The following is a 72089-nucleotide window of genomic DNA, read 5'->3' on the forward strand; positions in this document are numbered from 1 at the left end:
AGAGCCCCACCCTGTTCCAACGTAGTCTGGATCAGTCCATGGCAAATGGTAGGGCTGTGTTTCCACCCCTGGGGCAGTCGATTCCAGGTGTACTGGACCCCCCTCCAAGTAAAAGCAAACTGTGGCCTGCACTCTGCTGCCAAAGGGATTGAGAAAAATGCATTAGTGATGTCAATGGTGACATACCACTTGGCTGCCTTTGACTCCAATTCATATTGAAGTTCTAACATGTCTGGCACGGCAGTGCTCAGTGGTGGCATGACTTCATTCAGGCCCCGATAGTCTACTGTTAGTCTCAACTCTCCATTAGACTTCCGCACTGGCCATATGGGACTGTTAAACGGTGAGTGAGTCTTGCTGATCACACCTTGGCTCTCCAGCTGACGAATCAACTTATGGATGGGAATCAGGGCGTCTCTGTTGGTGCGATATTGCCGCCGGTGCACTGTTGTGGTAGCAATTGGTACCTGTTGTTCTTTGACCCTCAGCAACCCCACAATAGACGGGTCCTCCGAAAGACCGGGCAGCGTAGACAGCTGTTTAATTTCCTCTGTCTCCAATGCGGCTATGCCAAAAGCCCACCAGTACCCTTTTGGGTCCTTGAAATACCCTCTCCTGAGGTAATCTATGCCAAGGATGCACGGAGCCTCTGGGCCAGTCACAATGGGGTGCTTCTGCCACTCCTTCCCGGTTAGGCTCACTTCGGCCTCCAATACAGTCAGCTGTTGGGATCCCCCTGTCACTCCAGAAATACAGATGGGTTCTGCCCCTTTACAGCTTGATGGCATTAGGGTACACTGTGCACCGGTGTCTACTAAAGCCTTATACTCCTGTGGGGCTGATGTGCCAGGCCATCGAATCCACACAGTCCAGTACACCCGATTGTCCCTCTCCTCCACCTGGCTGGAGGCAGGGCCCCTCTAGTCTTGGTCATAGCACTCGTTACTCACTTCTTGTAAATGCGAGTCAAAAATCCCTTTATTAGGATCGGAAACAGAATCAGCCCTTCTACCCTGTCTGGGGAACTGCTCGCTGGAAACTGGAGCCGCAACTCTCCTGGGAGAGCCACCTTTTGTAGTTGTTTTTCCTTGCAACTCACGTACCCGTGCCTCTAGGGTCGAGGTAGATTTTCCATCCCACTTCCTCATGTCCTCTCCGTGGTCACGCAGATAAAACCACAGGGTGCCCCGTGGTGTGTATCCACTATATCTTCTCTCTTGAACAGAGGGGCGCTTACTCCTAATGGCTGAGATACTGGTCTGTACAGGTAAGGAGTAGGATATATCCTCTTCGAGTTGCTGGACCTTCTGGGACAGTTTCTCCACAGCCGATACGCAGGCCTGTAAGGAGGAAGAGATACTTTCTTCGTATTGTCGGAGCTGGCCAGCCATTTCGTCCACTGTTGGTCCCTCTTCATCTTTCCAGGTCATTATTGCCAATGAGTTTGCGTGTGATGATGGTGCGCTCCGTACAAACTTCTGCCACATGGGTCATGTGCATTGGACTTCGTCTGGATCTTTGGATAACTGCTCATTGTCCAGGTCATTATAAATCACTTCCAGCACAGCTAATTCCCTCAGGTACTGGATACCTCTCTCCATGGTGGTCCACTTGCCTGGATGACATATAACATCTTCCTTGAAGGGATACCTTTCCTTTACACCTGACAGGAGTCGCCTCCAGAGGCTGAGGGCTTTTGCCCCTTCTCCAATCGCTTTGTCAATGCCCCCTTCCCTAGAAAGGGATCCCAGCTGCTTGGCTTCCCTACCCTCTAATTCCAGGCTACTGGCCCCATTATCCCAGCATCAGAGCAGCCAGGTGATGATGCGCTCACCTGGACAACGACCGAAATCTTTTCATATATCTCACAGCTCACTCAGGGAGAGGGATCGGGTGGTTACCATCTCATTTATGGGTTCCGCCTCTTCCTCCTCCTGTTCTCTTGATGGCCCTGGCTCATCATCAGCCCTTACTAAATGAGCTGATTTCCTTGTGTATTTTTTCTTCTGTATAGGGGCAAGCGATACTGGCACGGATTGGTTCTCTTGTCCAGCCGCAGCGCCTATCGGGGGGGCTGGCGCAGCCACGGGGGCCAGCGCAGGGGCTGGCGCAGCCACAGTGCCTGTGGCAGGGGCCGGCGCAGCCATGGGGGCCATCATTTTGTCATCCGATCCAGAGACTTTCTCTTTCCCTTGAGGGTACTGAATAGTGTTGAATAGGGCTCGGTAGGCATGGGCCAGGCCCCAGCACGTTGCAGTGATCTGTGTCTCTCTGGAGTTGCCAGGGTGACAACATACATTTTCCAAATACTTTACTAGTTTTTCAGGATTCTGCACTTGTTCGGGGGTGAAGTTCCAAAACACTGGAGGTGCCCATTGTCCTAGGTACTTGCCCATACTCTCCCACACACCCTGCCACTCATAGCTATCCAGCCTTGGAGGAGATCTCTGGATGATATTCTTAAGCTGCTTATTAACCTTAGATAAAACTGAAACAAAATTCCCAAGAACTATCAATGGATATATCTTAACTACCCAAGGATGCTCAAGATAATGAAAAGTTGTTGCAATGAAGGAGAAAACATCATAGAAGAAAGTAACAAAGGAGCCACCCTGTATTTCCTCCATAAAAAAACTCTCAGAAGAAGAGGTATAATTGCTAATTGTCTCCATGAGGTGGTACCCGAAGTACAGTAATGACTTCACTACAGAACCCAAATACCAGATAGCGCTCAAGGCCAGTGTTTTAATAACCAGTCTTCCAGGCAACACATCACTCATTATGGCAAAGCACAGCAAAAACAAGAGCATGGTGCAGATCAGGTAGACTAGTACCGAGAACGGATGAATCAATATTACAACCGATAACAGTTAACAGAATGAAATTCCTTAATACACTCTAGTTAATCTGTTATTATCTCGAACCCTTTGAGCCCCACGTTGGGCGCCAAAAAGGACTGTCGTGGTTTAACCCCAGCCAGCAACTAAGCACCACGCAGCCGCTCGCTCACTCCCCCACCGGTGGGACGGGGGAGAGGATCGGAAGAGCAAAAGGGGAAAGCTCGTGGGTTGAGATAAGAACAGTTTAATAACTAAAGTAAAATAAAAATAGAACAGTAGTAATAATAATAATAACAACAACAACAACAACAAGTAATAATAGTACAATAGTAATACAAAGCAAGCGATATACTCTACAATGGCTCACCACCCGCCGACCGATGCCCAGCCCGTCCCCCAAGCAGCGATCGTTGCCCCTCCCCCGGCTAACTCCCCCAGTTTATATACTGAGCATGACGTCACATGGTATGGAATAGCCCCTTGGCCAGCCCGGGTCAGCTGTCCTGGCTGTGCCCCCTCCCAGCTTCTTGTGCACCCAGCAGAGCATGGGCAGCTGAAAAGTCCTTGACCACTGTGAGCGCCACTTAGCAACTACTTAGCAAGAACAAAACATCAGTGTATCGTCGACATTGTTCTCACCCTAAACCCAAAACACAGCCCCATAGCGGCTACCAAGAAGAAAATTAACTCTGTCCCAGCTGAAACCAGGACAGGTTTACAATTAAATAGGAAAGGAGGAAAGAAATGATACCACAAAACACCCTTTGATACCTTGCTGTGCCCTCAGCCCACAGGTACTATAGGGAAGGTCAGAATTCAGTAAAGTGTGTTTATATGTGTGATTTAACCATATTTCACCCCTGAATTTGGCTTTCTGTCTTTCCAATTCCGTAGTGAGCAACATCATGTAACAGAGGAAGGAAAAAAAACAGTGATCCAGCTCTCTCCAAACACACCAAAACCAAACATAACCAGTAATATCTAAAAGACACTATCATATCCAAAAGAACTGCTGCAGAAAATGCCCTGCTTAGCTTTCTAGCACTTATGCCAGAATTGAGTCAGCCAGTTCTAATTCACAGAGCTGTAGTCTCTGTTTAGCTCTGAAACACATGCTAATGTTTGTTGGCAGTATGGTGTCTTTGGTTGCAGAGCAGCTTTTAAGAAGCACTGAACCACCTTATTTTAGACCAATTATCTTGTTCTGTACCCACATGGCAACCCTGCTGGTGTGAATTTTCAGGATAGCAAGAGAAAAGAAAAGAAAGAAGTGAGGTAAGTTGCCTCCTACTTAAACCACAGTCCACAGATTTTTTTTACATCTCATTTTAGCCTCATTAAAAAAATCTGTATCCTGTTAAACCACAGTGGTCTTTTTTTCTCAGTCAGCTTACTACGACTGAGTAATACAATATATTTCACAACATAAAGTCCAGTTAACTAGCAATTAAGGAATCTTTGATTAATCTCCACTGCTGTGATACCTGATTAGCTAGTTTTTAAAGGCTGAAGCAGCTTTTTTTAGTGCATTTTGTTTTTCTCTAATAGTAGGTTTTGTTATGTGGCATGAAACATATGTAGAATACATCAGGGTTAATTTGCATTTAAATCCCTTGAAGAGATGATCATAAAATTTTATATTTTTTTCTGTGTTAGGAATTGTTTCCTAACATAAAAAGGCATTTCTTTGCCCACAGAACAATAATTGTGTTCCTTTTCCTTCTACCATGCAATTAAAACAGGTTATTACCAAATCAATACCCATTTCACAAAATGCATCCCTCCAATGTCTCTTTTGTCCTCCTCATCTAACAAGTCTAACCTGTATATTTATTCTGCTTGTGCCTCTGCAGTAAAAAAACAAAATTCTAAACCAAAACAAAGCTCGAGCACAATCTCTTAAGCACAGCTGCAGGTTGATAATGAACAGAGCATATGCCAATCTGTCTCAAATACCACAGTGTGCTAAGGACTTTGCAGCTTTTACAGGGATGTTAGGATGTGAAATACCTACCTAGAAGATTCTATGACTTAGCAGGAATATAGAAATATGAGCAAGAAGTTGAACTCATACTCAAACCCAGTATGAAGTCTAGTACCCATTTTGTTATTGCCACAGGTTTTTTTATTAATATTTACAGAAATTACGCTATTTCTCATTCTCATTTTTATTTCTCTCCTTTGCTTGAAATTAATCAAGTATTACAAAATGTAAAAAATGTCAGGCAACTCTTTGATAAAAATAATTGCTCATGGTGAATGATACTTATCCCTCTGTACTCTTCATCCCTTTCTTTCTCCCTGCTATCTATCCTGTGAGGACTGCTGGAATATGGACTTCTGAAAAGAATACTTGAAGAGCACTGAGATGGGAGTACATGGACCTGTGTTGATGGAGTAAGTACATGCATCTGTAAGGGACTTCATGAAGGAGGACACATGGGATGAGAAGAGGATCTGCAATGGAAGATAAATTGTGTTAGCTGGGAAAGGCAAAAGTGAGAAGGACAGAAAATCAGGTAAATGCCAGTCTGAATGGCAGAATGTGAAGTTTCAGTTCACACAGAGAAAAGGAAGGACAACAAGTGAGTCTAAGAAGGAGTAAGGCTTAGTCAAGGTTATTGACACAGAGGTGATTTTGTGGCAGCATTTATAAGAGCCCAAAGTAAAAGGAGATAGAAAGGGAGATGTGTAAACAGTCAAACAAGAAATGTAGATAGGCTTTTCAGTGGAAACAAAGAGGAGCAGATTATCTTTAAATGTACTCTAGAGAAAAAGAAAATGAGAAAAGTCTGGACATTTTCTTATTTTTCTTTACCTACTGATTTCAGTTATTTCAGATTTCACGATGTGTGAGCATGAAGGGGTTACAATCCTAGCTAACACACACTGAAAATTCAAAGTCCAAACACTGGCTAAGGATAAAAGTAAAGTGCATAGAATTTTCTAAAATATGACAATAGGCTGACTAACTAAGAAAAAGGCAGCAAAGCTTATGTCATCATGGCACCATATGCACTCTTACTCAGCACTTGTGTTCTTTGTGATTGTTTGGTTTCAAAACCAAATCGTTTTATTTTTTCAGTTGCCTTGATCAGATTAGATAACAGGTGCTATAAATTTTCAATGTATGTTTACATACTGATATAAGGTATTCTTACTGTCATTTAAGATGTTTCATTAGTCTGCATAAACAAATGCTGGTATACAAACTACATGTGAGCATTGATCTGCTTTCCTTACTTTAAGGGAAGCCATTTCTTTACATTTTTAATGAGAAACTATAAGCTTAAGAAAGCCCAAACCACTCTGATTGCTTAACTGTGCCATAAAAAGAGGCCACAAATATACAAGCTCATAGGTCTTTAATATGATGAAAGATGTTTCTTTTAGTATGACAAAATTGGTGCTTGTTCTGCCTAGGTGGCAAGTATTACAGGAAAACAAAGAATGCCTTGTCCCTAGAGATTTTGTCGTATGCCATTACCCAAACCTTCTTCCTTTGATGCATTTCTGATATTTATGCTCAGCATCTTCATTTATTCTGAGATGTTTTCCCTGTTTACCCAGAGGAGAAAACACACAACTTCTTTTGCACATTTAAAAATCTCTTTGTTTATTGAAAATTGTCTTCCTGTCTTCTGATATATACCTTGTGCAAATCTGCTATGCATATGCACATTTAGATAATTTCACAGATATGAAGCTGTGAATTATTATCATGGATATTTTTTCCACTTTGTGGTATTGAAGTTGATTTTTTTTAATTGGAAAACATCAGAACAGTTAACCAAAAGTTTTTCTTGAGAGAACATATCAGGTGTCATAAAAAAAAAAATCAAGAGAATTTTTTTTTTTAGATAAAGAAGTGCAGAACGCCATGAACAGAAGAACAGTGATCCTGCATTGCTAGAGATCCAGATACTAGTTTACAGTCTGCACTTCTGTCACGGTAAGTATTAGCTACACTGGAGAAGGGATTCCCCTGTGTGCTTTGGGCCATGTTTCCATAGGCTTTGACTTCACCTATAAGCACAATTCTTTTTGCCTATAAGCACAAAGTTCTTTTGCAACTCTGAAAATTATTTTTGTTCAGGATAAGAAATTTTTTTCCTGTCCAGCTGTACTGGGGACTTGGAGGTATCCAGCTGATATCTTATCTCAGTTTTTGTGTTTGATCATGACTAGTAAAATCTGCTGGCATAAAGTAGCACATGGCCTTATGTCAGAGTTCAAGTGAATAGAGACTAGAAGTTTGCTTTGGTACTCTCAGTTCTTGACAAATGTAACTGAAAAGAAAATAGACAACTTCACTGTCATGCAGGGATGTGTAATTATAGATCATTACAAATCCACTGCACCACTGTGATGTTCATAGAATCATAAAATCATAGAAAGGGCTTGGGCTGGAAGGGGCCTTAAAGATCATCTAACTCCAAGCCTCCTGCCATGGGCAGGGATGCCACCCACTAGACCAGGTTGTTCAGGGCCCTGTCCAATCTGGCCTTGAACACTGCCAGGAACGAGGCATCCACAGCCTCTCTGGGCAACCTGTTCCAGTGCCTCATTACCCTCTGAGTAAAGAATTTTTTTCTATCATCTAATCTAAATCTCCCCTCTTTCAGTTTGAAATTGTTCCGTTGTAGAAGTCCAGATGAAATGCATGCTGCTTTTACTCATCTTTGTTACAGATTCTGCAGAATACAGAGGAAGAAAATAGAGGAGAAAAAAAATCCAATTTTTCACTGGATAAAGAAACTGTCAAAACTGTTGAAAAATGGCTTAGCAGGGCAAGCAAGAAAAACTAACTTTGTTTGAGGCTTTAATAGTATTAAGGAATGACTTTCACCTCCTAAAAAGTATCAGTTTTGTGGCCTTATCCTAACTTGGAGAGATGTGGAATCAATAAATGAGTAAGAAGATTGAGACAAAACATTATGAAGGCCAGTAACAATGAAAATTATATACTAAGAGACTGACCTACGTTCAGTGTAACTCACTTAAAAACACAAAGAAAGGCAACTGATCTGAATGATTTAGACTTGCAAAATGTTACAGGAATTCCTGTATTACCTGGCTTTGATGTGCTTACATGTTCAAACCACAAATAAAAAACAGTAACGCTTGTACAGTCTGTTGAACAGCTTTGGAAAATCTAGGCCAAGAACATACATTAGCCAATACAGGGAACTGATGTGTATATTTCTAACTCTGCTCAAGATATACTAAAATAAGATGTTTGGAATTCCATGTCATAGATCATATAATCATCAAATAATACAGGTTGAAAGGACTTCTGGACTGCCCCCCTTCAAGCAGGGTGGTATAGATGTCTTGTATGTGCTCTCTTTAAAATTGCACTGGCAAGTGCTCTAGGCTGTCTCCCAGCAAAAGAAAGCTTGAATTGCAACAACGAAGTAAAAGCTTGGCTCTTACTGAGACAATGTGCTTGCAAATTGTCAATCCTGAGCTTTAGTGTACAGATCAGCTCTGTGCATTATGTACCTGTCGCAGGCAGTAGTCCATGGTTACTCAGCCATTTTAGAGAACCACAATGAATTCGTCCCCTCGTTCAGTAAAGGCAGGACTATTCGTGATGTCCAGAATAGGCGTGTATATCAGTACTCTATTGCCCTATGTAGACAGCAGTGGCACAGGTAGGCAGCACCCTTAACTTAAAGAACTTTATGATTCATTGTAAGAGCTTAAAGTGCAGTTTATTATTCTATAAACAAGATTAAGTCAATCCCTGTCTAAGAGTTAAGTCTAAGTATAGTTTATTTTTAAAAAGTAAACCAAAAAATTTTCTCTTGCAACTTTTAAGCAATTACATTTTTTTATGTGACTGCCATTATAAATTGGGGCCACATTATTTTATGTTCTGAAATGGTAATCGCACCTGCATTTTCCAGTGTAAAAGACTAAGCAGTATTTAACATATACTCAATATAAGAGAATAAGCTCAGTTCTTCTCTGATCTACTCATAATATAGAGTTCAGTAAGAAAATATATGAAGTAATACTGTTGTAAAACAAGGTCAATTGTCTAATCAAATGTTGCATTTTCCCCTCCTAAAGATACAGCTGAATCAGCTTTGCTTCTTTATGACTATCACTGCCATTTATATTCTGTCATCTCATCACTTGAAAATGTGTTCTGTCGAGTCTTTTGGAACATTCTTCTTGTGTAAGAACCATTGACGAGATTTCAGGGAGGAACAGTAGAGACGACTACAAATTTCTTCTAGGCTGTGATTGAGCATTAGTCTATGCTTTAGAAGACCCTAGTACAGGTTTCCCCTTTGCCACAATCAGAATTTCTTAGATGAAAATGCAACTTTTTGAAGCAGAACATTGCATATGGACATTCTGCTTCCCAGGCCAATATGCTGATGGTAGCTACTCAGGGATTTTCCCAAATGAAAGAACAATCACAGGTTTTGAGACAAAAGGGGTATTCTCACTAAAAAAAAAAAAAAAAGAAAAAATTACAAAATTTTGGGTTTCCTTTTGATATCTTTTCTTCTTCTTTTTTTTTCTTTTTTTTACCTTTTTTTTTCTTTTTTTTTCCCTTGCTGTAAACCAAAAGATGAAAGAAAATAGATACCAAGACCTTGGAAATTCTATAAATGGAATTGCTGTTTGCTGGCCATTCTAACTTTTACAAAATGAGGGCTGATGGCTAAGAAATTATCAGCAGAAGTTTGACATGAAATCTTGTATTTGAATTTATATTCACCAAAAAGCCTTCACAGTCTAAGTATTTCTAACATGTACAGTTTATGTTAAAAGACATTTTACTTATGAATAGAAGGAAATAGAACTGAAAGAGAACTTAATTACCTACCTGTGTTTTCCAATATGACTTTTTTTGTCAAAAATATTGTAAATGGCGTATTAGCATCATTTTGCAACTGATAGTATCCATAAATTTCTCGCTATCAAATGAACATAACCACCTGAATATCTTGTCAATAATTAGGATCTTTAAAACAATCATCATGTGTAAATGCATACATTATTTTTTGAATTGCTAAGTGCTTGCACTGAAGAAACAACTAGATATAAGTCTTCCTTACACTGTATTTGAATAAACATCATATCACATGAACTTTCTACCAGCTATCATTTTCATAATTGTTCCGGTTAACAAAAAAAAGACAAATGACAAAATTTCAAAATCTCAAGCCCCCCTTTCCCATCTTCTATCCCTTAAAGCTTTACCCATTGACTAGTTACTCTACAATACACTCTGAATACCTTATTTCTTTGCATAAGTACATTTATATTATTCTCATTTTATATAATAATCAGAACAAAAATGGTGTCAAACATTAGTGTTTCAAGTATTTTCAAATCACAACCTTCTAATGATATATGAAGCTAAAAGGTTTTTCTCAGCTATTGCAAAATAGTAAGTTTGTTCGCTGATATAGCATTGAGAACATGTAATTTTTTGCTATATTAAAATAATATACTCATGTTTTTTCTCTGTTTCTGCTTTACAAAATTATTGTATCTGTTAAAAAAGAACTAATAAAACTTTAGATTTCCTTCAGTTCTTAGTTTTGTGTAAAAATATTAATAAATTCCATCCCTTAAAGCCAAAAAGTAGATCAATGCTCAGAAAACCTAGCCGCTTGCTTATTTTTATACGTTTAGAAACATTTTTGCTCAAAACTTTCATACAGAGAACAAATATTAACACTATTAAAGCAAATGAACATATTAACTCTATGTCCTTATCTCCTTCTCCTGCTCACTTTCAGAAACATCCTCAGCCCTTGCACTGGGATGCTGTTTCCCATTACAGTCAATGCCTACTTCTTCCAGAAGGCCCTGACTCAATGTAGTAATTCAGAAGTGTAACTATATACTCTGAGTTATCCCATTAACTTTAGTGTTGTGCTGATACTTTGCACATATATTTTAACTAGCAGGGAAAACTAGGACCTAAGCACGTCAGCTGCTGTCACATAAAGTGCTAGTGACAATACAAATTATATTAGAACAATGATAGCAACCCTGTAAAATTTATCTCATCAGCTGATGCCTTGGTTGCTGATATTACTCCAAGGATCCTGTATTTTACCCAAAGCAAACTGTCAAAGGCAGAAGGAAAACTTAGGCTTCTGCCATTTGCTACTAGAGACCTAACTCTAAAAGGAAACTGAAATCTTCTTTCCCAAACCAGTTCAAAGCCATGAGAGCAGCACAAGGCAAAATCTGTATTGTTGTTATTTCCTCTAGTCTCCTGGCTCAATAAAAGAAAATCTTAATATTATAGTTAATTTATCCAGCAACTTTCAGAGGAAGTAGATTAGTTTAAAATATAGCTCACAAAATTATTTTAACATGCTTTTATATATTATTTTTATTTTTAGAAGCATTATTCAAAAGTTCTAACTCTAGTATCTTAAGGAAATTATCTTAATTGAAAAGAAATAATAGTCAAAACATAAAACTGAACTCTTATGTTAGCAATTTGGCTTTGCAGCTTGTAAATAAGAGTATAACTAATTATCAAATTTAAATGTACAGGTTCTGCATCAATGGCAGCCACAATTTGCTACAGCTCTTGTCTTAAATTTGGGCAAGCTGACAAGTAGCTCCCAACTACAGTCAGAAGGACTTACCTTGGAGGAACTTGTAAATTTTGATCACTGAGTTGAGTGCATTTCTGAAATAAAATTTACAATGACTCCACACTGCACTAGGTCACCTTTCTTGCTGGTTAAGAGACATGTTCATAAGAAGAAATGGCATCCTCTTATTCCTTCTCTATGCATGTGTTGGTGAAAATACAGTAAGTATTATCAACACAGTAAATACAAAGCCAAGGTTTATCAACATTTATCTGGAATTATATCTGCTGAATTGTGATATGGTTCTTGCTTTTATATAAGCATTTTTGCCTGCTGGTGATGATACACAGACATGAACACTGTCATCATCATGATTAACGAGACAACACCTAGAAGGTTACCGTCTACATATTACTGCTCTTTCTAGAGTTTATTAAAATAACAACCACTTAAAAATAGGTAATTAAACCCAAATTGTCTGTGACCTTCCTGTTTCCTCTCCATTATCTTGTTGGGGCTCAGAGAGAGTGATTGAATTTTTTTTCTAACTATTCTTAAGATAAAAGTGTAAATGCCAGTCTTTGCTCTCTTCTCTAAAACTATTTCATTGTACCCCATATGATTAAACGTACAGGCTATATTAAATATTCAGGTCAGAATTTAAAAATTATTCGATGACTATTATGCATATTTTCTGTAAGGCCAAAAGAGAACATGGGATTATTTGACTTGATTTTTAAACTTAGTTTTTCTCTCAGTTCACTTCTACTTAAAAGAAAGAATATCACTTATTTTAAAAAAATGGTTACAGTTTAAAAAGTTGTCCTGGTTTCAGCTGGGATAGAGTTAGTTTTCTTCTTAGTAGCTGGTAGAGCGCTGTGTTTTGGATTTAGGATGAGAATAATGTTGATAACGCACTGATGTTTTGGTTCTTGCTGAGCAGAGTTTACACTAGTCAAGGACTTTTCAGCTTCTTGTGCTCTGCCAGGTGCATAAGAAGCTGGGAGGGAGCATAGCTAGGACAGCTGACCCAGACTGGCCAAAGGGCTATTCCATACCGTATGACATCATGCTCGGTATATAAGCTGGGGGAAGAAGAAGGAAGAGGGGGACGTTTGGAGTGGTGGCGTTAGTCTTCACAAGTAACCGTTACACGTGATGGAGCCCTGCTTTCCTGAGGATGGCTGAACACCTGCCTGCCCATGGGAAGTAGTGAATGAATTTCTTGCTTTGCTTTGCTTTGCTTGCGCGCGCGGCTTTTGCTTTACCCATTAAACTGTCTTTATCTCAACCCATGAGTTTACTCACTTTTACCCTTCCGATTCCCTCCCCCATCCCACTGAGGGGGAGTGAGCGAGCAGCTGTGTGGTGCATAGTTACTGGCTGGGGTTAAACCACGACAAAAGTATTAGTGATGAACGATCTGTATGTGACCATAAGGAAGCAGCACTTATTGTTATTTTATATATGATGATGAGCGTTTTCAATTTTAAGTGACTGGTTTTTGCTATGTGTTTTTCCCTTTGACTGATACGCCCTCTACTATAAAATAGCAAAATGCTTAAGTTATATATTCAAATAAGATTTAAGTGCCTAAATTGGGACTTAGCATTTAAATGACCAAGTCCAGAAGACAGAGAGTACACTGGGGAAACATCATTTAATGTTATTTCAAACAGCACTTCTGTCAAAGGCAGACTCACAAATTAGTGCCCTGTAGCATGACTTCCAAGGACCATTTTTAACTTGTGTTTCTCCATCTAGCTGTTGCTTTGCTCTAGAAGGGTCAAACTCTCTGCCTTTGTCTATCAAGTTCCATTAGATAATACCAGGTAATATTACAACTGTCTACACTTTTCTTTTGTTAGAACAGAACCCATCAGTCTCCTAAACAATTCCCAGGTACAGTTTGGGACCATTCTTTTTCTCTCAGACACACTGTTTTAGCAGCAAGACTGTGCAAGTGTTGGGGAGAGAAGTCCATGATTGGGTTCTTCCTCCTATGAAAAATTACATTTTTAATGATTCTTTAATATAAAATAGATAAATAAAGCTCTTTGTTCAGATGCCTCAGTGTTGGATGTTGTTGAGCTTAATTGCCTAACTTGCAAGTACCATTAAACCTTCTATTAGATCTTATTCTATGTCCTTAATGAATCAGTTCCTAAATATCTCAGATCTGTTGAACGCTCCTAACACAAATAATTCTTGAGATATTTGTAAAACAGAATGTGGACACAAGGTGAGGAAGATGAAAGATATTTGATGACCATAAGTAGTACTGTGAGAAAGCAGAAGTGAATATTGAAATAACTCTTCTCTAAAGGAGCTTAAAAAAATGAGTATCTATTTTTGGCAGTGAAATAAGAAGTCTACATACTGCCATCAGGCACTGAATCACCTATTCTTCTTTCATAGAGGAAATTCAATTCAGTAAGCAATGCTTAATTCAATCACAGACTCATAAAAAGATATCAGAGGAAATAATCCAAGGTGGGAAAGGAGTTTGAAATTGCTAATGTTAGAATTGCGGAGGATGAAAAATGAATAGGTTACACATGAGATAAAGTCATACACTTCAGAAGCAAAACATCTCCATCAGAAGATTTAGGTGAGTAAGAAAGGAGAAACAATGGTAATAACATCCAAATATTCACCCTCAAAAAGCACACATTTCTTTTAGCAAACAATTATTTGGGCCTTTTTTTCATATGATCATTAAAAATTCTTTCTAGGACAGCTTGTGTACCAGTTTTCATTGAAGCTACTTAGATACATAATAGAAATAGAAAAGGCATTAGAAGATAATCTGAAGGGGCAAAAGCTACACTGGCAGCAGAGTGAGCCAACTGACCTAATTAGAAAAATATACAGAGGTGCAAACCTTTTCAATAATGGTTAAAAAAAACCCCAAAACCCTGAAGGCAAAAAAGCCTTTGTGTATGTATAAAATTAAGCACAGCAGAAGTCACTATTAGAACAAAGCACAACTTAAATATTATAATTTATGAACTTAAAATTAAGCACATACTTGAATTCCTCAGTGAAGTGGAGAATAAAATTGTTAAAGAAAATGGTCACGTTCACACTGATTTATGGCCTAATGATCGGAGTCCTCAACTGGGAGTAAGGGAGCTTCAAGAATGGTTCAATACTCTGTCCACTATGTGTAATGTAAAGTATATAATCTTCCCCTGTATTGAATATTAGAATATCGATTTTTGCCCTCCCTGTTGGTGTCTTCCGTCACTTCTGTCTTTGAGTCAACAGAATCATACTTTTCTGTCTGTCCTAATGAATCCTTTTTTTTCTTCTTCTTCTTTTTTTTTTTTTTTTTTTTTTTTCAAAGTAAATCACTGCCCAAAGAGACAGGAAATGTAGTTTTGAGTCTTTGCTGGGGAATCTTCCTCAGTGGTCACTGTATTCACAAAGCTAATGCCTGAAGTTCTGAAGTACCTAGGCTATAAAAGGAAATGAAATTTACGACACACTTTTGATCTCAACATTATATTGCTATGTAGGTCCTCATTTGTATGCTTTTTGACCTATGTAGGTAGTATGGAGTGCTGAAAGCCAGGCACAGGAAAATTTGTACCAGTGTATTGTGCTACTGAAGGAAGACTGAAATGGCTTTTTCTACACTTCTAAGTTGACCACTATAACATTTAGGTACTGGATCTTTGCTGGATGACTTGGAATGCTGGAAATTGGTCCCTATCCAGCCAACAGAGAGAGAGTACCTCTGAAGAGTCATTCAAAGAAACTAGGTGTATGTTCTCTCCTTTCAGATCCTATGGACAACTTTTGTAGGGTGACTCAGTAATCTTTGGGAAAAGTAGCCATCTACTTGGCTGAAGGCTTTACAATATGCATCTTTACATCTTAGTTTTCAGAACATAAAGGACTTCAGCAGAAGCACACAGTGAATGCAACTAGAGTAACCTTTTTTACAATAGTGAAGTAGCAAGAGACCCTTAAGGACAGGAGGCCTTACTTCTCAGATCTCCTTGTCTGAGGGATTTTGATCTTTTCATAATCACTGTACCATAAGGCAGTCTAGGACAATCTTTTTTTTACTCCCATATGACAACTTGAATAAACAGTTTTGGGGCCACAGAAGTGCTAAACTGTGCTGCCTGACTGCATAAACTGTTGAGAATACACATCCAGAAAGAAAGAAAGGGAGATCTGTTTTCTGCTTATGCATTATGCTTTTAAGAGCTGTTAGATAAAGAGCTGTCACATATGTGGACAGCAGTATTTCCCCAATCACAACAGTATTTAAGAAAAAATGTTTTAAAATTGTGACATCGTTAAAGATTACAGTCATGGGAACTATGTATTTCAGATAGCAACATCTGATACCAAGTTGCTAGAAGTTACTGCAGAGTAATGAAAAGAACTTAAGCAGAGGGTAGATAATGTTATCTACAGACAGACAAGAGTCCTATGCCAAAATTCTTAAACCATGACTGATACATACAAAATCTCTGATCCTTTGAGACTTCTCAGTTATGGAGTCAATAATTTATTTTCCTTACTCCCTCACACATATTTTATGCTTGAAACACATATACCTCAGGTTTAATTAATATGCAGCTGCTGTATTCAGCATCAGGTAATCAGAAAACCATTAAGCAGTTCACATTGATTCAGGTTACAATTTATAAAAGAGAGCGTCTTTTAGTGATCAATAGTCTGAACTCTTTTAAGAAACACAGCCAAAAGTAACATGTAAATACTAAAGCATTTGCACAGCTTCAGTTTTGTTTCTCAGTTTTTTGGCTTTTGGGAGCCAAGATCTTCAGAATTAGGAACCATGAGTCCTATTGACCTCTAAGTCTTGTGGTTCTAAATCTTCCAGGACTGAATATTTACAAATATTTGTTAGAATTATTGGTATTGAGGTAGAAAATATAGGAGTTTATTGTTGTCTCAAAGACCCTGTGAGAGCTCAATGATTCATTTATCTGGGTGGAGATCATACTTCCAACACAATTAAAACTCAAAAAAAATGAATTAACACAGTGACTACTAATGAGATTAAAAAGAAAGGATTTTTTTTTCCACATTATATGTCCAAGTTTCCTATGGACATAGATATGATAAAAATAAAATTTTTAGACTCATATCTACAATGTTTTCCACAGGAGGAAAGGGATGAAAAAAAAAGATCAGGAATCTTTAGTTGCCTTCACTTAGGTAGACAGTAAAATTTGCAGTTTCAATTATAAACCTTTAAACTGTAGCAGAATCTAATCTTACCGCTTGTCTAGAAATAAATATTGTATCTTTGTAATTATATTCCTAGAATTCAAGTCCTGTTTTCCCCTTAATATGGAAGCAGTTTTACCAATAGAGTAGTGATTTCATTTTAGTATAATTAACACAATGCTTTCACCAAATCAGTTTTAGCACTTTATACAACCCCCTGTGCAAAACAGAGATAGGATTCTGGTCAGTCATGCTACAGAACCATATTATATTAATTGTGTCTTGTCTGAGTACATGTATACCCAGAACCTTTGGCCACAGGTCTACAGTTTGATTTTTAAAAGCCTGATGTGGTACAGTTCAGCTTTCTCATTCTTATTATCAAACGTGCAGTTCAGGTTGCCATAAAAATGCAATGTTTTAAGAAATGGAGATTTGTTTATCGAGATCACATTTAAATCAATTCTGGGATGCCAGACTATAATATATTTTATCAAAGGTTTTAAACCTCAAATATTCTGTAACTTAAGTCCAGTATAACTGCAGCAAGGAAAAACTGCTTAAAAACATAGTTTACAATATGGAATTATTTCAGTGCAAGAAACCCCACTGATACTAAAAGAACATTTTCCATTAGCAGAAAGAGAAAATGTGGCTACAAACAGAGAAACCTTTCTCTCTGCCTGGAAGATTTTGATGAAAAAATATTTTTTTGTGTGCATCATTATCCATCCTCTCCAATTACCACATCTACCACAAGAATGGCCAAAGTTTTAGAGAATTCTTTTCCTTAACATGTTCACCCATAAACGACACAAAACAAATCCCAGGTTATGAAGGATCTATGTACTTTAAACAATTTTTACCAACCCACTTCTTCTTTCTTATTCTGGTTTGGTGTTACAATATTAAAATGCCAATTTCAAGAGACATAATGGAGAAGTTACTCTAGGAAACTTCTGCAATGTTTAATAAAATCTATCCCTAAATTGTAATTTTTAAGTCTTTTTAAGCCAAAAATTACACTGATCTTTGATTTGAAAATACCGATGACTGTCCATTTGGAAATGTTTTTTCTTAAATGTTTCAAAACAGGAGATTCTTAGTCAAAACAAATATTTTCATTCTTTTTGAAGAAAAAAATGGTGTACTAGGACTTTTCATTAAGGAACCTTTTAGCCTAAAACCATTCACAGTCAGCACTAATCAACAGAGATTTAACTCTTTTCTCTGAATTCCCTACCTGCCTCTCCTACAAATTCACCGTTAGGGCTCCAGAGCAGTACGAGACCAACCACAGCTCCCACCATCCACAGGATTTGCTGAACCTAGTTTTGCAGACTTGCACAATGCACTGTGTGTTCCTCCAATTAAGTTTGTAAAGGTGCCCTGTAGGAACAAGTTTTATGAACAATGAAAATTTTGCCTTACTTCTGGTGGGAGCAACGACTGCAACATTTGTAAGTCGTACCATCAAACCAACCATCATTAATTAGGAAGTCGAGATACTGAGGTGCAGTTAATTGCACATATCAGAAGGTATCCACATTTTGTAGGCACATAAAATGGTAGATTACATAACTGGTCTTGCACAAAAAGTCTATATTGGCAAAATTTTGGTCCACACTTCATACAAACTTCTTGTACTCTTTGGTTGCTAGTTTTGTGCCCTTCCATTTGCAGGGTATATCTTTCAAACTAAGTCATGGTTAACATCTCTGTAGGAGGGATAGCCACGGTCTGTTTTAGGCATGATCATGAAAATCAGAGTAGGAAACTCTTTTTAAGGTATGCAAACAGAGGACTGGACCCTGGCCTGAGGTTTAGCTAACGGAACAGATTATAACACACTAATGAATAAGAATGTAATAAATTGCATGTAATAAAAAAGGTGAAAAGCTGACAAAAGTTACAGATAGTGCCATGGGGAATAGCTGGATTTCTCAGGTGATTAAAGGGGTGTTAGTGAGAAATAGCTGAAGTCAAGCTATCCATTTTGTAGGGCAGTATGAGGGTCCTTTTAAGGTGTAGAATCTGAAGTAACTGTATCAGTAATGAAATTATAAGGCCAAGATTACTTTGGTAATCACATGAGAAATTGCAAATTAGGGAATGGATGTTGCAAAACTGGGACCAAAGCGGAAAAAGTAATTACTGGTGGGTTATGCGTCTGGGAGGACACAAGTGTAAAGAAAAAGCGGGATCAAGGTGGATGGGGAGAAGTACAACCATGGGCAGTGGTCACACATGTAGCGTGACATGTGTGGGAAGAGAGGAAACCCCTGGATCCTGGAATTAATCAAATTCACCTTCCCTTAAGACCTGTAATTCTCTCCAGGTCCTGCTGGCAGAAGGAAGGGAAGAGTGAACCTAGTGCATCCGAGTTAGAGGGAGAAAGTGTATGTTGTGAAAGGGACACTTCTATTAGGAAGCCAAACAAACAAATACTCTGTTCCCCGGCATGCTCGCATATAGAAAAAAATAAAAACATTTCCTGTCTTTTACTTCAGCTATTTTATGAGAAGATTATAAAAGATTTTTCTCTCTTTCATTCAACACAGACAGATAAATGCTAATGTAGAGTATTGGAAGAATATCATTTACACATCTTTCTCTGTGAAACTCTTTTACAGCCTAAGATACATTTAGAATTTTGAAATAAACTTTTAAAACCAGCAAGGCCTATAACTATTTTGAAGTCTTCTCAGTTAAGTTTTCCCAGTCAAATAGAAGATGACACAAAATTATATTTAGCTGTTTTCTGAAGATAAAGCTTGTGTTGCTGTCATGCATTACTCTTGAAATTCCCTCCAGTAATTTACTGAAATTGTAATGTACAAGAACATGAAGACTAAGTGATAAATCTTTTGCAGAGAGGAACTTTCATGGAATAGGGTAGGCTGTCATTCATTCTTGTTCATTTGGCATGAACAGCTGAATGCTCCTATATAGCAAACAAATGTTTACAGTGTTTGGTGAGAAGCTATTCAAAGCCACTTTGGAGTAATTCAGCTAACATGCACTAAAGTTGCATTTGAAAAGCTAATCTGATTTTTAATGTGCCTCTATTTCCAGCAGATCCCCACACTGACTCTCAAGTTGGATATTTACTTGCTGACAATGAGGAAATGCTAGTTTTCTGCTAATTAGAACATTTTTACACGATAGTGGGTTTTGATACATGTTAATCACTAAGTTAGAGATTAAATAAGAGAACTCTGTCACACTAAGTTCACAGGAGGAGGGGGGTTCATAATACTAACAAATTGTGAGTGAGATGACATCTGTATCTCTGATGAGACCAATTTGTATACCATCTGGCACTGAAGAGTTTAGCTACTTGCAGTTATGGAGATACTTTGGCTACAACACTAAATGAGCAGCATAATAGCTATTTGATGAGTTAAATGGTTAGTAGGGATATCCTGACGGAATTAAATACCATTGGATAAGAGGAGACAGAGTAGTATCATTTTGTTAGCTGCAGATATTGGTGGCCCAGACAGTCAAAAAGATATAAACTGAGAATTCTTCCATCGTGACAGTAAAAATTGATTTTTCTGTTTTACTTTTGTATTAACCTTTCCAATGAAGTCCATAATTTTTTGTCTAGTGATTAAAAATGTGTGCAGCAAAATTTTGTCCCTTAGACAGAAAAACAGGGAAGAGACTAGTTTAAGGGTGCAGCATACTGTGTCTGTAAGTAACGGCTTGAGTGAAAATTACAGTCATTAGGGTGCAATGGCAAATAGTTTTTATTTCTATTTAATTCAAATTAAATCTGATTCAGAATACATGTGGAATTGTAGATACTGTTGCCAAGAATGTTATTACAGCTTTTGACTATCTTTTCTGCAGCCTTTTATTAGAATGAAAGGAATGCTTTCTAGCATCACCATTATGAATTATTTTATTTTCAAAACATATTGAAAAAAATCAGTAGCATGGAGAAGGCTTTATAATTTTTGACAAATATGTTTACTTCCCTGTCCTATTATTTTAACATCTGGTCCATAAATCAGTGCCATGACACCAACTTAAGCCCAATTCATTTGCTATCCTGTTAAATATATTTCAAGGAAGTATATTCTGCAATACAGGGTAAGCCAGGCAATTTTGGTCAGTTCAATGATGACCTAGAATTATTATGATCTGAAATTATGTGACAGTTTATCTGAATTAGACTGGTGATGTCAAACACATTGTTAAAAAAAAAATATCACAAAGATCTTCAGAACCATCACTGTTTGCAATTGAATGTTGTCCTGATAATACACCACATATATATTTGAGACCACATATTTTATAAGATACTGTAATCACACTTCTAGATTGGTCCTTCCAAAGCAGAGTACAGGTAATGTACTTTGCAGAGCTGCTTTCTATTCTCTACAGATGCTGTGGCTAAATAGAGTTTTTCACAACAAATTATCATTCCATTTCTACTAAAAATAGTAATTCAACAACAATATTAAATTTATTGTGCTTTCTGATCTAGTTTGCTATGGAAATGCATCTTATTCAGTTCCATGATGTGTGTACATGTGAACATGAAGGTCTAACTGTCTTCCCAATAAATTTTGATCCAGTTGGCTGTGTGAAAAAAAGTTAAGTTCCTACAACTTACTTGAAAACAGGCAGCCAGGTGAAGACCTGGCTACAGTCCTTAGTGGAAACTACAGAATCCACACCACAAAGCATGTTTATGAACAGCCCACACATAGGACAAGTTTTGGTCCAGAGCTCACACATTTTTAGCAAATCTAACTACAGGGGACATATCTTTAAGAAGGTAAACTTCATTAGTTTCATCAGTCTTGAAACAGTTCATTTTTCTCTGCTCATTATCTTTTTTATTTGTTTTCATTCATGATAAGTCTGAAGGCAGTAAGAGTGATTTAACATAACTTAAGCCACAAATATCTTTATAACAAAGTACATTGTTTTCCTGTTAGAAGGTGACACAGGGAAGACAACAAGCAACCAGCTATTCTTGCTTTGTGATGTTTTTCTCTTGAATTACAATCAAAGCTTTTTCTTTATTGTGAAAACTACTTATTAAGATTCTGCCATTGACTGGCAGAGTTAAAATAATTCCCTTCTGTCTGACAGGTCCTGATCCACTGCCTGCTGAACTAAAAGAAAGGACTCATAATTAATTACTGTTGGACAAGAATCCTAAATCCTTATTCTCATCAGCTAAGCCTTCTATTTCTGCCCTGGCTCAAATCCCAGCTAGAAATGTATGACTGTTGGTTCTTTTTGCAGGTGCTGTGAATCATACAGGTTTATGAGTGAAGAAATACTGTGGTGGTGTTCCTGTATAAGTTAGCACTTCGTATATTTGTACATCTAATACCCAGTAAAACAGCTGCTGAATCCATGCAGGAAAAAAGCAACTGCCAAGTTGGTTTGATGTCACGCTAGCTTCAGAAGGTCCTGCTTTGTGCCTCCTGTGCATGTCCATGTTTGGACTAATTCCACACTGCACATGACCTGCAAAGTAAGGCCTATCAACACAACCATTTCCAGAGCTGATCAGCGTAACACTACTCATGAACAATGTTTTCAACATTTAAAGCAACAAGAAGGAAAACACACATTACAGAAAATGTGTGATCAGAATGAGAAAACATCAATTAATGTCATCTCTTTCAAATGCAATTCAGTGACACAATTGGCCAGATGATTAGCTATGCAAAATTGCCACCATGCATGGAAAATATAGACTTTTCAGGTAGCAAGAACTTTCAGAAGTCTCTGGGAAAATTTGCAAAGCTTTCTGCTAAGTGACCATCCTGATCCAAGAAAGAAAGTCTGGTAGTATTGCTGTCCTTCCTGAAAAGCTGTCTGAGTCCTGTAGACTGCTGAAGAGGTGGCCAATGAGCCATTCATTTACTGAGTTTGTCTGGTCTCCCTTGTGACCCTTTATAAACATCAAATTATTTTCAGAAAAAACTGAAGAGTAGCTCTTTAGGTGTGATATTGGATGTGTGAATACGTTCATAAGGAATAAAGTGCTGATTAAAAAGTATTATTTTAATTATTTGTTATTATCATTCTAGATCAGTATCATTCCTCTCATCATCTCTCACAGGTTACCCAACAGTTCCCAAAATTTATCTAATTTTTAAAAAACTATTTGGTCACTCAAATACTTTTAAAATACTAAAATACTTACTTCCTACTGCATTATCATCCCATGAGATGTTAAAAGATAATGTATTTCCTTGACCAAATGTAAGAGAAATTATTCAACAGAATCGACATGATAAAGGCTCCTGAGGTACTACTTAGATCTTAGTGTGTTATAGTTTTCTTCCTGGAACAGTGAATGATGAGAGGTAATTATATCTCAAAAAAACCCATACCACTTTCTGCAAAACACAAAACCTTTTGCTCAGAAAAGATGCTGTGATACTGAAAGCTATTGCTAGTACAGTGTAATAGATAATAGCATCACTGCTTTGCAATTATTTACCAATTTTAATTGCTAATGTATCACTCTATTTAGTTCACAGTGTGTCCTCTCACCATGAGAAGGGAGGGGGGTAAAGGGGAGTGATTCTGTCATAAAAATGGGCAATCTAGATTCTCAAGGTATTTTGACATTAACAGTGAAGACTGGAAATTCTTCTGAGGATATGTTCTGTCCCGATGGTAAACTATTATTATATTCAGTTTGGATAATAGAATAACACATTAAATACTAAACTATAACTCACAAATAACTTTCTAGTTACATGCCCAAAACTGAAACTATCTGTTAGGCTATTAAAGCAATCTTATTTTGAAAAGCAAGATAAATTATAAAGGTAATAGTATTGTCGTGATTTAACCCCAGCCAGCAACTAAGCATCACAAAGCCTCTCGCTCACTCCCCCCCACCAGTGGGATGGGGGAGAAGATGGGAAGGGTAAAAGGGGTTGAGATAAGAACAGTTTAATAATTAAAGTAAAATAAAATAGTATAGTAGTAGTAGTAGTAGTAATAATAATAATAATAACAACAAATAATAATAATACAATAATAATATACAAAGCAAGTGATACACTGCACAATTGCTCACCACCCGCTGACCAATCCCCAGCATGTTCCTGAGCAGCGATTGCTGCCCCTGGCCAACTCCCCCCAGTTTATATACTGGGCATGGTGTCATGTGGTATGGAATAGCCCTTTGGCCAGCCTGGGTCAGCTGTCTTGGCTGTGCCCCCTCCCAGCTTCTTGTGCACCTGGCAGAGCATGGGAAGCTGAAAAGTCCTTGACAAGTGTAAGCACTACTTGGCAACAACTAAAACATCAGTCTATTATTATCAACATTATTCTCATCCTAAATCCAAAACACAGCACTATATGAGCTACTAGGAAGAAAATTAACTCTATCCCAGCTGAAACCAGGACAATTGTACTAATATGTTTAGGTATTTCTGCAAGGCTACTTAGTCTTATATAACATAAAAGAAACCCAATACAAAATTTAAGTATATTAAAACTGTGCTAGCTGTGATAATACATGAGAAAAAGCAATTGTCAACCAATACTTCATGTATGTTCTCACAGTCATATTGCTCAGGAATTGATTTTGGTCCGTATGATCTGTCATATTTTTAGCAAAAACAGAAGAAAACACTAACTCATTGCCAACTAAGTTTGACGTGAAACAAGGATTAGGGGAGTGCTAAATGGATAAGTGATTCTAAGCAATCTAAGATCATCTAACAAATAAAGCGAAAAAAGTGTTTAATTGCAATGAGGGTAATGCCCTACCCTCATAGTGAAAGAAATAGTGTAGCTGCACTCACAAATTAGGTCACTCCATGTGGCTGGATGTAGTTGGAAAAACATGTTCTACAGTCCAAATTAGGAAGGAAAAACTTCCCAACTATAATGCTTTTACAGAATAAAAATCCCAAGATATTAGTATCCTTGCTTTGAAGGAAAGACAAATGTTCAGGATGAAGCATCTGAGTTGCATTAGCATCAACAGTGACAGCATATTCATAAGAAAGGTGGGAAGAATGGGCTAAAAGCATGAAGCTATGGCTTCATTATCCTATGTCCTGCTACCAAATAAGTAGGGCATACAACAGCAAAGGATCATGCTGTATCCAGGAGTCTTCAGAAGGTCTTGACACACACTGTATACAAGGCACAGTACTCCTCTCTAGCCTGGGCGAAATACTCCTATGACCTTTCCTTTCATCTAGAAAAAAGGGCAGTTTTGTCAAAATCTACACATTCTGCAAGAATGTGTCAATTTCAATAAATTCTTATGGCAGTAAAACACTTGAGGGGAAGAAAGAACTTTGGTAAGGTCAAAACAGAGGCTTTTGTATTTTTGTATTTCAGATTTAACCATAATGGAATTATTCTGATTTGAATATCCGTGTTACAATTTATACAATATTTTAAGCTCCATTTCAGAAAATAATGCTGTTGTTTTTAAAAGCCTGAGGTGATTTTTAATGGGTGTTTTTTTTTCAGAGACCAAACAGAATAAAAACCACAACAAAACATTGAGAAGGTGTAATTACTCCTACGGTGAAAATTGAGCTTTGAGCATTTTTATCATCTGCTTCCCTAGCCCATCTGAGGGTTGTCACTCAAATGACTTTTAGGGAATATTTCATTATTCAGTTCTAGCCAGTTCCTCTGCTGACTACACACATCATGCAGGGCTGACGCTCTCTTGTAACATTCTTACTCAACTGCCTTTAAAAGTTTATTGCTGTCTCACCAATAATGTTACCTATCAAAATACATCTTATTTTTAATTAGCTGATTTGTTTAGGGTCCATCTCAGCAGTGGACAAGCCCTTCTTTCCCATATTTGTATTTTTTTTTAACCCACAGCTTGTGTTTAAAAAATAGATCAAAAGCCCAATTTCTGTTGAAGAGAATGGCAGAACAGTAACACTTCTATCTTCCTGAAAGTATCCTATATCTTTGCTAGGCAAACAGAGTCCAATTCCACCACTGTTTCAGACCAAATACATATCTTTCACTGCTCTTGACTGAGATCTGGAGCAGACAGGGCTGGTTTTCCTGGGGTATTTTTTGCTACAGGCAAGTTGCTGTATAAAATTGTTGCCTTCTTCTCAAGTCTGAGAATTTGCCTTCTATGCTTCTTTTCATATTTGCTTTGGGTAATTCAATCCCTTTGCTCTTTCAGTCTTGACCCTATCTTTGAAAGTGCCTACAAGATGCCAGTTTGGTAGAGTTTTGGGCATATGTCTAATAGAAACTAGGATAAGGTCAACAATTTCTTTTATGTAGTCCATCAGTCATTCTATAGTGGCAATGGTCTCAGTCAGAATTCTGACAAACTGAGTAACTTCAGCTGAAGAGAGATTTGTTCCAGAATTATCATTCAGTTTTCGTTTGCTTATACCTCACATGTTTCACTTTAACATCAAGCAAATCCAAAATTTGTGAAACTCTTGCCAAGGTACACATCTTGGTTCTTCCTCAAATACTATACTCCTACTCCTTCTTCCCAAAACATCTGTGAAAAACAGCAGGTGTTTTAGTTTTGGGACTGTCTCAAAATGCATTTCGATGTAGCTTTACCTGTTACAAAGTTGATTGGCTTTGATTTAGGACAAAGGAGTCTGTAAGTGATTATTTTTCCATCTAGTACTCTCCTGCCACCTATAAATAAATCAGAATAGTTTTCTTATTACTTTAAAAGAAGACATCAGTTGTGTGATATTCACCCTGTAGCAGACCCCACACTTGTTGCATTCCCTAACAAAGCCTGGCATACCAAGTACTGCCCATCAGTTGCCACTACCCTTAGCTGTAAGGTCCACCCAGTCTAAGGCAGCCCAATCAGGCGGCCTTTGAATCCCCACTGCTCTCACCACAGGCAACACTGGCAGCCCTCTTGGAAAGGCAGTGGATGCAAGTGGTTGCTAAAAGAAGCATCACATATCTGGCTTATCCCCACTGTACAAAGATAGCCATGTGGCTCCACGCTTTAGCTGAGACACTGAGAACTCAAATTTGTGCCTAAGGCAGATGGTCAGTAACTCTGTACTTGAGCACAGACCTGAATTTGAGCTCAATATAAAGTATATATGCTGGATGACATGAATATGGTCTTCCACACAGATGCAGAGGTCAGTCTTCTACAGGCCCTGGCCCTCTTTCAGTTACTGTGTATTCTCCTTTGCTGGAGGTAGATGACCTTTCACAGTCCCTATAATGAACTTCCATTAGAGTCTGCCAGGCTTTATGCACAACTCTGCAGATCGTGAAACAGTAATTTAATCTTTAAAATCTCCAATCGACATCTCAGAGTTAGGACAGATCTTTCATTAAGAAATTGAATACATAGCTGCTTCATTTTAGTTCCAATGATGTAAAAATCCCTTTAACAGAGATATATCACTTGAACTAAACTCTTGCTTCCCTACAGCATTATGATTAGATGCCAAGTCACCCAGTATAATGGAGAAATGAATTAAGACCCACTAAAATCACTTGGTTCCTACTCTGGTTACAAAGCCAATATTCCTTCTTATGCATCATTAATTTAACTCTCTTACTGAAATCAGACAGAGGCCTTTGACTTTCAAGTTTCTCTCTTATGTGTTTAAATTAAAAAAAAAAAAACAAACAACAGTTGGGGATATGGGCACAGATTACAAGCATCATGTGAAAAATTTCAGAGGGATTAGAGCCAATAACATTTGACTTAATGAAATGGTCTCATTATTCAATTTCATTGCTTCTACTTTTAGTCACTAATGTTAAATACATTTAGTCAGACAGGTTCTATTCAAGAAGGTATTTTAGAAAAAGATAGAAAAAAGTAGATTTGAGGTAGAATCTTCATTACAAATCTTGTCAATGCTACTTAAGTGTAAGAATGTTGCAAAAGTATAGTATTCCTTGTTTTAACAACTGAAAGCAAAACCAAATGCTCCATCAGCACATTAACTTTATCTGAAAAAAAAATTCATGATTACACTCTAAACATGAAGAGATTCCCAGTGAACTGATTATCGATGATAGCTGCAGTAAGGTACTCAGTGTATTTAACAAGAGGAAAAATTGTATTTTTAATATGTCAGAAACAGCTCAAATCAGCAGCTCTATGCCAATTTTTGGCAGCTGGGGATCTGACCCATTACATAATCTAACAGTTTCTTAGAAATTAAGGCCAGAGGAGACAATTAGATAATCTACTGTGACCTCTTATTTTCTGCTGGTGCTGCATTTCATCCAGTTATCTTTGCACCAAGCCTAATGATTTGTGTGCTAATTAAAGCACAACTTGCATTTGAGTAAAGCATATCGTTCTGTATGTCACTCGGTCTCAAACCTAAAATACTGAGATGGATACTTTACCAATTCATTCGACAGTTTGTTCCAGGGCTTAATTACCTTTTCAGTTAAAAAGGATAATTTAATTTTCAAATTCGAATGTGTTTGTTTTTAACGTCCAGTCACTGGTTCTTATTATGGCTTTATAAATTTAGTAACTGACATTTCCTATATAAGAAGATACTTACACAAAAATTGTAAAAGAATAATAATTCTATCTTCTTTTTGATACATTACAAAAATCAAGCTCTTTAAGTCTCAAGGATACCCAACTTTTTTAATGCCTTTTATGAAACTTTTTTGTATCTTCTTCAGTTTTATAAAGTTACTTTAAAATTGAGAATACTAGAACTTCATACAGTCTTCCAGTATCACTATCAGAAAAATACTGCAGTTAAATAAAAACATCTTTATACACCTTCCCCTTTAAACCTCTTTCTATCACTTAAAAGTCTGCATTCTCTCTTCTACCTCAGCATCACAATGAGAACTGAAATTACATTCTTCATCAGAGTCACTAGTTTCCAAGATGTGGTCATCTGATATCCTTAATTTCTCATTTCTAGATGTAGTCTAGATGTATCTGATAGCATTTCAGTGTTCCGTTTTTTATATGCTGCAGTCATTCACTCAATCAAAAACATTCTGAATGACTCCCCCATCATTATCACATGATTAGTAGTGATTTTAAATTTATTTTCAGATCCTTCATGAAGAAGTTGAACAGCATAGGGTCTAGCCCAATCCTTGCAGAATATCACTAGAAGTCTTATGAGTTCTCCCCTTTTTGAGAGAATTCCCTTCTCTTGATCAGAAAGAAAATCTGAACTGCTAAATTTCAAGCCTGCACATAAGGTGGTAATTAATGAGGAAGCTGCAGACTGCTCCTCTGTTCTCTCATTCATTTTTGATCTAACACTTATTATGCTCGTTGAACTTAATAGCAAAGATCATTTTGACTTTAAACATGTTATTTATTTCATTTAATTTCTTGAATAGTGCTGTAAAATTGCATAGGACAGAGAGATAGAGCTGTTTCTCTCTCATTTGTAATGCCTTTTAGTAGCAATGCCTTGGTGGATTTCATCCTCCCCAACTGAACACCTGTATTGCCTTTTTCAAAGCCAGCTGGAGTGCTATAAAATAAACGTGGGGAATGAACATAAAGAAATAAACAGTGCGATTGATCAGGTGCCCCACGCTCAGTCTCTCCCCCTAATTGTCTGTTGTTCAGCAATGTAAACATCATCTCTTCCTAGGATTCAGTTCCAGTTCATGACACCTAGATTTAAGTCTCTTCCCTAAGTGTTTGAATTCACAGGATCATCAAGAGATATTAAGGGGCTGATTCAGTTACCTGAACACAGGTGTCCAGTGCCATCTGAAATACTCTAGGACATCCAAGAGACCTGTATAGGGCTAGCAGGTATGGCACAGGATTTGCAGGATATATTTACTTACAGGAGAGGCCGTTGAAGACCTGCCAGGGTATTATACTGTGTGTGACTTGGCACTGGCTGACTACGTATAGGCAGCTGAATCCCCCTACCTATCTCATGCAGTCAGAGAGACACATCTCACCCTAAAGCAGGCCTGTAGTGGGTAGTCAGTCAGCATTTTTCCAAGCTCCACTGACAAAAGGATTGACTCCTTTCTTTAAACATAGGTATTTAGTCCTTTTTGAGATGTCCTTGACATTCCACCTGGTCTCCAAATGCTCCCTGAAAGGATGTGACTCTCCCTGTGTCATAGCTGCCATCTCCTAATGTATGCTTCAGATAAACCAAAGCATCTCAAAGTGATGCTAGGAGCCTTTGGTTAGGCATCCGTGTGCCAGCTTTAGTGTTTGCATCTAAGCTGCTCATCTAGACTCTGAGTGGAAAGAAACAACGTTAAAATTCATCTGAACTGTTTGAGATATCTATATTAAGATGAGTTAAATTGTACCTTTTAGGTGTTTGTTTCTTTCTGTTATTTTCAAAGAAAGTGTAGATGACTAGCTCACGTAGAGAACTGCAGACATCTAAAATTAGATGAGATGATCTGTTTAGCGGGAGCCTGTGCACTCTCTCCATAGGCAGTGACTAGGAAATTCTATCTTAAAGAAATGTCTAAAATATTAGGGGTCAGTGATTCTGCAGAGGTGCCTCTCTTTCTGCATGCATAAAAGAAGATACTAGATACACAGCAAAGTTAGATTGGGTTAATCCCACCCTTGTGGTTAAGGATCTGAGAGAGACAAAATTCTTCATAGAAGGTTTTTTTGACTTGTTAAGGGACTTTCTTAGTGAAGCACCACATTGGTAAGAGAAACCCAAATACAGCCATGTATGGTTAGTGCAGCATCTCAAGGTTTGTGCTTTTTTTTTTAACTATTAGTTTAATGTAACACGAGCACTCCATTTTACAAGGCAAATTGTAAAAAATTTAATATATGTTCCAAAGGAATCTTGGAAGTATTATAGTGTCACATTATAAACAGTTATCTTACTATATTTATGTATTACAATGCAGAGCACAGAGACAGAGATAACTTTTTATAGCATGATGCAGAGTTCTAATGATTAATCCATTATGTTGTCCATGCATGATTTCCTTTTACATTACAGCTAAACCTATGTTCCAGTGGCTTCAGAGGAAGCCATTAAAAGGTTGTTTGTATGCATTACAACATTTTTACAGAATGACACTATTTGTTATATAATATTGTAATGTCTTAAGAAGTAAATTAGTATACACAGTTGTATTATAGTTCCTGGATTTGGGAAGAATTGGGAAAAAGCAATCCAGTTTTTATTTCTATAAAAATAAATAAGGGAAATAAATAAGTGGAGACTTGCAAACTCACATCTAGAAATTAGTAACTGAATGAGTATCTGGAATCGTATATTTGAAGGAATAAAATCAATCTTGATAACCATAACAGAATTTATGAAAATGAAGACCTAGGGAGCTTTGCCAAATGTATCCCACGGCTAACTTCAAATAATGACTGGCACATGGGAAAGGCTATAATCCTTGTTGCCTCCTCCAGTAGGCGGCAGAGCTTTTCTATTTGTTTTATAGAAGTTTTGTTTGCATAAATGCTTTCCTTTCCAGATGTGAAAATTTGAATTGCACTCTTAAACCATTCAACACTCTAGCCAAGCTTTTATGTCTATGCCCTTACTTTCAGCAGAGCAAAGTGAGCATTCAATGCTAGCATTCTTTATCTGATAACATTTTGAATTCACTTTGCAGAGGATAAATGGCAGCCATTGGAGCCCCAGGACTCTTGCTAGAAAGAGATTTGCAGAAATAGACTCTAAAACATCAGAAGAAGGTCCATGAGAAAGGTGCAAAATTACTCATGATAATTGAACTGCAAATAATATCTTCCATTCTAAAGAATCCCAGATATCTTAAGGTGTTTTAAATTTAATCAGGAAATTTTTCTCTTATATTTTAGGACTTTTACATCAGATGGAAAAGCAAATATTTTTTCAGTGTTGTGAACAAATAACTGCAAAAATTCTGAGCCAAAAGGTGTTAAGAAACTGATGACAGATTTGTAATTTCAGTGATAGTTATCAAGATTGATCTTACTCCATAATACATCTGATTTCATATATTCATTCAGTTATTAATTTCTTAATCTGTTCCAGGACTGTTGGATATCAGCTAAAAGTGTTATAGATTAACTGGTGACAGAAACACGTTGTCTAAATGATTGCACTTGGAATGATGCCTTCACAACCAGCTAAGAAAAGCTTAATTCGCTGCTTAGTAGTATAACCTTCAGAAAGCCCAGTATGATAGGGACAAAAAATTTCTTTTCAAAAGCTGTGTGATGAAATTTTTAGAAATTGTTTGTAAGTCAAGACAAATTTTTTTATTGCCATATTTTGATCTTTCACCTAGGAGTGAACTAGCCAAGCAGCACCACCTTAATTTTTCAGTATTCTTGTAACACAACAATGAAACACTATCAGTCTCTCTCACCTGTGCAGATTTGGCAGAGTAATTTGATCCATTTTAAATTAAGATGTGTATTTAACACAGCTTAATGTACCTAAACGTGGGGTTAAATGTTACTAAATTAATGACTCATTAACACTTGCATTATATATGGCTGTTAATATCTCTCTCTGCCTAAATTCTCTACTTCATTTAACATGCATCTACCATCCCCTATCTAATTAATGTCTATACTCAATGATTTTTAAGGCTTAAAGATCCATGCAACTTTGGGTCACGTTGTCACATACTGTAAAAGTATATATACAAATGGCACAGCAATGACAGCAATAACTTTTTTGCCTGTAGAAGCCTTACTTTTTTTTTTTTTCATCTGAATTCAAACCTGGGATCTTGAATTGGGAGATCTGACAGATTCACATTATCTCAAAAACATATGTATGCATACACTGGTTGACAGGGTCTTGCATTCACTGGGGATATGTTCAATGGCAACAGATTGTCAGCCAGCAGTAGTGGCATGCAGATAGATGAAGGCTTGAATATTTTCTAAGCACTCAGTGTGTGTTCCACTTTTAGAGCTCAGGCCTTAGGTGGTGGGCAGTAGAACATTTTATGGGTCACTGATGACTGCCAGAAGTGTCTCCTATGCAAACCCATGAGAAGCAGAAGAAAGAATTTTCTTAATCCTTACACATGCAGAAGTGCAGCCAAAATAGTCTTACTACTTAGAGTAATAGTAGCTGAAAAATACAGTGAGTTGTTAGGTTTTGGTAATTTCAGCTGACTACTTGACTAATCAGCTGTAGTAGTTAATGTCGTTCCTGAGAGCAATGGCTAAGAGTACATATTTTGAATTGCCTTTAGGAAACACTAGGCCATTGGCTTGCTAAATTCTGTGCACTTAAAAATATTCCTTGCTTTCCTCCCAAGTAGAAAGCCTTAGTGATTTCTAAATTTTGCTACAGAAATAACTATGTTAAAAGAACATTTTTCACTGTAAGAATTAGAAGCTTTGGTAATGAGAATAAATTATCAGCCATGACTAATTTTTAATATATTGGACCAGATTCCCAGCTGGCAAAACTGACAAAACTCCTGTGGCCATCAATCAGCTTCTGCCATCTGCAGATATAATCAGTCATACAGCTCTCCAAAACAGAGGTATGCTAATCACTAAGAACAGACTTATTATTCTCGATGCATTTCATATATGCGTTCTATACGTCAATTGGAGGGGATTGCTTTATATTTTTTAAACAATATGCAAGGTTGCAATGTCATTTAGAACCTGGCTGGCAACTTTCACGTCTCATTTTCTTAACTGGTAGGACTCAGCTCTCCACTGGATATCCTGCCTGAAGGATTTCTTGACACAGAATCACATAGAATCACAGAAAGGTTTGGATTGGAAGGGACCTTTAAAGATCATCTAGTCCACTCCCACCCCTGCCAATGGCAGGACCCATAAAGTCTTAGCTGTTCTTAAAGACAAAAGAGTCTTTATGTACTCTTTTCTGCTATTGCAGAACCAATTCCAGTCACCAGCAATACTATACCCCTTTCAGGGAGAGTAATAGAAAATTACAAAGAAAAAATATATAATAACTTCAAGAACTGATTGCTTTGTAATTCTATTACTATAATTTGTGAAAAATGACAGCAGAAATCATGGAAATGACAATAATTATTATACAGCGGAAGACAGTTTTGTTTGGGAAACAGCATTTTTTTATTATTATCTTTAAAATAATATCTTTGGTCTTTTAAACAATGTAGCAGAAATGAGCTGTACTGTATGAAGAAAAGATTGTACTGTGAAAAGCTCCACACAAAAATGGAGGGAAGGAAAGAAATGGAACAGAACTGCTCATCTGCTGGTGAAATCACTGTCCTGCTTGGACAACTTGGAAACTGAACTGGGGCTGCTGCCAATTATAAGAGTTCCCTATCAAATAATCTCTGAATTTAAAAAGGCATCAACTTCCAAGTCTAGTAGGTGATGAAAAGAGACAATCCCTTCTACATTTGGGCTTCTAGGAGCTATTGCTTTTGCTTGCAAGCATGATAAAGAACAGTCCCATTTTTGCATCTAGAAAATCACAACCCTTATGCTTATTTTCCAAGAGAATGCAAGAAAATTAGCTTGGCTTGAAGATGTGAAAGCTGCATACACCAGTGCTCTATGGTTTGTCTTTGGTAGGCATGAACCATTGCCAAGAAAGTAACATAATTTCTGTACTGACATTTAATTTTGCTCTGTATATCACATATTAATAGTTAATTTATTGAAGCATGTAAAGCAGCTGAAGCAAAAGGCGTTTGGTTTTTGTTCTTTTTTGTTGTGCCAAATAGTTCCATTACAAATTATCATGCTATACCCTAGTCCCTTTAGACTCAGAAAAGAAACTCTTCTAAAAGAGATGACTGTTGATGCATTAGGTTGTCTAATTAGGTTAGGCAACACTGTGTAAGGCAGATTAATCTTCCCTTCCCTTCCCTTCCCTTCCCTTCCCTTCCCTTCCCTTCCATTCCCTTCCCTTCCCTTCCCTTCCTTTTCCTTCCCTTCCCTTCCCTTCCCTTCCCTTCCCTTCCCTTCCCTTCCCTTCCCTTCCCTTCCCTTCCCTTCCCTTCCCTTCCCTTCCCTTCCCTTCCCTTCCCTTCCCTTCCCTTCCCTTCCCTTCCCTTCCCTTCCCTTCCCTTCCCTTCCCTTCCCTTCCCTTCCCTTCCCTTCCCTTCCCTTCCCTTCCCTTCCCTTCCCTTCCCTTCCCTTCCCTTCCCTTCCCTTTTTGACAAAGTGAAAATCTGTCCCACGTCACTTGCAAATTGCAAAGAAGTAAACATTTCTGAACAGTATTTAGAATTCAGCAATATGTAAATACAGGCCATTTGTTAAAGTGCTTAAAGTTGTCTTGAAAGCTGTAAAAAATCCATATGTTAGTGCTTAACAGTTGTCTGGTTTTCCAGGGAATTAGTAGTTTTGAACATCAGAGCACTTCTCTGGGTACGGCAATATTGATTTAGGGTTAGCTACTTCTTTCTTAAAGTCATAGTGGTGAAAATGCTCTGATGATTAGTAGAAGGAAAAATAAAGGAACAACTCAGGGCAAATCATTCAAGAAATGGAAAGTAGGTGAACAGCTATGTTAAAAACCTGTATGTATAAGTGATTATTTTACAGGATTTCCTCTTTTGGTGCATGAATAAAGATGGGTGGTGCATTTTAAATTAAAAAACAAATACATGATGTAGAATAATACTTTAAACAGTCATTGATAAGTAGCATATCACACAGGCTTTTCAGAGCACTGAAGTTTATAACATTTTGGTGCAAGTAGCTGCTGTCCCTCAGGCTGCTTTCCTGAGCCTTACTGCAACTGGTTTTCCTGAACTGAAGAAATGGTCAAAAACTTGTGTGATAGCCCTTTGCTTTTCTCTATATTTATTTTTGTTTCAACCAGAGACCCAAATGTGTTTTGCAATGAGTTGGAAGAATAGCATTTGGCGCACCAGTTAATTTTACTGAGGCTTTCAGTTATGTCACAGTCTGCAGGTTGACCAGCAACTATTGCCTATGAGAAAAAGGTCTTCAGTCCAGATAAGACTTATTCAACTTCTTTAAGCAGATGTAGGAAAGACTTTTGGTCAGGTCAGCATCTCTTGTAATAGCTACGAGCTCACTCATTTTGTACAGACATGGAGGACTCCAAGCACCTGCATGTCAGGGTGTCACCAGGGCCAGACAGGGGTCTCCCCATGGCGGGCAGCAGGCCAGGCCTGGCACTCCATCCTGTCTCAAACCCAGCCAGGGAGCAGGGCAGGTGGGGGGCAGCCAGGGGGCAGCCGGAGGCAGGCCCATCCACCATTGCCAAGTGTGTCTGTGGTGAGGGGCTGATGGCCCTGGGCTGGGCTGAAATGGGTCCTGGGCCCCAGGGAAAGGGGAGGCCCTGGGGGTGCTTGTCATGACCCATAAGGCCTGGTAGTGCCTTAGGACTCTGACACTGAGAACAACTCTTATTTACTTTTATGCATGGCAAAATTGGACTCCCTTGCATAGAAAGATGCTACTTAAATGAATTATATCCATTTATTTAAATCCAAACCAGACATTTTCATTTAAGCATCACTTTTACTCCTTCTCAGATAAATATCTACCCATCTCTTAAAGCATTAGTGACCCATTCCGAAAAGCGTGTGGCAACAAGTCTGTTCCAGTCACACCTCCATATAGCATAATATAAAAAATTTCCTCCATTCAGAAATGCCAGACAAGCTTGAGCACACAAGTCCCATCTTTAAATTATACATAGAGTGATCACTGAAGACTCGCCAATAAAATTTAATTGAGGATTTGCAAATGATACAGTAAAAAAGATGGAAAAATCTGGATTCCAAAGTAGTGAAAAATAAGTAGCATTCACCATCTGTGGTCCTTGACAACAAGCAGACTATCAACAGAACCATACAGTAAAAACATAACTGCTTTTACAAACTTAAACCATCTGTAAAAACAGAGTGTTTTAAATGCTAAACTGAAATGGTTCAAACAAAAAAAAAAAAAAAAGGCACAAAACTAACTGCATTACCGTTCTGGTATATTAACATGATATTAAATAGCCAGCACAAATCCAACAAAGTAGAGCAATTCAGACTTAGCGAAAATCAATATCCAAGACAACCTGGTGGGCTTATCTTAAGTGACCATCTCTTGTGAACTAGCAAACAGTCACAAATCTTCAAAATGTTGCTCGCTTCACTCAAACATTTATTCTGGAAATCCTTAAACCCCACATGCTGAGTTTTGGAAATAATCTTTGACATTTTTGTCTTCTTCTTCATTCCAAATACCATCAACTTTTAACATTTTTCAGGTAACTATAAATGTGTATGTAACTAGGCATTTGCAAAGGGAGAGCATTCATTAATGGCAAGCGGTAAAACAAACAAAAATAACTCCATGACACAAATGTGTAAAAGAAACCAAAGCTCAGGAAAGTCCTTTCTGGAGAGGCCACTGAGATCACTACTGCACATTTAAGTAACCTGAAGGACTCCCCAGTTTATTGTCATTTTCTGCCTGGAAGAATGACAGGACAGAGTCTGCCTTGTTGCAGTATTCTGTTCGTGGCTGCTCCTCTGGTGAAAGCCCTAACCCAAAGAAGTCTCAGGCTCACTGTACAGCGTTTTATACCATGTGGCTTCTCCTCTGTGCTGACTTTGTTATAAGAGAGCTGAGTTTTACTTCTGCATTCCTTTAGAACACATGGAATTTCACACTGAGGAAGGCTTTGTTATTTTGAGGGCAGCTGTTTTGTAGGTGCTGCACGACAGTCTTTACAAAGCATGCAGAAAAAAATTGAAACACAAAAACTCTTCATTAGTCACCTCTCCCATCTTTGTGTCCTTGGTATAAGTAAATTAGGGAAGTCAAATAAATTCCATAATAATATACCTATTCCCATAAAATAAATATAAAAATACATGGGAAGATATGGAAAAGCATATAATGAGATGAGAGAAAAGCAGCTTTTCTATGAAAGCATACAATGATAATTTCCCAGTGTAGTCTCCCAGCTTTGACTAACTTTTGGCCCTTTTTTACCTCCTACATTAGAGGTAGCATCTTTGCCATGGTGCTCCTACTTCCAACGTTTTCCATAAGCTGACAGTGCTTTTGCTATTATCAATTCCTTATAAAAATTTAATTATTAACATAAAATAAGTAACCAAGAGGAAGAAATTTTCTGTTTGCATAAATTTAAAATCTTAATCTAGCAGAACTGGTATGCTGCAGAGCTAAGATTTTATGCTGAGACAGTATATTTAATGTAAATAATCCTTCTCACCTCTGGCATTTAAGAGTCTTTCTTTACCTACATTAGTGATCCTGACATTTCAGAATAATTACAAATCTTTTCTCTTCCCCCATACTGATGACTTATTTCACTGCTTTCTTAAAAGTTTTTTGCAGTCCTGTTTTGGTTAATCATCTTGTGAGTCCTTCACCCCTCCTTCTTCTTCCAATAGCTTCATCCACTCAGTTCCTCAAGGACAGGGAAGAGACAATTACCTGGAACTACTATCAGAAAATGTTTATACTTTGCTGCCTGAAGGAAATGATCTGCTACCACAAACCGAGGATCTTCAGCATCTCTCCCCATACACTAAACAGAATATGTGAAACCTATTCTCATCCCCCCAGTCAGGAAGGAATTGAGAGGCTGCCAACTCCTGCCGTGCAGCATTTCTAAACTTGCTCTAAACTCTTTCAGAACTCTTCCAATAGACACACTACAAATTTCAGCAGGAGAGAAACAATCCATTTGTGTATTTATGCATTTAAAAAACAAAGAAGCTACCAGAACTTTAAATAGGTTCTTAATTCAACTCTTATTCATTTAGAATATCTGTTTCAGGGATTTGATGTTTTGAGGTAAGGTATTTCCATTTGAATTTGTTGTTAACACCTATTTTTTGAATATTAGAGTTTTCACCTTGTAGCAGATTTTTAGAGGTTAACATGCTCTCCTCTGGGCTGTTACAAGACCAGTAAGGTTGTGTATTAACAAGATTAAAAATCAGACATCTGTTCTTTTTGGTAAATTGCTGAGTCTGATTTTTGTACCATATAAATGGTATCTGACTATACAAGATCCAATAAAATTTGATGCCAGTTTTTGCAAACTGTTCCTTCACTTTATCTGCATGTAGGTGATTAGATACCTTCACCAGGTCATGTACACAGGCAATTACAGTCAGATTTGATTAATCTACAACAGTTTACAATGACATTAATGCAATTTTTGAAAGAGAGAGAGGAAAAACAGTCTACGGGCAATTTGCTAAGCACTATTCAGATAGGGAATTTTAAGTTATTAAATAGTCAGATTAACCAGAGGTAATATCAAGGTTTGATCATTCTATCTTCCCCTGAATTGCCCTGTGATATGAGTAATGCATTACCCCTTTGTTTTCCCACATGTAAGATGGGAATAACAATACAAAAAACAAACAAACAAACAAAAAAACCAAACCCTTCAGAAGAATCTTCTGAGGCTTCATCAAAATTTTTAAGGGATTCTTGCATCAAAAAAAGAAAAATAAAAAAGGCAGCAAACTTGGCAATCCTGCTTCAAATACAGATACTTATTCCTCTTTCACTTTTTAGAACTTTTCTACACATGAATTATATAACAGCATGCCTATATCTATAAATACACAAAGTATTGTAGACATGAGTCTCTGAATATTACATCCTAAATCAAACTTCCTAATCTGATTCATTAGAAACATCTTTGCATTCTGAAGTTTGGCGATTTTGCAGGAGATTCCCATTTTGAAAAAAAAAAAATTGGAAGAACTATAGAAAACTTCTAGCCAGGAGAAAGCTATATAGAACAGACAAAATAATCCACAAAATCATTCCAAGAAAAAGTCAGAACAAGCTCCCCCTATTAAATGTGAACGCAGAAGATAGACAAACTTCCTGAGGTTATACCACCTTAAAATGTAAAATGCATTTAGGGTGGATCCAGAACTCTGGTGTTTGTCCTTCAGTGCTTACAGTCTCTCTTTTAGCAACATTACTGCCTTGAAGTTAGGCTTGATAGATCAAATGTGTATGGAGAACACCACAGTAATACCATGCACAGCCTTTCCTCCCCTGTACACAATAACGTTTCTAACTGAAGCAGCAGGTAGTTCGGGAGACTGGTGAGAAGAGGCACATCTGTGGAAAAGACTGCCTGAACTCCTGTTGAGTTCCAAGGCCATAGTGAACAAACATTGGTGCCAGCGGTGTTTTCGACTCTTATTAAGATCTGTCAGTTAAGGATGAGTATTTAGTCACAGCAAGAATCCAAATGTTGAAAGTCTATCAAGAATAAGGTCAGTTATGCAACCTTCTTTTACTTGCAGTCCTTGTTTTATCTCATCTCTGAGGGAAAAAAAAATCCTAAATGAGAAATACTTCAGTTTCTCAAGTGCTCATCTCTAGTCTTTTATGAGGAATGATATAGCCTTTAAGGTGCAAAGCTGCCTATAATACCTGTTGAAGTAGAATTCTAGATGTCATTTTTCTAGTAGCCTGCTCTGTTCCCTCTAAATTGGTTATTCATTTGCAAAGGACAGTATTAATTCAAAAGCTGCATCCGCACATTCAGTATTTTATTTTGGTTGTATATTGTATGTAAAATGTCCACATCACTCTTTTTCACTCCATCTGTTTCCGTCCCTCTTTCTCATATACATAAATTCATTTTGAGTAAATATGATTTTATTGTCTCCAGGCATTAAGTTTCACACATTGCTTGATACAAAAAATAATATACAATCACTGTACAGTGGTAGTGTGTGTTCCCTGGGGGAAAGGAAATGATTGGTGATGAGAAATTTGAAAGTGAACATGCATAATAGAACAACATAGGCATGGTCATCATCATTGCTAACTTTAATTTTCCAGAGGTCTACTTTTCCATACTGACTGATAAAGATAAAAGGGGATGACATACAATGCTTTCCTTGAGTCAGGGAATTTTTAAATCTGTGATCTGATTTTAGCTGCATAAGCAAATAGAGCATCCTCCACTTGTTCCATGAACGAGGCAGCCAGTGCAAGAAAAGATGATGCATTAGTCCTATCACTAACTACAATCTGCTTGTTTTCTGAGGGAAAACTAATTTTAATTTGTGATTGTCACAGAACTAAATCACATATGGCTGTCTAACCTGTTTTGGGAGACATACATGTAATAAATACATTAAATACATAAAACTTCATAGACGTTCCACTTTCCATTCCATATTCCAGAGTTTCCTCAGACTTGTATGCCAACTCCTCCCATGGCTGTCTCTCCCACAGGCTCTTACCAGGTCTCCAAAGATACCAGGGATGTCAAACACTGACTGCCTCTTGGATCATCTACTGATCCATGATTCACCTGGAATTTCACCTCCTCCAGAGGCCACAGACATTCAGGCTTGTCTAACTATAAAGTTTGACTCATCCTTGGATTTGTCAGACAGATATCTTTATTTGGATAGTCTGATAAGTAACTTCTTCATAGTCAAGCAATAACAAGGTAGGTCTAACTGTCCAGCAGTTAGAATTCAAAATGTTTAAATCATAGCTTCCTTTATAAACAATATACATACACATCCACTGCAGTATGTTTGTTGATTGGCTATAAGGGATATATTTACTTATCCCACGTGCCGCCTTGCTCCAACCAATATTCAGGTACTAAGATTATTATGTGAAGCCTAGTTACATTTAAAGATATGCTGGCTTGAAAATAACCTTCTGTACTAAGTAGTATACAAGGCTTTCTGCAAGGATATCTCTTGAGCTGAAGATCTTCGTTTCTCTTAACCCACCAATGTCTGCCTTATCCAGCATTATTCACCATTACTCAGCCCAGTACAGGGCCAGATTATGGTTTCCCTATTAGTTGTTTTTCATAACTTTTAAAGCATCTGGAACTAGGCGTACATCTTAACTCTAATTTTCACGCACGTTTGTCAGTTCAGACAAAACCATCCATTTGCATGTACAAAGCAAATAATTGATGCAAAATTCATGCTGGAAAAACTGAGTATGTACAAGAGTGAAAGCAAGTTTATTAATATCTGAAGTAAGATTTTTAAAAGCATTAATGCATTTAAGCTTTTGATACCCTTCGGAGTTCAGAATAAGAATAATTCTTATTTGACAAGTAAGAAAAGTGAGACATGAAATAGTATGGACCAGAAGTTAAGGACATTGATTTTGAAGCCGTATATTTAAACATCTCTCCAATGTGAGACATTGTATGTCTCACCAGACGGTAGGTCTTCAATTTTAGCGACTGCTACTAAAAAAAGTTGGTCAAAGGTTTCAGCATTATATTCAGTTGGGAAATCAAAGGGTTACTTTAGATTCTTTTATTTCTTAAACATATTCATCCAACTTTTTCACTGAATCACTGATTTTAATAAATTCCCAGAAGAGATCATTTGGTCCAATTACATTTATTCATGGATAGATTTAGGTTACAATTTAGCTCAGACATATTTACAGAGTGCACTACATGGAACAAGGAGATGCTGCTACTGTTTGAGCTCATTTAAGCAAAACCTTACAAAAAAGTGTTCTTTAAAAATTGAAGTATGAAGTCAAAACAACTGATAGTCCTCACAGGGCTTGTCACATGACAAAGAGGATTTTCTTGAGATAGCTTTCATGGCTGGGATATTTTTGGAATATTATTTTACAATGGTTTAACAGCACATGAATAAATGTTCCAAAATTACAGTATGAACCAGACAGAAGATACAAGATGCTCTGTTACTTAATAGCCTTCATTAAAGGTTTCCTGAAGTGTTTGAGCCAAAGCCCGGGAACTAAAGCTTGGAATGAGTACTGCCCTGGTAAAGTGATTCTTGAGTCTTGCTGATTCAAGAAAATATAACCCCAGTCTACATGAAGTGTCCAGAATTATCACTGGCAAACTTGTCACTGAGTAGCAGCCTTGCCAGGAAGTTTATGCACACTCAGTTACTTAAAATTTCAGACAGCTATTTGCTGCTCAACAAACGTCAAGATCATACAACCTGTTCCTCTTGACAATTCACCGCCCAAATACACAAGAGCTTTGCAGCCAGAATTAGTTCAGGAATGTGGTTTTGTTTTGTGCCTCCTGTCACAAATGATAAACACTAAACCTCTTTGTTACAGTGAGTTTTGATGGCAACCAGAGGAAACATATCCATGAGAGAGAAGGAAACTGGTAAGTGGAGGAATACGCTCAAAAAAAATGGATTTTTTGACATGCCATCATTGATTTTTCAGCTTAAGAAAGCAGTGAGCAGCAGTGGAGGCGTTTTTCAATACTTGGTATTGTAGGAGACTATTAAACAAAAAAAAATTACACTTCAATATATATAGAACAAATTACTTGCAGGTCTAATAGGTTACCATCTACATACACTGAACTAAAACAGTCAAAGTGCTTTGTAGTTCACCAGAGTGAAATTTCAAAGTCTATGTCAGAAAACATTTCCTCCAGCAACAAGATTCAGGCTAATAAAGAGCTTCCCATTTCAGAGAAGTGTTAGGATAGACTGAATTAAAGTCCCTCTGTATTCTTCTGTCCTTCCATAAGTTTGTCTCCATTATCATGCTGTTTGAGTAATTTCTTCTGAAGTCATGTATCGCTGTTTTATGAGTGGTATCTTGAATCACATGTGACCAGAGGTGACAGTTCAATAAACTAATCATCATGCAACCCCAGCACTATTCCATCTTGGTTCACAGAAAAGAAATGCACAAGAGTTGCGTAAAAAGCAGGAAACGCTTTTGAAACACAGAGTAATAGAAGGGTCAGAAAAACACATGATCTTGTAAACCTTGGCAATTCTGAATCAGGTTTGCATAAATCAATCACATCTTGCTGTTACCAGGATTCAGAGACACTTAATTTGCCCTTACCCACATCACTATTGTAAGATTTATTCTTGGGTTAAGACACATTAGAATTGTGTAGAGCTCATATCTTCTCATTATCAAATCAATAAAGATGGGATGAAATGCTCCTTTTTTCAGAAGGAAGAAAAAGAAAAAGTGATTTCATTATCAGAAACTCACTGCTGGCCTAATCAATAAGTCTAGCCAAGTTTTTACAAAAAAACCTTTCTCTGAGGACCTCTTTTTTTATCAATGGACAGCATTACTTGATAGAATTGTGCATCTACATTAATAGCTAAAATGTTGCTTGTCTGTCCTTTGTCTCCCTCTATAGGGTTCTACTTGGTGTCAATACAGCATTTCTAAACAGCTACAAATGTTGGAAGAGCAGGAGAAACAATTCTTGTTCCAGACTCTTTTCCCAGAGACAGTCTCATAGAAATATACAATTAGTTATTATGGTGTTACTACAGCATTAGATTTCTCCTTCTCTAAATTTTTCTTTTTCTCTAATGCACTGTATTTAATAGACTTTTATTAAGAGCTGATAGATATAGAGGAATAGGAAATAAAAAGACAGGTGCTGTACAAAGCTGCTCATACAGCTCAGACAGCTCTCATTAGTCCTGACTTACCTGACAATTTAAAACTCTACTAAATACCTACTGTAATGATCAAAGTGCTTTAATTTGACCTCATAAGACACTTTGCTTGTTGCATTTTTTCAGAGTAAATCCAGACCCTTAGAAAAATATTATTTTGATTTAGTCTTGGAGGTGTACCTTCAAGAACATTCTTTTAAAAAATAGGAAAGTACAGGGTATCGCATATTAAAAGAAACATATGGGAAGGCTGATACACAAAATGAAGAATGTAAAGTGGAAAATAAAGACAAATAAGGGACTATAAGTGCTTCCAGCATTTTCTGGCTTATGTTTTTCTGAGTGTGCTCCATTGGTATAGCAAGTCATATAAAACATCAGCTATTTTAAATGCATTCTCTTGCATAAAGTTCCATTGTTGATAACAGACCAGATGTGATGTCAGTTCTCTTTCTTTTTAGGACTAGATATATTCTGCCTGGCCATATAAATTTAGCACCTTAACTATGTATGAATATGAGTAAACTTTTCTTAGCTTGAATTAAACATGATTTCAGTTTCTTTCTTTTAATATAGGTTTTATAATTAAGATCCTTTATACTGTTGACTCAGCCACGGAAGTCATGTCTATTGAATCAATAAGAATAAATTTAAAAACTAGGACCAACAATGAAAATGCAAATTAATCTAAGTATTAAACTAGTTTCTTAAATAATACCTTCATAAGTGCTAACTATTTACATTACTGCAGTATCACCTTTCATTAGTAAGTGCAAAAGGAGTAAAACCTGTTCCTCAGAAGAACTTAGGCTCCTAAAGCACAGGAGCAAGGGGAAAGGTTTAGCAGATAGCTCATGGAAGCAGACCTCCAGAGGCTGCAGTGAACTCTCATTGAAATTAACGTGATGTAATTGAAAATCAAAGCTTAAAATTTTATTTTATAAGATTTTAAGGTCATGTCAGAGAAACAGGCAGCAGCCGTTTGACTTGCAGGTTCATGACTCTCTGAGTTCATGTCTGGGAGCTCAACTGCTGCACCAATGTATACTTCAATTTTGCATGCAAAAAAGGTTAAACATATTGGACCAGAACTGGCAAGGTTGCTAAGATCCTCTTCTCTAGCATAGGTAACCAGGAATCTAGACCTATGGTTGTGTGATAAATCAGGTAGAGGAAGAATATGATTTTGTCCTGCTACCGCACTGATCACTGTACTCATAAGAATATTAGATATTATATGCCTCCTCTCTTTCTAGGGGCAGGTTAGATAGATAGTCAGCACACACTTGATCAAACCTTACAAAGTGAGGTGGGAGAGACACTGCCCTCTGTAAATCCCATGGACCACTTGCTTTCCTCTGAACTGTTTAATGCTGCCGTGTAAGTAACCTCACGTACCTACACCAGAAACATGGTGTAGGAGTCCATTTAGTGTTAGAAGTCTAACAAATATGAAAATGCTTCCAAAATCAGTGGTGGTTAAAAATTTCAATAGCATTTAAGTATTATATTGGCAGTCATATTCAGACATTTGAACTCATTTTGGCTCTATTTGCTTCTTCCTTTTTTGGTTTTATACATATCACAAACTGCAGTCTGCAGTGAAATCAATGCAAAGCTTGTCACTGCCCTCAAAGGGGACAGGTTATTGCTGTGAGACAGATCACAGACATGCTCTGTAAGAGATGCTGTGCAGACTGGAAGTGAACATTGAGAGCAGAGAGAATCTTTCAGTGCCATCATCTCTACAAGCACTGAAGGGCTAGGGATGACAATTCACCCCAGCAGCAGCAAGCACAAGTTGATGGGCACCCTTCATGCACTTTATGGTGACTGTGATACAATCCTTTCCCTTGGACTTCTGCTGGGTTGAATGGGCTCCCAGTTTGTACTGCTAACAGCATGAAGGCCATAATGCAATTGCTGTGTTTCTCTTTCCTTACAACGGTTACAAGGCCACACGCTTACCTATTCAGTTACATGCAAAACATGCACATGCGTACACCCTTGTGCACATGCAGATGCTGCTCATTTGGTGGTTTCAGCACAAATAGGCTGATTTCAGCACAAATAGGCTGGTTTCAGCACAAATAGGTTGGTATTAAACTCATCCTGATTTCTTTTTTTCAGCGGGGATAATAGTCTGAATAGAAGAAAAATATACATATAGCAGAGCTCTTTATCATCTTCTCTGCATATTTAGCTACCCCCTCATTTTCTCTGTAGTCCACAGCACTGTAGGAATTCCTATGCAGATGACAGCATTTGCTAAATACTAAGAGGAACACCCACCACAACTCCGGTTTTTCTCTTTCTAAGCTTCTTGACTTAATGCTTCTTTGTGTTGTATTTTTTTTAATCTATTTAACTAAGCAGAACAGGGAAAAACACACAACTAAGTGAGCACCAATAATATTTTTAATTATATGATTAAATGAATCACCTATTACATTTGATAGAAGAGGAGAGATTGTGCTGCAGCATACAGCAGATGATTCCTGTATGAAATTAAAATTAAGCTTAAGTACACATTGTTTTAAAAAAGGTTGACTAAAAGGAAACTATGTATTTTTGGAAAAGTATCAAAAAATCATAGAATCATAGAATTGTTTAGGTTGGAAAAGACCTTTAAGATCATCAAGTCCAACTGTTAACCTAGCACTGCCAAGTCCACCACTAAATCATGTCCCTAAGCACCACATCTACCTGTCTTTTAAATACCTCCAGGGATGAGGACTCAATCACTTCCCTGGGGGACTCAACCACTTCCCTGGGAAGTAATAAGTACTGGGAAGTAATAAGTCAAATAATTTGACTTACTGTTTAAAAAGACTTAGGATTCAGGTTTTCTTAGTGATGCTGTGTTCGGGGAGAGCAGGTACACTCTGCTGTTAGAATTCTGTATCTGCCTTTTTACTGGAAGCTTTCAAGTCCTCTCTCAGAAATTCAGAAGTATTCTTGCCTTTCAAAGCAGAAACTCCAGACAAGCCACCTTCTTGTCTTCATATTAATTCATCATAAAAAGATGCTCATTGGGAAAAGAGAATAATGGATGAAAGAAGGATAAATGGATTTATCAGATTGGAAAGAAAGTGAAAAATCTATCAGAAAACAAGGTATAGGATAATATATAGCAATGAATGAAATAAATATTTTTTGCTTTCATAGTTCAAGTTTTTTCTGACCTGTGTTTAATATAGATAGAACACTATTGCAGACATGTCTCAGCCCATAAAAAATTTTCAGATTCCACCATTATTCCCCAAGGAACTGCCCTTGAGAAAAATAGATACGTAGCTTTTATTTGAAAAACTGAGAAAAAACCCGTACCATTGTTGAAGCTCCTCCATTCACACCCTCCTCTCTCATTTTACTGAAGTGTGGCTTGGATTCATTATCCTTTGGTTATTATGCAGATAAAAACAGAGTACACATTTCCTGAATTACAAAAGCTCTCAGAAAATAGCTTGCAAAGATGAAATAGGTATGTCTATAGTGGGTACTATGTGCAGACATGAATTCCCTATGCCTATACTTCAATCTAGGACAATGCAAATCAGCTCTGCTCTAAGAAGTATGTGATCAAATATTTCCTGCAACATTATTTACCTGAGACTCAGAAATATCCATCATATTCTGGTGGATTTGGGGAAAAAAATGCCTCTTTTCTTATTCTACTGTGGGGATATACTGAGAGAAAAATACTGACCTGAAAGGAAGAATATATTCTCTCCACTGATAAAATATTTGCTCATTTTTTTTCCATTAGCTAAAAGCATTCCTTTTTACTTTTACTTTTATCTCAGTGGGTCTATTTCACCCAATAAATCAAAAAGGGAGGAGCAGGAGTAGAAATGTCATATTGCAGCAACCTATACAACTCATTGTACAGAAGGAAAAGTACTTTGAATATATTAGCCAGACTAATGGTAGTTAACCTGCTCATTTTCTTCTCAAAACTGCCTGGCAGCTTTCTGCTGTTTCCCATTTCTGCTCATCCAGGCATTAAAAATCCAAATTTATTCCCAGACTTTGATTTCCCATAAGGAGTCACATCTTCTCTATCAGTTCATCTAGGATATTTATTTTACAGACGTATTTATCAAGTCACTTTTCTATTAGAGTTTATACCACATACTTGTAATAATTGCTTTAATCTCTAGTTTCAGTTATAGCCCAGGTGCTCAGAATAAGGGATAGGTTTCAAACCACACTCATTCATGCAGCTTTTTAACCTTTTCTGCTCCCCAGATGTGATAGTTTATTGCAGATAACACAGAAAAAAATGCCTTCTGGAAAGCATCTTTACTGGGAGAATTTAGACCATTGTTAGAAACCAATAGTTTTTCATTATCTGCACAATAAATTGCTTCTACAATGATGATATTACAGAAGGAAAGGTTTTGTGTGTCTCGTCAAAATCAGCTTTCTGGAGGAAAACTTCTTTGTAGTTTTGAAGAGAATTATTGCTATAAAGCTATGTTAGTTATAAAATAAATGTGAAATTGACAGTGTGATTCAAATGCAGAATAAAAAATGTTTTGAGAAGTAAATCTCTTGACGAGATTCAGCTCCTGTTTATGAAATAGTTCGGCAGAAGTTGAAATAGGGCTGATTTTAGCTACAGTTATAAATTACTTTGCCAAAAGTTGGAAGGATTATTTTTTCCTTCTTGATGAGTATCTTGACATCTATTTTGCTTCTTCTTCATTTATACAGGCCACGATTAAGAGGAAAGTATCAAGCAGACATCTAGAAGCCCCCTGTACAGAACAGGGAAAAACTCGGGCTTTATTGCATTTCAAAGGAACCGAGTTCCCTGAGACTTTTTTAACAAAACTCTACAAATTGACATCCATTCTACCTTTAACAAATTCAAGAAGTATCCATTTACCTTATTAGGGTAACAGATTAATAGTAAAGCAGTCCTTTACTTTTTTTTCTGTATAGCTACAGTTTGTGAGGATCCATTGTCTAATACATCTAATACAGGCTGCTTTCTGTTACAGGCATTTGGCTACCATGGTGACAGGTACTATAAAAAAAAACCTAGCTCACTGAAGATTTTTGGTGCTACTAAATGTATCATTTTCTGCATAGTTTCAGGTAACTTTTTTCTGTTTAGTCTTTCTTACTTTGAAAATAGTATTTCACCTGTTAAATAAAACCCAAGAAAAATAAAGATGACTGCTTGAGTAACTGTGTTCTGCTATTATTTAATTGTGTCCTGTTTCTCCTTTGTGATGTTTAGAAGGCTTAGCTGCTGACTGGACTAAGATGTTGTCTGTATGATTGTCAGCTCAGGGACCGTAGGTGAAATCCTTCAAATTCAGTTGGAACTTTGCAGGCAGTATTGGAGGGTAACAAGATTTTACCTCATGTTTTTTGACTTACTTTGTGTCATAACAAACAGATTCTAGCATGCTCTGAATTTCTAACTACTAATATTCTTACATCAACCACTATCAGCAACTTTTTAGGGGGTTTGCAAAGAGAAGGGCAGATATGGTTCTGAGGAATAAACACCAATGGTGGGATTCACATCATGATTCAAAGCACTTAGTTATTCAGTTCTCCCTAAACCACATGCCTGAGGTAAGACTCAGTTATAAACATGGGGACCTAATGCCACTGTAGATACTACAGTATGCAAGATAGATAGGCAGCTGACTGACAGATACAACACAGGGCTTACATAAGATGGAGGCTTTTAAGGGAAACCACTATTTCTTTGAGCCTGTAGTCATTTTGTGTATATGGATTATGCTTTGCTCCAATGGATTTGCCAAGTATTGCATTTATTCTCTTTCTTTCTTACCTCTCCCCTAGTTTCACAAAGAGGTGAAGAGTCAATCAGATACTCTATTACTATGCACGGTATACTATTATACAAAGAGTTAAACATGAGAGAATGTAGAATAAGGGCAACTGATATTGCGTCAAAAAGAAGAAAATGTGTTGCAGACTCAGAATTTCTCTGGGAAGAAACAAGCATAAATATAAATATGTTCTCCTTTAATTCCTCCATGACAAAGAAATGTAAATAAAGTCTATTAGATGCTGTTGATATTGTCATCTGGAGGCAAAAACCCAATACAAAATAAGCATATGAACAAACAAGGTGGGATCTGAAGTCTGAAAAAAAACACTGTCCAAACTGCAGGAATCCACCTTGTTAGAGTAGAGCAGGCCTAGCTGGTGAGGCCAGGAACAAGAAAATAATCATCATCTGGGTAAAGTAATAGTGCCTTGTTGTTCTGATTTTTATATCTGGCAATAAAGTGAAATGGTCTTGTGTATTACTTGTTATTACAAGCACTTGTGATTGTTGGATACACAGCAAATAGATGTCACAGACAATTCCAAAACATGTAAATGACATCAAATGGCAAGGGCTAGATATCTTTAGCAGCTGATCAGCTGAATTTCTTTCAAAGATCCGTGGCTCCATTGTCTATAATGGGACCTCACACGCTTTGCTCATGTGTAAAGGTGTATAGTTAAGTGTCTTAATCTCAAAATGTGCTTTCAGTACAGAGAATCCCAACAGGAGCATAGAGAAAGAGGAAGAAAAGAGAGGACAAGAGACAGTGGTCTGAATTTATTTAGTTGTCCCTCTGTGGGCAGCTGCTGTAATCTGGGGCATTTTAAGTCATCTGAGCCATCAGCTTTGGGTTGGCAGATATAATGAAGAATCTTTGATGGATATGTTCTCATCTGAACCTAAAACTGGTGGCCAAGTGTGATATTGTCAGCCATTTTGAATGTCAGTAGACACTTTTGTGTGGGAAACTGAATCAAGTTCCTAGAGGTAAGATAAAGAAAAATGTGATGGTAAAACAGTTATCAAGGGGACTGGGACTAGGGCAAAATTCTTTACAAAGGAAAAATCTCAAAGTTCTTACTTTGTAGAGAAAATAGAGATACATATCCCATTAAGCAACTCTTTAAAAAAAAGTAAAAATTCAGGTGAATTGGGCACCTAACTCTCATAAGACCCAGTCACTGCTTCAGACAGTTGTTGATGAACCCAACAGTCACATTTTAAATTACTTGAAATCATTTCTACACAAAAGTTGATTGCAAATTGCATCAAAAAAGGAATAAAATTAAAGAGGATGTTAATATAGGAGCTATGCCAGTTTAAGGTTCCTCTGCAAGAATCAGGTGGGGCATGCAACCTGGTGTTACCACCACATAGGGAAAAGGCAACACCAATACCAGGACAGCCAACCAAAGAGTAGATTGGTGCCCCTATGGCATTTTGATCAGACTTAAATCAGTCCTCAGTCAGCATGCTGATGCTATGTTATATAGGAAACAGTCTCCAGATGTCACATAGGAAACCTAGCTTTAAAAGCAGCGCCATGGTACCACAAGGGCCTGCAGCTCCCTGGGCAGCGGGAGCAGCAGGGGGTCCCCATGGCATCGGGCAGGGCAGGGCCTGGCAGCCAGGGCCTGTCCCACGTCCCAGCCAGGGAGCAGCGCAGCTGGAGGCATCGGGGAAGCCCCAACCCTGGCACTTCCCTGGGGACAGGGACAGACCAAGGCCAGACCAGGCTGTCGGCCTGTGCGGGTAGGCCTGGCTCAGTGGGGCCCATGGCGGGGCAGGGCAGGGCTACAGAGAGCTGGAGACCAGCCCTGCTGTGGGGTCACTGGGGCAGGGACTGACAGCCCTGGGGGGCTGAAATGGGGTCCTGGACCATGGGCAGGGGAGGGGGGAGATCCTTGGTGGGGACGGGCAGGGACAGTGAAGCCATTAAGTGCCCTCAGGGCCCTGACAAGCAGGAAGCAGAGATGCTCTGCAGAATGATCATGAAATTCTTCACTTAAGATCTCTAATGCCCATATTTTGGTAAATGCAATGAAAAATAGTGAACCATGCCTTTTTACAGCCTTTACATGTGAATTGAAACAAGTTCTAAATAAGCTAAGTAAATTATCAACCATAAATACCTGTCTTAGTGTTTTCCCTCAATTTAATACGTACCCATAAAATTTGCAATTCAACAGGAAAAGCTCGAGAGGAGGAAATACTGTGAAAATCCCTCGACTGCGAGGACTCTCTTGAGTCCCACAGGGACTTTTTAAATTTGGGTGGGACTCATCTTACCTCACTTTTGAGGCTACAGTGTAGATCTAAACTGCCACATAAAATTTTAACCAGTGAAGAGAGCTATATCTACAACAGGGTTCATCAGAACTGGTTTAGAAGTTTACATTAATATCAGGTGAATTGTGCCCTAGAAGTGTGATTTTTAGTTTAGAGTTTGTAAAGTGGCCTGGACAATTTTCTAAGATGTAGACATCTAAGCATTGGTGAGATGAATCTCACCTAGTTAAATTACTTAATATTTGTCCCTCATCTTCCTAGCTGCAAAATGAAGAAATACCCTGCCCCAAAGAGGTTGTTTTGACAATACGTTACCTCATAGCTGCATGGTGCACAGCTACTTACATATCTGAATTGAAGCCTGACACTTTTCTAGGGGATTTTCAATATCTCAGTTTTTTTCCAGATTATTGGTTAGACCCCAGATACAGAATCACAGAATGGTTGAGGTTGGAAGGGACCCCTAGAGGTCATCTTGTCCAACCCCTTGCTAAAGCATATCTATCATATGCTTCAGAATATGATATCATATGCTACCATATCTATCACTGAGTTCAAATGACTTAGATCAACTCTACACCATGGTCTTGGCAAATGGAGTAATGAGGTTTTCTGCTTACTTCACTGGTATATGCATACTTATACTGCAAAAACTCTCACTAGTTGTTTTGCATAGGAGGATGAGAGAGAAACAATAGGTACATTTGCATTACTAAATGGCATTGCATAAAAACAGTTTTTGCTGGAGGACTTCATCCACTTTGCAAGTGGGGAACTCAAGATGATGTCCTACTGTACAGTTTCAGTGATGGCATTCTTAAGAGTGTATGATGAGACTCCAGTATAAAAGTCTCACCAAAAAGGACCCCTTCTGCGCAGTTACATCGCTAATACAGATGTGCCCAAGTGTACCCTTACAGAGCACGCTGAATCCATGTTTCGACAACATTGCTGCTTGAGTTTGAGTATCTGTATACCTCAAGACTTGGTTTTAATTTTTATACCTGTAATTTAGAGCTCCATAACAAGTGAAGTGGACCCTGTTTCTTACAAAGAAAATCTATCTGCTACCAATATTATTTGCACAAGAAACACTGTATTTGTAATCATTAAAATTACTGTCTACCATTATAGTAGTATTCATCTTGCTCATACTGGACTATTTCCAAGGTTTCACAAAGCTTCTTGTCCTGCCACATACAACAATGTAGAAAAATAATTCTTTCTATTTCTCTGCAATACCATTTGCTTCCAGAGACGCATGTTAATTCTCCATCTGTCTCTTCCAGTATTTTGCTGTGTTTATTTCTGTACTGAAGAGTTTGTTCCTGGAGTTTTTGCCAAAGATGCAGCAATCTGACGCTTAGAAGAGACTGATTGTTATTTTTATTCTCCGTGTGTGGTAATAATAATAAGGAGGCTTAGAGAAACCAGTAAAAGCTTGGGAACTGTATTCTCCAGTCTTAGAATAAGCCATTAGTTTTCTCAAGATCACAGAAGAAAAAATCCCTGAAGTCTTAACATCTGAGAAATTTAATTAGATTTCAGCAAAACATACTCACATTCAAATATTTATCCACAAACGAAACACCCAAGCTACTGCTCTTTTGAGGCTTACTTTATATAAACTTTAACTTTGATGATGTATCTTCACTCTCTTAATCTACATGTTTAGCTGGTTTAGCAAAAAAGATGATTCATGTTTGGCTTTTTCTTCTTGGTACAAAAGTGCATCACATGCAAAAGTGCAAAGTAGTCTTGACAAGCCAACAAAAGCAAAAATAAATGAAAACAAAATATAATCAAAGCTTTTCTCCCATTGAATTTTCCACGATTTTTTTAAATTGTGCCTTATAATAATGCCTAGTGAATACCATTAAATATATCTACAAGACTTTGCATATCCCAATCTAAAGACTAAAGACTGGTAAAAGACTCACAAAACCAAAATGGCTAAAGAACAACAGCAGCAGCCAAATCAAACATATGTTATTGAAGGTAGTCCTTTAAAAAGTTATTATTTTCTTATTGGGTTGCTGGGTTTCCCACCAGGACTGGTGTCTTGTAATTTCTGACTCCAATGTCTGAGAAGATATGACCTGTGATAATTTTTTTCAGTGACAGAGGCATTTACAAGGAAACATCTATTTAGAGTGGGCTTATTTGGCTTTTTTTCCTGGTTAAAAGCACAGATAATATGCTTCTTTTTGTTTGTTTGTTTTGTTTTGTTTTGCAGAGATGCATATTTTCCCTAAGCACATAAGTGCTGAATACCTCTGAAAATTTTGCCCATTTCTCACACTGGGCTGAAATTACCTAACAGGGACAAATGTTTCTGGGGAAGCTGAAGGTAGAGAATCTGGTAGAGAGCCACATCCACACACACAGTCATACACAGAAAGATTGCATCAGTGCAAGTTAAAGCACTGAGTTTTCCTTTTTGATTAAACCTAGACAGCTGTAAGGAAAAAGAAAATACATTTTTAAATGTCATGTCATAATTTCTGACATACTTTTCATTGGATATTACTGAAGCCCCTAAATTATGAGTATAATATATATATTCCAGATTTAATACAACCTGGGACAACTAATGGACCTGTCATCCAAGTTCTGCAAGAGGTGAAGGAAAAACAGAAAACACTCAAAGAAAACAACTAAATATATTTTTTCAGAGAAGACTTATCAGATAACATTTGTCTTAAGCAGAAACATCTTTAGCAATGGAATCTCTCTCATAATGTAAACTGCTGTCATGTAATAAATTACAGAGAATTCTGTGTGAGGAACTGAGTTGAACAGCTGTGTATTTCTTTTCTATAGAGTAACTGGTTATGTTTCTTCCTCACTTTGGGAAATGCAAAGGGGAAAGTGTATTTTTGTAATAAGGGGAAGTAAAAAGATTTTTTTTTTTCAAAAGAAACAGAAAAACAAAAAAAAGAGACCAAGAATATGCAATTTAAGATTTTCATTACTTGTGCATATATTGATAAACAGTAGAAAGTTAGTCTATGAATTAGCTACTGACATACACCAACTCTGTTGAAGAGTATAGTTATTGCTTGACATATTGAGAAAGCATGAAATGTGAAGATTAGACATTAGTTCATCTTTTTAGTCTGTGATAAATGAATGTTGCAAATTCAGACTACTTTAGATGTATTATGCACGTGAAATGCAAACAGAATGTGGCCAAGAAAAGTTCTGATTTCAAAACTAGTGAAAGAAATGATGCTTCATTGTTGCAGTGTCATCTAAACATTGCTTGTGTTTTATTATAATTGCTCTATAAAGCTATCATGTGAAAGTTGCTTTTAAGCTTAACAAAATGGAGTAATATGTTCTCCCGCAAAAAACAACACAAATGGCTTTGTCTCTTTAAGTATTCTATAGGTCTTTATTCCATTCAGCCACAACAACACTGATTATTGTTGTAATACATTTTGTTTTCCACCCAAAATTTATGTATGCATGAACATAGCTTTAAATGTTACTTTAAAAATTAAGTCAGTCTGAAAAGTCATACTCTTGCATCTTTAAAATAATACATTAGCAACAAGAAGGTCCATATAGCGATATATGATGCATAGTGAAACATAGTGAAAATATGCAATGGGAGACATGTTAAATGTCTGGTCCTACTCTATGGTTCACATAAGTTCTCAGGTAACTGCTCTGTCAGGTTTCTAACCTAGTTCACGCAGAGTCAACACAAGCAGGGCTTTCTAGGAGCCTGAGCTGATCTGGGACAAACTCGGTGATAGAACTGCCGTGTCTGCTGTTCTCTGAGCATTAATAAACAGGAAATAATTTCTCTTTATTTATAGACTGGAGGCAAATATTTCATTGATATTCTGGACACTTTAAAAGCTTTCTGTCTCTTATGATGTATATGTGAAACAGCAAAGGGATAGAAAATTTTTGGTTCCCCTCATGTAGCAACTGTGGAAAAGAATTAGAGCTACAATCCAGAAAGCACTTCAGAAAAGTTTTCTTTTAACCTTGGAATGTAAAACCAGTGGAGAATCTGGCCTCCAATGTTCAGATGGAACACAAACAAACCACATAATAATAAATAGCAACCTTGTAAATATTTTTTAAAAATATTTCTTTTCCTTATCTATTAAAAAAAAAAAGAACACAGAGGATCAAGCAAAGCCGTTCAAGCAATGATTATGCAGATGGAAATATCAAACTTCCATTCCTGTGCATTCATCCTTATGCATTCCATGTTCTGATTAGCGGGGATTCAGACATGTCTTTTATTAGTTCAGCTGTGTCGTATCACAGCTGCTTTCTAAAGAGAATGCAAACATTCATTTAATATAATCAGAAATATACATTAACTGAAAATTGTTGTTCCATTTAAAAATGGAAAATAAAAAAAAATTATGAGTATCTTTAAAGGTGGGATTTAAATGACAGGCTTGTTCATCAGCTCCAGACTGCCTCATATCCTGTATGACCAAGATATGTCATCATCTGATACCTGTTTCAGAGCATGGGAGAGTGCGTATGAGATGTGATGCCTGTGTCCTTTAGTACTGTTAGTGGTAGACAGATATCTACATCAGCAACCTCCAGTCCCTAAAGAGGTGATTGATGGAAGTTAGAATGGAAGGATCACCCTTCACAGTCTGGGTGGTTTTTTACATACTTACAAAGCATCCTGGATGAACGCCTTTCTGGAACAGCATACCTGACTAAAAGGATCTCTGAGCTGACCCAGCATGGCAGCTTGTAATATTCATACATTCACATATATATGCGGGTCTCCTCTTCACTGTCTTCACAAAGTCATGCTGGCTCAGAACCTTTCTAGGACATCCTTTTGCATCATCACACTGAGGGATTTCAAAAGAAGAGCTAAACCAGGACCTTTTACCCCACCCCAAGAGGATAACAGGAAGGGCTTATTTCCTTTTCTAGCAGCCTGGCTGTTTTACCAGTTGCCAAGAAATAACAAAAAAAAATCAGGAACAATTTGCTTTTCAAAAGCTGAGACACAAGTAAATGTGAAAAATAGACTCAACAGGTTTTAAACTTAACTTTGCACAAACCCTTTCAACATGTTTTAGGAACAGGATGAAAGTTTTGATTTTGCTGCATCTATTACATTTTAATAAACTGCAACCTTGTGTATCACTCAAACAAAATGTGCATGTTAAATATTATTGTTTATCTCTGAATGGGCACAAGCATATAGCACACATGCACAGAAAAAAATCTATAAATCTTCACATTTTGTGTTTCCAGACTCAGCTAAAAAGCATACGGAAACTATTTTCTGTGTTTTTCCACCTCAGACTCTTCAAATGGTCTTTACGTAGATTTCTGTGAGCAATTAATGAAGCTGGAGCAGGTGGAGAATAAATGTATATGGTGCCAACTATACAGAGCAGTTGTGACTGGATTTAGCAACGTTCATTATAATTGAAACGAAGCTCAGAAGCTCTGCTACTGAATAGACATTTTTCCTACATCTTCTCATCAGTTTATATTGAGAGAACCAAGCAAGTGAATAAGAGTACTTTAAAGAAAATGTCACTTTTCTCTAAACAAAAGCACTTTTCTCTAAACAAAGGATAAATAAATATGTTTAAAAGCAGTGTTATGATCTGGGAGGCACATGTTGTTTTGCAACATTCCGCTAGCAAAAGGAGGCTCTGCTGCATTTGCCTCCACATTTTTCTTCCACTTCTGGGCAACGACATCGAGGTATTCTTTATTAGACAATGCAGGCTTTTTAGAAGTAGAATTAAGGATCCATTTCTGTATCAGAAAGAAGGCTCCCATCACAGGATAAGAAAGCATGACAGAAGTTGTTGGTCAATGTGCAAAAACTGACTTCGGGATCTGTAGGGCTAAATTCATGAAGAGCTACAGCTGGATCTGTAACACCATGGCCTTACAGTTTGTGAGGCAGATTTAGTGGATTAGGGGCAAGGAAGATAAGAAACATAATCAACCATGCAGACCAAAATTGGGAATTAAGGACATTGTAATTCACAGGCCTATGGTGCTTTGAAATCAAAACAAGTAGTGCTAGGGAAACAATACTAAAGACTGACGACTAGAAGTAGTTGCAGAATTTCCACTAAATTTCCCTTCATTCTGCAGGGAAAATGTACCGTGCTGAGGCACTTTGGCTGCAGGATCTGATGGTTGCAGTATCTCAGCAAGCAGTATTTAACCATTTAACCATCGGCTACTAAAAGTCAGCCGATACTCCATAGGGATTCATTTCCAGAAAATTATTGAGACTGACCAGATGTGCAGAGAGCTTGGAACCACTAAGCAGTGTCTCCCCCAGACTAGCAGGGGAACATAATGTGGTGATTTTTATTTTAATTGGCCATTGCTTTCTGTAACAAGATACTTCTTTAAGATTGCCTAAGGACGGCAAGCCTTAGGATGAAGAAGATGCTGGGGAACATTTCAGGTTAAGGAGATGAGAACTGGTTTAATCAATTCAGCTTCACCTTTTCTTCCTTAAGTAGTGTGTAAGAATGGCCATATTCCTTAAACTGAGAAATATTACAATTCTTGTGTCTAATATATGCTATCTGCCTTAAGTTTGTTCAGAACTAACAGTATTTTGTGTAGGTCTGCATCAAATAAAGACCCAACCTGTGTGATAATCACAAAGTAGTAGAATTGCATTTGTTGGAATTGTTATAATTATTGCTATAAACTTAGAAGGATACCAGCACTGATCCATAAATGTATTTATATGTTAAACTCCCACTCAAGTCATAAATCATTAAAGGTCTATGCCTTGGTATAGCAAAAGTCAAAGATGTTGTTATTGTTGATTCATAATAAAATCATGCTGTCAAGATTACATTCCTGTTGTCAAGGTTACATTTGTGTCAGGACTTCTCTCAAAAATTCCTCTGAAAAAATTTAGTTCTTAGCATTTGCCTGTTATTGCATTATTTAGCCAAAGGGAGAAATAGTAGAACATAGCTATTTCTGCTTTGTCTGTTTAATAGACTTCTTAACTTGAAAAAGAAACCTATTGGTTTTTTTCTGCTTTCTAAATCAAAGAAAAGCTATGTTTTAGTAAGTGCACAAATTAAAGTTAAATGTAAACATGCAGTGAAAGGCAGTATCTTGCAGTGTGCGCTGAAATTGCAAATTAAGCTGAAATAAAGCATTAATTTAGTCACTGGAGTAAACATTTGGAGATGTTCAAATGAATATGCTGTCTTTACTAATAAATTGGCACTAATATTTTTCAAATGCTTTTGTTATATGCTTTATTAAAATTGTGGACCCTGATACAATTATATAGAACAGAACATTATTAGGTGGAAAGAAAATGAGATGCCCCAGGCTGGCAGAGGTACATAAATAGATATTAAACCAGCAGGAGCTAGGATCAGGAAAAGATCAAAACATTTTAACTGATACGTAAACTGGTAATAGCACGACGTCTGTATTTAGCACCCTACTTTTTCAGAGGCCTTTCCAAAAGTTATTTCAGAGCCATGATGTCTCCTGTTGGTTTTATCTAAGGCTGGGAGCACTGAGAATACCTGAATACAAACCCTCACTTAGGTTTTTACATGTAACCACTGACGAAGCTTTGAAAAACAGGCTTTAGGAAAGTAAACTTTAATGCCCCTCAGGGCACTTCTGCAAAAAGGAGCACTAAAAGCAGACTTTTCAATACTACACTGCAGACACACACACACACAGACACTTATGCACACAGTTTCATACTGCAGGACACATATACTGGCAAAATTCCATTTTTCTTTTGGTTTCAATGAACTTTTTTTTTTTGAAGATTCTTAAATTAACAACAGGCTTGTCCCCAAATAGTCACTTATTTAACAGTATTTTAATATTTTCTTCAGAAAATGACACTGATCCATATTGCTGAAATGTACTGTCACTGGGTTTTATTCCAGATTTGAATTAAAACATTATTTTTATGTAGTGCTTCTTCACTCCTTAAGTTCCCTGGTAAAAGAAATATAATCATATATACAAACTCTAGTGAATTAATCTAATCTCCACTGTCTAGGTCTTAATCCATGCTGCACTTCTTCAATCCATATCCTTTTCTAATGTTTAAAGAAACAAATTTCCATTTTTGTTCTGCTTCTCAAAGCCTTTTAGAAAACTAACTGTCTTATAATAATTTTATCCAGCTTCCTAGTCAGACACATAATCTGTTTACCACATAAACCAAGGACAAATGATCACAGGAGAGCCTTAAGGAATGAATGACCCTTTATAAAAGTGTGGTTGCTTTGGATGAAAATCTGTACAAAATAAGTTCATGGTTGAAAGCACAGGTTGTATTTTTGTTTGTCTGAGCTCTAGTGCAGACAGTGGGAAAATCTTACATAAATTTTAAAGGTAGCCATATATTCATATGTTACAGAAGATGTTGAGCTGGAAATGGCACTCAGTTTCTGTATGTTCTTTCAAACTAGTTCTTTCCTAACTGAGCCTGCTCCCTCAACCTAAAGAGGCTTATAAAAGGCTTTTCCAGGACAGCTTAAAGCTTTGACAAGCAACTACCTGAGCCTGTGAAATCCTGTTAGTGAAACTCAGTTCCTCTTTGGAGACACCTAATCAGATGCTGTCTGTTGCTTGCACTTTCTCACTCTCAGTAGTTCTTTCTTAATAAGACCCTTCTAACAACTTCATTTTGGGACCGGTGTGAGAAAAAAATTCACTGTGCTTTCTTTCTAACACTTTCAATAACTTTCCTTTTTTTTTCAGTCATTGTAGGCTGAAACAGAAGCAAAATTAAAAAACAAAACAAAACAAAACCAGAAAGATCAAAACAAATTTTAAAGTAATTATTAACATGACCTAATTTATGTCAAAAAATGTAACTCAGAACTAAAAGTGAACTTCAGCTTGATCCCAGACTTTCAGTTTTCCCTAGATAGTTCTTTCCACACATTTTTCAAATTCATTTTACAAATTTAGAGCTTGTATTGAAAGATTGCTGCTTTCTCTCCTCTCCCACACCAGTGTGTTCAACTACAGTTGTCCCAGGCTGGCAGTTTTAAGTTGATTAACTCTAGGCTTTTTGTTCAGAGTGTGGATCCAAGCCTGTAAAAATATGTATGGTAGTGCATTACAATTTAAAATTGAGAATGAACATGAATTGGAAAAAAATAACTTTTCTTATAACCTGAATTTAGAAGAATGTCAGGTACAGACTAATGGCCTGGTAGACACGATGACCTGTGGACAGACTGCAGTGCCAGCTGTGGAGCTGAACATAAATGCTGGCCTCCAGAACTGAGGTTTCTTGTAAGTGTCAGTGTCAGTTGATTCCTTCCTCCGACCAAAAGAACAAATGTGTGCAGCCTACAAATTAGAAAATAGGGAGCAGCTATCGTTCAGCAGCAGCATTTATAAGAGCTCTGAGGCTGGAAATCAGATTGTTTTAGGCTTCTAGTTAGATGTGCCTGTCAGAGTAAATGTGTTTTAAAATACTTATCTGGGAAGATGAGAAGCTTGTCCAGAAGACAGGGAATTGCTACTTAAAATATGTACTTCTCATCTTTTTTATTTGATATCAGGCCAGAACCTTCCACAACATTATTTTCCTCCTTTTTTTACTGACATCATAGGCCTGGTTTGCTATCTTTATAATTTCTTACTTTGTCTTCTTCCCTGTTGGGAAGTGGTGTCATTTGCACATTGCGTCATTGGGCCTTGCATGAAAATACTGCGTCTAGATACATTCAGAATTAACAGGTTTGCTTTACAGCTCATTGAAAATTTTCAAAAATTTCCTGCTTAATTTTTCTTTCAACACTTTAATTTCATAATGTAAGGGAGGGAGGAAGGAAGGAAAGAGAGGGGAAGGGGAGGGGGGAAGGGGAGAGGGAGGAGAGAGGAAGAAAGGAAGGAAGAGAGGAAGGAAGAGAGGAAGGAAGAGAGGAAGGAAGGAAGGAAGGAAGGAAGGAAGGAAGGAAGGAAGGAAGGAAGGAAGGAGAGGAAGAGATAGAAATAATCTTTTTTTTTTTCATATGATCTGGGGAAAGAGACAAAACCACAAAAATTTAAAGAAAAAATGTTTAGTGGTAGAAGCATTTTGCAATTTTCTCCAAGGCTAAGGAGAGTCCCACTAAAAGGATGATTTCTGCACATGCAATTAAAACAGTGTGTGATAAATTAAGCTCCTGAGAACAAGCACCTCAAAGATTATTTCATAATAGCCTATTTATATGACTGGCTATCAGCTGAACACATCCACAGCACTGATTGAACAGTTCTTAGTGACCTGCAAGATAGTGAAAACGGATGAATTCTGGTGAAGAAGTAATACCTCCTGTTGACAACAGCAAGATACCTATAGTTCCCATTCAAAAGAGACAGTGGTATGTTTTTCACTGCATAAAAAGTGATCAAAAATTAATAGAAATCAAGGACAAATGGATCTGAAGAAATAGAAAGTAAATTATGCATAAACTAGGATAAACAAACTCCCAGATTAACATTCTTCATTCTTTTCTTCCATATATATTTTTTACTCTTTAGGTCATTAAATTTCTCACAATTTCAAAGGAATCTTATGACTTTCAAATGAACCTTTTACTTACAGCTAATTTTACCATTTAAGGTCTTGCTAGCATCCAGTAGAGGACATGGTATGAAGCTGCATCAGTGGAAGTTCAGATTGGACATTAGGAAAAGGTTCTTCATGAAGAGGGTGGCAGTTGGACACGATGACCCTTATGGGTCCCTTCCAACTTGAGATATTCTATGATTCTATGATATATTAGACAGATTATCTGAAAGGGTCTAGTTTTTTAGGCTGTGTGGCTCAGTGTAAATACTATCTGGCATTCTCTTTAAAATTAACATATTTGAAGGCATTGAAGGTTGTAGTATTTTTCTCACTAACTACAGTTGGCTATGATTCTGGAGTTAAAGTTTGCATGGTAGTGTTGAAGTTAAGCACATGCTTAAGTGTTTCCAGGTTTTCAAAGGATGTACAGGTAGACTGTGTTTGATTTATATTTCATTTGCACAAGTATTTTAAAAGAAAAATAAGAGAAAAATTGTGTGATTTTTTTTTTATTATCTCAGTGGCTTTTTTTTTTAATTTATATATCCATGTGCTGTTACGATATGGACATATAGTAATATTTTAACCTCACTAAAAACAGGATGAGGCTGAGTATTATTTCCACACCAGGTACTGCTGACTATAGAGTGAGATTTGTCCCTTTACTATTGTGGTGGGTTGACCCTGGCTGAACACCAGGTGCCCACCAAAGCTGCTCTATCACTCCCCTCCTCAGCAGGACAGGGGAGAGAAAATATAATGAAAGGCCCATGGGTCAAGATAAGGTCAGGGAGAGATCACTTACCAATTACCGTCATGGGCAAAACAGACTTGACTTGGGGAAATTAGTTTAATTTATTACAAATCAAATCAGTGTAAGGTAATGAGAAAATAAAAACTAAATCTTAAAACACCTTCCCCCCACCCCTCTCTTCTCCATGGGTCCACAGGTCCTGCCAGGAGCCTGCTCCAGCACGGGCTTCCCATGGGGTCACAGCCTCCTTTGGGCTTCCACCTTCTCCAGCATGGGGTCCTCCAGGGGCTGCAGGTGGATATCTGCTCCACCATTAACCTCCATGGGCTTCAGAGGGACAGCCTTTCTCACCATGGTCTTCACCATGGGCTGCAGGGGAATCTCTGCTCCGGTGCCTGGAGCACCTCCTCCCCCTCCTTCTTCACTGACCTTGGTGTCTGCAGAATTGTTCCTCTCACATATTCTCACTCTTCTCTGCAGCTGCAATTGTGCAGGTTTTTTTTTTTCTCCCTTCTTAAATATGTTATCCCAGAGGTGCTACCAGCATTGCTGATGGACTCAGCCTTGGCCAGCAGCGAGTCTGTCTTGGAGCTGGCTGGCATTGGCTCTATCGGACACAGGGGAAGCTTCTAGCAGCTTCTCACATAAGCCACCCCTGTAGCCCTCCCTTGCCACACAAACTGAATACAACTATGCAGGCATTTCACATCTTAAATATGTAAGATGAAAAATGGCATGTTTTTCATATTTAGGATATTGTCTGGCATGAATCTGGGAAGATTTCCAGTTTAATGATAAAAATACATATTGCTAATGGCAGTTTCATGTCTAAAGCTATATCCTGTACAATCAACTCTCATTAAGTCTTGGAAAAGGTACAAAATTTACTTAACTAATCCATATTAATTTGTTGAACATATTCAGTCCTCTAGAAGTCTTGGTTAGAAAAAGTATTTAAATGTAATTAGATTATTAGTGACATTAGTTTTATCTTTGTGGCCAGTTTTCTAGTGAAATAGTGGAATCACAGAAGTACTGTAGAATTTGGCATGATTAGCACAGGCACTGGACTAGAATGGTAATGCTAATGGAGGTCAGTGGTGAGGTGCATGAGGAAAGCTTCCAAATATCTGTTGACATATTTATTAACTCTAGGGCATACTCAAACACTTTTTGGGTCATTGTTCTTATCTGATCCTTTAAACAAAACTGCACATTAATTTGGATACTTTCCTATTTCCTATTTGTGAACGATAAGACCCAAAGACACTGAAGCTTCTGTAATAATAACTAATCTATTATTTAAACATAGATCTCACCATAAAGCTGTCTGATTGTTTAAATGGTATTGCCTCCCAAAATATGCTGGAGTCCCAAATCTGGGATACTCCCCCTGCACGCCCCTGTATTTGCACTAAATTGCTGAAATGGATATTCTTTAAGCACGATCACTTTGGGAAACTGTTCCACAATCCAATAAACCTCAGTGCCAAGATATTTCCCCTGACTCTCTAAATGTTTTCATTACCTCAGTTTAGTCCCATTGCCATTAAATGTTCCCCAAACCTTTTATGTCTGCTTTGTTGTTCCAAAATTCAAATCCTGAACTCAATTTCACGGGTATGTTTGTGACAAGTGTAGTGGGGCAAGAGTTTTTAACCAGGTTGATGGTCCAAGGTATGTATGATCTGAACAGGGGGAAAAAGTTCTTTCTGCTGTGAAAAGAGAAATCTCAGGAGTCTTTTGCACAGAGCAATTTATATTCCTGTATATAAACTGGGAATTATAAACTGGTGGCCACAGTAGATAGTGGTCAAACTGCACTTTTGAAGCATAAACGGACAGCTTCTGTAGGGAGCCAATGGACCCCACTTGCAGGGATCTTTTTTATAAAGATATAAATGATTTGGTAGCTAACGTGAAGATTCTTCAAGAGGAATGAAAGTTTTCCTGTGTCCCATGAAGAGAAATGTGCTTGTGAAGGCACGGCCAATTGATTCGTGAATGTAGAAATCAATAAGGGTCAACTGCAGAAAGGTATCAGAGGTTTATTTTTTTCATGAATCCCAAAACTCTGCTACCCTTTCTGACCTCACCATCTCTTCATATTTGTCTTCTCATTTATTTTCAATGAGGAATTTATGAAAACACCTGTAGATGTTCTTGACTATTTTGTTCTTCATTTTATAAAGAGAGAAATATGAGCTTGTGTGTCTAAGGACAAAATATCAAGTTGCATAACTGTATTGTAGAATTCACTTATTTTTTTGTAAAAACAGTTCTCTACTGAGCATTAATTTGGAGTTAATTAACGATACCATAGACTAATTTGGTTGCTGGATGCTGGCACAACTGGGTAATCCAGATGTTTGATATTGTGAGATGGACAAACATAACTGAAGGCAACTGTTGTTCAGACTTACGTATTTTCTGTGAAATTACACTGTTTCTCTGGGTTTCTTTTATAAAGTTGCATGTGGAAAATGAGAATATTTGTATGAAGTATTATCTCAAACATCTTCCTTATTAATTTCTCTAAAAAACAAATACAATGTTTATTAGACAAAGCACATCTTGTCCTCTTTGTGGTATAGGTGAAATTGAGGTTTTAAGATTTTAATTAACGTGCAAATTTTCTCAATGTTATTTTACCTTCCTCCTCTTCCATTGTAATGATGTTAATGATATTTTCAGATTCTAGATCTTACCATGCTTTTATTCTCCATGTCTACACTGCCTAGACCAGGTTGATTTGAGAACCCACTAATGATGGTGGATGCTGGATTCTAAGAACATTTCATAAGACGTTTTGCTCTTCAGTGAGCAGTTTTGTCTTATATTTGTACATTACAAAGTAATATCTTGATGATTCTAGTACTGCTTTTGTCAGAAAACCACATATATGATGTATTTGGTACATGTTCTTGCCATTTCCAAGTTGCATCACCAGCCTTAATCAGATGAAGAAAAAAGTGTTGTGCTTCAGCAGGAACCTAACATATAATTGATAAAGATCATATGATTATGGATCAGCTTTGTTAATGGACTTTCTTGAGCAGTTTTACCTTGGTTACTGCTGAGATGTATTACTAATGTGCCATGAAATGTCCTTATCACTGTATTATCTTATTTGCTAAAGACTTGCAACTATACGTTGTGTTGATCTTTACATAATAGCCCATTTAAGATCTTATTCAAAGCATGCTGTATGTTCATTTATTGTGATTTAAATTATCTGTTGTATTATCTTTATCGGCAGGAGAAGGAATAATTTGGTTGGTACATGCCTTGGAGCTTGCTAGTTATTCATAGACATAATGAGTATTTCAAATTTGGGATCTGATAGAGATGCACATCACTGTGATGAGATCCTTCTGCAATTCCTTTAATATGTACCAAAATTTCTGATGGAAGATGAGTGCATGGTAGATAAACATGCATTTTGAATATGTTAACATGTCACTCATTCTCCTTGAAATTCTATGAAAACAAACACCAGTTGGCAGGATCTGTGCCCTACTAAGAAGCTCATCCATTCCACAGGTACTTATGACAGACACTATTAATAGTTTCTCCCAAGTGAAATTGCTGAACCGTGCTTTATATATCAGCATTTGACTAGTTAAGCTTCATCTGTTCTACCCTTAAGTTGATGTCAAAAAGAAATATTTTCTCTTTGTCAGAAGACACAAACAGAAACCAGTGGAGGAGAACATCTCAAATAGCTGAACATATAGCCATCTGCACCTGCTGAGACCTTAGAGAAACTTCTGAATAGACCCAAATTAGTCACAAGAAAGAGGCTGCAGCAGCAGCAGAAATGAAAGCCAATACAGATTAATCAGAAGTACAAGTTCTTACAGGAAACTGCTTAGCAGTCCAGACAGAAGGTGATGTGGGATTGATCAGTAACAGAAAGTAATGTGGGATCAGTATGTGCTCACCCTCCAGAGCCTCATGAATGGGAAATATCTTTCATAATTTTTTTTTCACTACACAACAGAATCAAAAGACTACATACTTTTTTCAGTTATAACTAAAGTTGTCTAGCTTTTACTGCTGCCTTTGAGATGGCAGGTTGCTAAAGAAAAACATGGATATGTTAGTCATAGGCGTAGAGACATCAAGAAGCATGCAGCATTTGCTGAAATCATAAAAAATAGATTGCTGTTCTAGAATAGATTAGTGAGATCCCAGCAAGAACTAAAGGTTATTATTCAAGAAAATGTCATTCCCTCGATTAGGTTATACTTTAAAGTGGCATACATGAGAGTAGTACAACATCTAAGGTTAAACAACCACCACCAGATGAAAAATTGTTGTAGACTCTGGTTGTAATTCAGTTTTAGAGCTAGAAGAAAGTGTTACAGTGTGTTTGCATTTGAGCTAGATGGTCACCACAGTCAGCAGACATCTAGACAGTTAATGGACCCTAGATTTCACCAAACATCTGTTTTTCCATCTAGATCTCATCCTAACTTCACAGTCTTTGTGAGCTAGATCATCATGGACTATAGTGGAATCTTAGACACTGACTCACAGGTGGACAACCGAAATATAGACACCTACAAATCTGGGGCTGAATACTACCCAGTAGTGTTGGACTCATAATAATTTTCTCTGCCAGCTAGAGTGAAGAGCAAAGACTTTTCTCCATCTATGTATTTTTGCTCAAGCAAATAATACAGGTTTTTTCTCGAAGATAGAGGCATTTAATTCATGATCCTTGTGATACTGAAACGTAACTCTAGTTGAGATAAAGGAATGAATGATAGTGACATAGCTTCAGCCTTATTTATTGGGAAAAAATGCAGAGAATATGGGCAAAAGTGCTGAATCAGAGATGGGTATCTGAAGTGTATATGATTGCAAATAAGTCCAGTTTCTATGTCTTTGTGAAATTTTGCTGCTTGTTGCCCTGTCTGTCCACATTAAAGTTATTACAAAGTATGGATTAAATATACATCTTGACTGCTAAAGTTCTAATTTAAGATTTTAAGATCGCTAAGTTCTGCTAAATATCACTGAGACTTCAGAAATATGAATCACTTAGGCTATGGCTTGTGATGATAAGTTATAGTATGGTTATATATTTCAAACTATTGCACCATATGCTTCCAGATGCCAGAGAGATATTCATTAATGAGAAAATTAGCTTGCTGTCATGGTTTAACCCCAGCTGGCAATTAAGCACCACACAGCTTCTCACTCACTCTCCCGCCTCCAGTAGCAAGGCGGAGAGAACTGGAAGGGTAAAAGTAAGAAAACTCATGGGTTGAGACAAGAAGAGTTTAATGATTGAAATAACATAAAATAAAAATAAAAATAAAAAAAATAAAATAATAATAATGAAAAGGAAAACAATCAAAAGAGAGAGAAACAAAACGCAGGAACAACAAATGATACAACTGCTCACCACCCACCAACCAATGCCCAGCCAGTCCCCAAGCATTGATCGCTGCTCCCCTGGCCAACTTCCCCCAGTTTGTATACTGAGTATGACATCATATGGTATGGAACAGCCCTTTGGCCAGTTTGGGTCAGCTGCCCTGGCTATACTCCCTTCCAGTTTCTTGTGCACCTCCTCACTGGCAGTGTATCGGAAGCTGAAAAGTCCTTGACTTAGTATAAGCACTGCTTAGCAACAACTTAAACATCATCTCATGCTAAATCTAAAACACAGCACCATACCAGCTACTAGGAGGAAAACTAACTCTATCCCAGCCAAAACCAGGACACTTGCAAATATTAGATCACTAGATGTTCCTGTAAACTTGACTGAAATGATGACTCTCTCTTGTGTATTTTGAAATCTTTGCTTTAAAAATAGAGATGTATAAATATATATTGATGTTTAATAGTAAAGAAAAATTGAGACTGTCTTGCTGCTATGTGAAGTACGTGTACTGAAAGGTGACTTTAACTTCCTACTGGTTGCCATGTAAGACCAATTCTTACAGTAATGAAAACACCATAGCTCCATTGATTTCAACAGATCTTTACAAATTTCTTTCAGCTTTGAACATGGTGCACATATATAGTAGTAAGTGACTTGAACTCGGTGATATTTGAACTTTGGAAATGTTGGGATTTGGTTTTGAGGATGTTTGTCTAATTTCTTGTTTTCTGTTGGGTAGATTCCAGTATTGGTAGTTCTGATGTTCTGCAGTTAATGTTTTTAAAAGTGCAGTTTTTAAAGGTGTGGCTGTGTCAGCTTTTTAGTACTGTAATCATGTTTATGCTTGTTTTCCAAATCAGCTTATGTTGTCATTGCAGTTTGTATTGAATATTATTTTATGTGGGCTCCTTGTACAAGCCAAGAAGTAACATTCTTTACTTCAAGAATACAGACAGACAAAAAAATCAGAATTAATAGGATCTTTATAAAAACAACATTTCACAAATTCATTTTGCTCTGTTTCATAAGAATTAATAGATTTTTAGAAAATTATCCTTTTCTAACAAAACTGCTTTCTTTGATGGGAAATTGTATCCCTGAAAAGCCTATTTAAATTAAATAATTGACGATAAATAAATGACGATGTTTATGTTACCTGCCTAAGTGAAATTTCAAATCAGTATGAAAATCATGCCCTGCTTAAGAAACAAAATAGAGAAGAGCAAAGGTTGTTTAGGAAAGGGTAGAACTTGGAGAATTACAACTGAAGAGATGATCTGCCTTTCCTGTATACCTACACACCTGAAGTGTCCCTGGAAAGTAAATTTATTTCCTCCATGATAAAATTTATGCCTGATCTCTGCCCATAGACTTAATGGACAGAGGTTTATTTTCTGTTTCTGGCAACATTTTTTCAACTTGAAAGGAATTCAACAGCTTTAAAATTTCATATATTTTTACTATATTTTACTACATTAAGTATTAAACATGAGAAATTTAGACATCAGAAGCCTGTCTCTTTCTCAGCGTTCCACAGCCTGGGAATGCTTACTTTGAAATATATTGAATGGAAGGACTGGAAAGAAATAGAAATTGAATGAATAGCTATTATGAAAAGCAGATTTTAATAATGGCCAGCACATGCCATTTCTATTAAGATCTGTCCTCAAAGTACTGTAAGTAAATCCCTTGCCAAATGAAATCCATTTACTCCGATTTCCCCACAAAACAATCAATACGTCCTTAATGTTTTGTGTCAGCATCATGATATAAAGCTAAATTGAATAATCCATTTTGGTTTTTTTTTTTGTTATTCTTCAGATATCTTTCTAAAAATGAGTATTGAAAAAACTGTTATAGGCCATGCTTACAGCATTCCGCTAGCTAAGGAAAACTAAGCAAAATGGTTATTTCCAAGACTAAAATAGTGCATACCATGTACTGCAGTTTGCGGACTGATTCTTGTTTTAGTTTGGATTATTTTTTTTCTTAACCCAAAGATTGTTTAACAGTTACAGAAATAAGGACCAGAATCCAAAGTTCAGAGGAGTATTCTTACAACTGGGTTACAAAGTTGGGCTATGCACTCTTTTTCCCACTGAAACTTTAATGTTTTCTGACCCTTGGTATTGTTTCAACTGTAATTAAAAATGTTGCAGACAAAGAATGCTTTGCTATGCTTTTGAGGCAGATGGGATGTCTGTTCCTCAGTGAGATCTTTACAGACAGGCTCTATACAGGTAGCTTCTACTGTTGCAGAAAAACTGGAATACACTTGAGATCAGGTCAGAACAGAAGCAGTTTATTGCTACGGCTGTAGGAGAGACCACAGAGCCTCAGCAGCTTGGCAGGTTCTGCTGATATGGACACCACCCAAATGGGGCAGTTACTGAGCTTATATACCTTTAGGCTGTACAAACTGTTCTTCACCAAAACTGTATCACATAAGCAGGACTATGGTAAATAACAACAGCAATTGGAATTCGTCAGGTAAGAAGGCTCTAGACAATACATCCTTTTACAATTCACTCCTTTGTTAATTAAATCGTGCTGACTGGCAAAACCATGAGCTGCAAATGTTTCTTAACTAATAATGATGATATGTTAACTTTTTTACTTCCACAACTACCATCTTTTATGGTTATGCTCAAAAAAAGAATATTGGCAAACCAGTATCTTTTTAGAGGACTTGTATTGTCCATGATAGACCTTCTTTGAGCACTCCTACTGGATCAGGCCCATGGAGAGTCTGAAGCAGGGGAGCTCCTTAAAGAGGAGTCAGTACTGAGCTAGCGAGATCTGGCCATGTCCAGAAGCAAAACTGTAAGTGGCTAAGGAGATTTAAATACAAACAAATAACTAATGAAGGTGTTGATCCCTGTGTTTGAGAAGCAGTTAGCTGGGGAGTTAATGAATTGCAAACAACTGGTATCTCAATTCCACCAGTCATTCTTTAAACACCTAAGTCAGCCCCTTTTTGGATTTTGCCTTTAGTGACAAACTGACTCCAAACACCGTTAAATTAATCTTCCAAGGTCTGCTATGGCTTCCACAATTGCAGAAGGGCATTTTGACAAATGATTGTAGCTTGAGGGGAGGTTGCAGAAAGTCAACTTTCTTTTCCAAAGCAGACTGGGTTTCCATTTAAGGCAGCCACCACTTACCCCAATTCCAGTCCATGACTCTTAGATAATGTCTTCTGGCAGGGCTACTCTGGACTCAGGGGACAGCCTAACAAGAGATATATTCTGCATTTCCCTGCATCAGCCAAGCTAGACTGCTATTCTCCTTTTTCTTTTT

The sequence above is a fragment of the Nipponia nippon genome, unplaced genomic scaffold (genome assembly GCF_047370975.1).
Source record: "Nipponia nippon isolate SJK-2023a ecotype South Korea unplaced genomic scaffold, ASM4737097v1 scaffold_3, whole genome shotgun sequence".
Classification (NCBI taxonomy): Eukaryota; Metazoa; Chordata; class Aves; order Pelecaniformes; family Threskiornithidae; genus Nipponia; species Nipponia nippon.